Here is a 72,089-nt window from a genome sequence, read left to right on the forward strand (position 1 = left end):
TATTGGTATGCTTAAATGAGTAAGCATTGGGATGTGGGGACCAATGATTCGAGCCTCAATTGGGTTTGAGCCCCAACCATGGCGGACATGGGGGAAAGGTGGACACCTAGGTGGGATAGAGTCCCATACGGTGAAAGATACCCTAGGTGGGTTAGAGTCCCATACGGGTGACGGTTGCTTGAACTGAGGATTAAGCCTCATAGAGGACCCGATATCCACCGCGAAAGTCGAATCATACGAGCATGCATGAACTGGGCATGGCTTAGACGTAAGTCCGTTCAGGAATTGATGCGTCGTGAACCGAATAATGATCGGGGTTGAGTTATGAGAACTCAAATGCATGTTGCCATACAATTGCGAGATAGTTTCCCCATCGCTCAAGTCTTCGTTCCCTTGTTGACTTGAGTTGGATATGAGCTGAATATTGATTAGAAAACCCTATAGAGCCGAGTGGACCCATAGGATAGGAGAACTCACTGAGATTATTATCTCATTCCATTATTGTTGTTATTTTTTCAGGTAATCCTTGCAGGTTGAATATAAGAGAAGTTGTTTATGAATGTTTCAAGGGATGTTGTTTATCATGATTTTCCGCTGTGGAGTTGTGTGCAATGAAGATATTGCACATAGTTCTTTGATTTTTTATTGTTTAGGCACTATTGTGTAACATGTTCCATTGATTTTTTAGTTTGGACATGTATATATATTGATGCCATTAGGCACTTATGTTGGATCAGTACCAATTATTAACACTTGTATGATATTATTCTAGATATATATTATACAGGTTGTTACAGTTGGTATCAGAGCAGGTCGATTCTCGGCCTAGCCTTGAAACATCATAAGTAAATCTATTCCTGCCTCATATGTGTGTTTAGCCAACATGATTCTTAATATCATTGTATGTAGTATTGGGCCTGATCAACCTAATATTATGTGCATGGTAGGTAGGATCATGGTTGAGCGACCACGAGGGCTCTGAAGTGTGGGTTGAACTTGTGCTTTAAGGATAGGCTCAAGCCAAGAGTTAGAAAGTAAAGAGAACTAGATAGCCCAGTTGAAGTTTCAGAGGCGTTGTGATTTGGGTATTATGGAATTGAAGAGTAGTGTATCATTCAAGCGATTCTGCGGTGTTAACAGAGTTGAGAAGTTAAGGAATTCTATCAGATGAGTTTGTCAGAATTTTGAGGAATAAGTGAATTTGCTAGTGGAATAAGATATACCCACTGATGTGGAATAAGTAGTTTAAGTAATTTCGTATGGTGAAGGAGAAAGATGGTTATGTTGCGCATATCCCATAAGGTCTAGAAGTGAGGTAGTGTTTCAGTTTATAAGGCCACTAAAATATTTTGGAAGAACGAGATTACTTAATGGAATATATATTTGGGATGGTACCTTGCGAGTGGTTAAGGACTTGAGGGATAAGGATGTTCAGTTTTCTTGGGAGCCTAAGGTAGTGGTGAAGTCTAAGGAGAGACTCGAGGACATGGCTGCCTATTCCAAGTGAAACATGTATGGACCAAATGGAGGTTAGAAGATAAACCAAGTATATTCAGTCTTAGAAGGGAGATCGGATTTGGGATAACTCGTCAGCGGTTCAGTGTTAGCAAGAGAACATTATGGAATGTTAAGTTACCTAAGGATCAATTATAAGAGTTTGTGTGGAAAGAGAGAACGCACATTATATAGTAATGGAAGCTCTAGTGAGTTTTGGTTGTATGAGATCTGGTTGAGGAGAAGAGCAAATAAGTTGGATTTAAGGAATTCTAGTAGAATGGTTTTGTAATTGGAACTGAGAAAATTACCATAGGAAGACAAGTGAACACAGAATGTGGAAGCAGTGTAAATGTTACAATGCAACCGTTGTAATGGGGTACATTTTAGATAGAAGCACAATGGGACCAGTAAGATTCATTAAGACGAAGTTATGGGCTTGTAGTTGATGATTGTTCGCATCGAGGATTTCTAGAGTATGTAGTGGAGCGGAGGAAGTTAAACCTTGGTATTAAGAGAAGTATGTGATAACAACATTATGGTCACAAGTAAGTGTAATGGATTCCTTGTCTTGAGATGGATGTAAAGTAACATACATTTTGTTGAGTGGTGAGTCTTGTATTCTAAGAAGTTGAGTTGATGATAGACAAGCCAAGCTGGAGCATGTGGACTAAGTGTGGGAGGTGGAATATTTTATGTTGTAAGAGCTTATTGGGAGACAATGAGGGTTGTCCGTAGCAAGTCATCTAGACGAGTAACCCCAGTATGATGAAGGGTGTAGTAGGTATTGGTTTAGAAGAAAATTCCAGTCACAAGCGTGTGGCAATGATAAGATTCATCTTAAGTGCATTTTATTGAATTTCAAGAGTAATAGTGTCTTATTGGAAGTCTAGTTGTTATTTATCTTCTTGAGAAGTGTTTGTTTGGTTGGTCACGGAGTATAAACATTCACACCGTGTTGGAGCTAAGGGTGTCTTAAATGTCATAAGTGTACCGTTGTGGATGTACGGATTGAGGATGGAGTTACAAGTCACCACAAGTCAGATTGGTAGTTTTGAAATTGGGATTTCTGAAGGTGTAGTGTGTAGTTGGTCATCTGTAGAGATATCATAGAAGTCATATGTTTGGGGAACCAACCCAGTGAACCATATTCGGTGTGAGTAACTCTTGGGTGTATCACTATTACAGATAATGAGGACCCTAAGGAGTGAGGTTGGAAGAGACTTACTAAGTGGTGATCTGGAATGGATTAGTTCAGTGTATTGTATGCGTTAGTAAGGTGTAAATTGATTAGTCAGGATATGGCATTCAATAATTTCTTGGATTCATGGCTTCGGATGAGGACCCCCCAGGAGAGTAGTATTTTTGTGTACAATGATGCTCTAGACTATTGGAAGGATTTGTGAAGTTTTACTTCCAAGATGGAACGAGAATTAGATTCTTGAAGTTAAACATGTAACTCGGACTGTATATTAGTAAGAGCATGAGATAAGATTATGGAAGATGGGACAGGACGATTGAGATGAATGATTTTGGGATGCGAAGTGAAATGTTATCTCTAGATGTGTATGAAATATTGTGTGTGACTTTACGAGGTGTATGGACACTCATGATTACGCTCTAGATTGCTTAAGTTCCTTAGAAGTGGTGTCTCGTTGATGATTTAAAGTTCCTTGATGGTGTTATGTTGTTTTTGGTCGAGATCATATGTCGGTAGAAATCTTGAATGAATCAAAGCCCTACAAGAGGATTTGATATGGAATATAGTAGCCAGAACCGGATATTGTCAAACTAATTTGGTTTAGCTGCATTGAACACATGATGAATTTGGATGTTCTACGTTTTTATGGTTGTAGTAATGTAACTCCTGGATACCTATCTTCTGAAGAGCGTTGGACTTATTCTAAACTTTTGAGAGTCGTCAAGGAAGTTATTCTACTAATGGGAGTCGGTAAGGTTCTAGTACCATTTGGGATAGTAAGCACTCTGGAGGGTAAGTGTGTTTCCTTGTAGATTGTTAGCTAATAGTAGTGCCTAGGAATCCCAGGTGTTCCACTGTTGGAATCAGAGTAGCATAATCGAAGGTGATGGAAGAAAGAGCTCAATCAAGTCTATGGGGAACAGGGAGATAGTTACTCGTGAGAATGGTGGTAAGGATAAGAGTAAGACAATCTTGTGCTAATGGTGCTATCTCATTGGAGTAGTACGAGAGAAGTGGATCAGTAGGAGTAGAGACTTGCAACATACAGTATCAGATCAAGTGAAGTTTATGAGATTATCAATAAATGGATTACAAAGTTGTCGCATTTGTTGAAGGAATAATAAGAGAAGAGTAGTCAATATTGTGTGCGGTTAAGGAATCAATAAATTTTCTTATGAATAATTAATGAGTATTGATTAACCAAGTCAAGATAAGATGTCGTAATTATGTTTTGTGTAACTTAGTGCAAGGAAGGGAAGTTACGGTTTCCGGGAGGAAAGCGACCAACTGATGTTGAGCGGTATATCAGATAAATTAAGTGGGAGCAAGTCTAAATATTAATCTAATATCAGAATGAGATTGTGATGGAAATCAAGAAGTTTCAAGAGTTCATGAAGAAGGAAATTTGTCAGCAAGGACAAGTTAGAAGAATGAGTATGTTAGAGACTTGAAAACGAAGAGAAGTCAAGTGTTGGTCTAAGACGTTGATACAAGGTTTGTTTGTTTGTTGAGTAAAGGAAATTCGGGGGCGAATTTCAATTTAAGGGGGGGAGAATGTAATATCTCATATTCCCTTAAATGCTCAATTAGTTGTCAGTTAAGACCAATTGGGTTCCTATGTACTCTATCTATTATCATTTGTAACAATTGGAGCTCCTATGTGCTCTAAATGTTGTCAATTGGGACCAATAGAGTAACCAGTGAACTCTGAAGAGATTAATTATTAAGAAAGAGACAGACCAATATTAATAAGTACAAGAGATGACATTTTTGGTAACATTAATAATTGGTCAATTGGTACTGGAAGATGAAATATCAATTGAGATATTTTATGTTACTACCTAATATATATATATATATATATATATATATATATATATATATATATATATATATATATATATATATATATATATATATATATATATATATATATATATATATATATATATATATATATATATATATATATATATATATATATATATATATATATATACATATATTACATGTTATATATATTTGTGTGATGGTAAGAGAAAGAGAAAGGAAAAGATAAGAAGAAGTAGGTAGAAAGAGAGAGAGAGAGAGAGTTATCAGAAAGAAAGAAAAGAAGAAAGGGAAGAGTAGAGAAGAGGAAAAGAGAAGAAAGAAGAAGAGAGAAAGAAGGAAGAAAGGCTTTGAGGAAAAGAAGGAAAAGCTCATCATCACCATTTTCTACTCATCATCCTCACCAAACTTCATCATCTTCTTCTACTAGGTGAGTTCTAGTTAGAAACTCTAGGTTTCTAGAAGATTAGGGTTATAGAATCATAAAAAAACATGAACAATCCATGCTATGTGATGAATATTACTCTTGATGTTGTTGTTTTAGGAACATGTGCTTGATATGTTCTTTGTGATTATTATGATAATATGATTTGTTATGGTTATGTTATGATGTTGAAATCCTTCTGGTTATGAACTTAGGATTCTTGTTATACATGTGTATATGAGCATGTAGTGAGATGGATATGTTGGAAGAAGGAGTTTGGGTTTAATTGGAAATAGAATTACAGAGGAATTTGGTGTTCTGAGAAGTGGAAAAATGGAAATGTGAGTTAACCAATCGATTGACCTCTGTTATCAATCGATTTATAGCCTTTGGTTTAGCAGAAAAATGGAATTTTCATAGGACCAATCGATTGACACTGCATGTCAATCGATTGCACAAACTTGTTGTATATGAACAGTGGAAATTTTCAGTAGGATCAATCGATTGACACTCAGGATCAATCGATTGACACTCAGTAAACTTTGAAAAACAAAAATGTGAGAGGAACCAATCGATTGGGCTTCCCCAACCAATCGATTGACTCAAGTTAAAAACCTCAAAATTCATTTCTTAAGTGTTTCTAAATGCATTCTTCCATCCATTAATCAATTGTGATGCTATGTTTATGTTGAATACACGTTAATGGTGAAAAATACATGATGAATCTAGTGAGTTAACCTAGGATTGAAATTAGGTCATGAGTGAGGTTTATAATCTAGATAACGCGAGAATATAGTATTTATTCGTGCGACGCTTATGTGGAGGTCGTGGACGAATTGTTGCCATGATTGATAACGAGACGCATTGTATGGAACATGCCATGTTATTGTTGTGTATTATGGTGAATGAAGTCACCTATGATTTATGAATTTTGTTATGGTTCGTGGAACCGATGATTTGTGGAATCGATCATGTATTCAGAATGTGTGTTTTCTGTGGTGGTACACATCTCTATTGGTATGCTTAGATGAGTAAGCATTGGGATGTAGGACCAATGATTCGATCCTCAATTGGGTTTGAGTCCCAACCATGGCGGACATGGGGGAAAGGTGAGCACCTAGGTGGGTTAGAGTCCCATACGGTGAAAGATACCCTAGGTGGGTTAGAGTCCCATACGGGTGACGGTCGCTTGAATTGAGGATTAAGCCTCATAGAGGACCCGATATCCACTGGGAAAGTCGAATCATACGAGCATGCATGAACCGGGCATGCCTTAGACGTAAGTCCGTTAGGGAATTGATGCGTCGTGATTTGAATAATGATCGGGGTTGAGTTATGAGAACTCAGATGCATGTTGCCATACAATTGCGAGATAGTTTCCCCATCGCTCAAGTCTTCGTTCCCTTGTTGACTTGAGTTGGACATGAGCTGAATATTGATTAGAAAACCATATAGAGCCGAGTGGACCCATAGGATAAGAGAATTCACTGAGATTATTATCTCATCCCATTATTGTTGTTATTTTTTCAGGTAATCCTTGCAGGTTGAATCTAAGAGAAACTGTTTATGGATGTTTCAAGGGATGTTGTTTATCATGATTTTCCGCTGTGGAGTTGTGTGCAATGAAGATATTGCACATAGTTCTTAGATTTTTTATTGTTTAGGCACTATTGTATAACATGTTCCATTGATGTTTTTAGTTTGGACATGTATATATATTGTTGCCATTAGGCACTTATGTTGGATCAATACCAATTATTAACACTTGTATGATATTATTCTAGATATATATTATACGGGTTGTTACAATGAGAGTTAATTATATTAATAATATTAAAACATCTATACTTTCATTAATTTATACTTTTATTAAGTAAATACTACCCCTAATTAATAAAATTTTTTAAATAAGACATATTATCATGATTACTAACCATACTAACTTTCCTAAAATTAATAGTAATACCTTTTTTAGCAAGCTCCTACAAATTATGTTTTTTTTTTAATCTAAATAATACCCCTGAATAAAAATCAACTCCTTAGAGGGACTAAAAAATTAAAATGGTCTTCCTTTGACTTTTTAGGTCATTTGACCATGACTGGTATGCTCTGAATGTGTTAGTGTCAGCTGAAAATGAAAATAAAAAGGTGGACAAAATTTGGGGTACGACAGTTGCCCTTACTTAATCAGCTTCAAACTTAGAGGATGATGACGGTGAGCCTTTATCTTCTTATGGTGGGAGATGATTAAATATAGAGAGAGACCCTAATTTTGACCACGTAATCAATGGATTATAGGATTGCGCAAGGATTGAACAATCCTTGATGCTATATTGGCATCTAGACCAACCTTTCATTGAAGCCCAATAATACTCTGGAGATTAATTTCAGCCCATCCGGGTGAAATTTGCATATAATTCCTATGATCACCCGATCATATTACTAAAATTGGGTAGGAGTCTGATGATCCTCTGGTTGTTGTTTGATAAAACCTTGGTAGAACCCTTGATAAAACTCATAATAAAATCCTTGGCAAAACTCTTAATGAAACCCCTTATATAACTTTTGATGGAATCCGTGATGATAAATCCTTGATGAAACCCTTTTGACAAATCCCTGATGATACCCTTGGATTAATCCCTTTTGATCAGTTTCAACCTCTCCAAGTGATAGTTGCACACTATTCCTATGATCATCCGATCATGTTGCTGGAATCGGGTTAGACTTTAGTGATACCTTGATTACTCTGGATGAAACCCCTTTCGATAAAATTTTGGTAAACCCATTGATAAAAATCTGGTGGAACCCCTTGATGAAAGTCTGGTGAAACGCCTTTAATAATATTCTAATAGAACCCCTTGATAATAACCTTTATTGAACCTTCTTGGTGAAAACCTGGTGAACCCTTAGTGGAACCCTGTGGATAATGTTTTGATGAAAACCCTTTGATATAACCCCTTTGATGAAACTTCGGATGGAATCCTTAGATGAAACCCTTGATAAATCCTTTTTGATGAAATCCCTTGATGAAACCCCTTGATAGAACCCCTTGATATAATATTTTGATGAAACCCCTGATAAAAACTTTTGATAAAATCCCTTGATAAAACCCTTTTGATAAAATCCCTTGATAAAATTATGATGGAACCCTTTGATAAATCCATGATGAAACCCCTTAATAATAACACTTTGTTGAAACTTCTTGGTAAAACCCTGGTGAACCCTTGATGGATAATGCTCTGATGAAAATCCCTTGATTGAACCCCTTTGATAAAACTCCTTTGGTAAAATCCCTTGAAAAACCTAATATATGGAACGTGTCCCGTGTGTAGGATAGGTTAATAAGTTGGAGATGTGAGAGGTGAAAACCCGCTCAATAGTTGATAACGATCATTCAGGATGATCGACTACTGGATAGATTCCTTTGACGACTCACGATGAGTGAGTTTGCTGGGAAAGTCCTTTATTGAAAAGGCTTTGTGAACATGTTAGTTACTGGGAAAGAATGGTGTCACGTAAGATGACTATCTACTGGGGAATATGCTTCTAGGCAAGGTTCCCTAAGGAGCATGAGTGCTAGAGGAAAGTCCGAATAAATCCTTGCAAGGATATGGTGAAGGAATTGTATACCATTAGAGAATACCGGGGATAGTGTTGCTAAGTATTTTCTGCTTGGATAATGAGTTCCAAGGATACTTGCTAAGGAATTATCCTTAAGATCGACTCACTGGGGTGTACAAAGAGAAAAGAGTTGTGGAGAAGCTTGGACTGAGATCTATTATAGACTTAGCTAGGGATTGATCTAGACTCTCGTGATGAGTCCAGAATCTCAGCCTATGTTATGCATCTATGTATGCATGTCATGATATTTCATGTATGTCTGTTTAGAGTTTGGGTGACATAATACTCCATATTCAGGGATATGCTACGTATGATGTGATGCATGAATGTGATGTTTTGGATGATTCGTACATGAATGATATAATCATTTGGAGAATATGGCTTATTTTCTTTTAGTGAAGAGTTAAGTGGAACCTTAGGAAAGTGACTTTTGAAGGATGGGTTATGGAATTGTTAATAAGGATGGGTTGACTTGTAGGGTGCCAAGTACAGTTGGGCTTTTGTGAGGTGCCAAGTAAGATTGGGCTCTTGGGGTGAATGCCAAATGAGGTTGGCCTTTTGGGATGTAGGTGCCAAGTGAGGTTGGGCTTTTTGGATGTTGGTGCCAAGTGAGGTTGGCTTTTGTAGATGTTAGATTCATGTTATGAGAATGTGCTAGATGAATGAGATGATATGCATGGTTTGACACTAGAGCATAGCGGCATGATTAATGCATGATGATGATTTAAATGTTCAACAAGTTCCCATATGGTGGACAATGGAATGGTTAAGACTTAGAGAGGTTGCTTGTTTAACAAGACTGTTTGTCAAAAGGAAGTAGGGTATAATGTCAACATGACTTCCCGATACTTGTTTTGAACTTGATGATTGTTGATGTATGGCAGAGCTTGTCTATGCATCTTGAAAGTATTGAGAGGGATTACCCTTATAATATCCTATAGTTTCTCTAGCCTCTTAGGTCTTTAAAAAAAATCCTCACTATGAATTTGAAGCGGCTTAGACATACCATCTACTTGAGATGGTCTTGTGTAGTATTAGCCTCAGAGATATTTTTCCTTGACTAATCGACCATTGGAATGATTTGCCCTTGATAAACTATTCTTTTGAAGAAGTCTCTTTTGATCAAGCCTTGCGGCGGTTTGCCCCAGATTGATAGAGCCTTTGAGGGTATTTCCTGAAAAGGAACTTGGATCCCATCATGATGTAGTGTGACTTTGATATGGACTTCCCCAGTATATGAATCTTGAAAAGTATATCCCTAATTATTAGGGTCTGGAGGAGTGTCCTGAGAAGGAACTTGGATCCCACAATGTTGCGATATAACCTTTATATGAATTTCCCAATATTTGAATCTTTGAAAAGTATGCCCCGGATTAGGTGACTTTTTGGAGTGATTGGCCTCAGTATGCCCCTGAGTTGGTATGCCCCAGTATGAGAGTCTTGAAAGGTATGCCTCTGATCATGAGGGTCATGGATGATATTTGACATATGTGTGTCAAATATTGAAATGTTTCGCTTTTAATCAATAGGATCTTCAGATGATGTGCCCCTAGGATCATAAGGATCCCCCCCCTAATTGGAAGGATCCTTAGGTGACTTGCCCCTAGTTAGGAATGTCTCAAAGTGGTGTGCCTCTGATCAAACAATTGTTAATATTTCCTTGGTGCTAAGTATTGATTTGTGAGAAAACTGTTCTTTTTGAAAAGTAATTCTAATATCATGCTCATGCAAGTTTTTAAAATTGAAAATTGTTATGGAAAACGGATATGGTGTATACAGATGATATATGGTCATGAGGTTGGCACAAATGAATATGTGATAGAATAAGATGGTTAGTAACAAACATTCAGAGTCAATTTAACAACGATTTTTCTGAGTATGCTTTCATAGTGAACCTAGCTTCAATTAGGACTTTTAAATGTTATAACGTGACTTGGTTCACGGTTTATGAAACAAAAGATATAAGGCTCAAATTTTAATTTTATCCCACCATTTCTCCTTGATGATCTTCATTCCTAAATCCAATTAATTCAACACATGTATTTAATTTGCAAGAGAATTTTGATAGATAATTATGGAGGTAGATGTAATGACTCAAGTACTTATGAGATTCTTGAGGTGGTAGTCACCTACTTTCACTTACAAGCTTATTTCCGTTTTTTTTATTTTTTTTCTTCTTTTTAATCCCTATTTTTGCATAGACCAATTCTTTTGAATTTGTGGTCCATCGGAGTGCCCTAACTTTTGCCTAAGTCAACTCCTTTTTAGTTTTTGACTCAGCGGGCTCTTTTTGAAACATGATGCCTTAACTTTTTCCTAAGTCAAATTTTCAGGTTTTTTCTTTTTGACTTACCGAGCCTTTTTTTTAAAACAACTCTTGTGATTTTTGCTTTTAATTTCAAAAATTATGACTGCCATTTTAGCTATTGTGAGCTTTGTACTTTCTCAGCTTCCTCGATGTTAGATGATGTATGTGAGGAATAAGATATGCTTGAACCTATTATCCTTGTGATTAGATGGAATAATTCTCTTGAGATCATAATGCATCATTGACTTAATTGAAAAACTAACCCGCCCCTGGTTAATATTAAGGGTTTTTATGAACAGAAAAAGAAACACCAACTTCTGCCTTGAGGGGGTTGACTATGGATTATCTCCTTATTTCTCCAGTGTTTGGGAAGTGAAACAATGCCTTACATTGCCATCCAGGTCTTACTATTAAAAGCACTTTACTTTCCTCGTCTCACACTACTTCTTTTATTATCAAGTCATATTTCTCACACCGTATTACTTTACTTTTGTTAATCGCATGTTATTCTCGTTATTCTCGTTTTCAAAACCAATTTCTAAACCACTCTTTTCAATTCAATTACCTTTCCAAAATGTTTACTTCTATGTTTCTAATCTATATGTTTATATTTGTCATAAGTATGTCCAGCTAATTTATTGATGCTGGGATATGAGGACCGACATTTGGCGTTAATACAATTTTTCTGAACTCAATTTAATCGATCACTACGAAAGTAGAATCGTGAAAACATCGGGTAAGATCGAAAGTCGTTCGACAATAAAGAATAAAATTGGATTGTTTTTTATTAAAGAATACTGTGGAAGCACTTTGTTAATTAATTAGGAAAGTCTAATATTTCTAGAAAGAGGTTTTAAAACTATTTGCGGATGCGTTTATAGGTTTAGGATCCGGTTACCTAAGCGAAAGCATGGAACCCTTTAAAGTTAAACTTTCCAATCAAAATTACTTTTCAACTTAGTAAAGAGTCTGATTTCTTAAAATAGGATTTACTACTTTAACACAATAAGCGTGGGTTACATGTGATAGTGAACGGTATAAATTAGAGAGTCAAATTCGATTATGAATACGCGAAAATGATAGTTCCTGTTCAATTACATTCTTTTCAAAGTAGAAAATATTTCCCCGTACAACGATCCTATTTAGAAACAATCAAGAGTGTTGTTGTTTGATGAGAGCCACATCCCAGTGTTATTTGTCTGAATTTTTTAAAGTTATTTATTTCATCTCTCCTTTGATTAATTCATTCTCCTTAGATAAACATTGTAGCAACTAGAAATGATAGATTGATAGTTAGGTCTCTGTGGGATCAATATCTTTTAAAACTACACGATAGATTGTATACTTGCAGTTAGGTAATCCGATAGACTCATAATCTCCTGATCAAGACTATACATAAACCTTTACTCTAGTTGCTAGATTAGAGTCTATTTGGCTTTTAGTTTCATTTACAGACAATCATAACATCATCCTTTATCATATGGATGTTAAGAGTGCATTCTTAAATGGATACATTTCTAAAGAGGTATACGTGCACCAACCTCCTGGTTTTGAAAGTTCTCAAAATCTTGACTTTGTTTTTAAACTGAAAAAGTCGTTATATGGTCTGAAATAAGCTCCCAGAGCTTGGTACGATAGACTAAGTAACTTCCTTTTGGAAAATGATTTTACCAAAGGGAAAGTGGACGCAACTCTCTTTTGCAAAACCTTTAAGAATGATATTATGACATGCAAATTTATGTTGATGATATTATTTTTGGTTCTGCTAATGCTTCATTGTGCAAGGATTTTGCTAAGTCAATCAAGGAACAGTTTGAAATGAGTCTGATGGGAGAACTCAAGTTCTTTCTCGGAATCCAAATTGATCAACGTTCATAAGGAACATGCATTCATAATAGGAAACACACAAGGGAACTTCTGAAGAAGTTTAACTTGTAAGAATGCAAGTAAGAAAAAACTCCAATGCATCCTACATGCATTATTGCGAAAGAGTAGGTAAGCAATAAGGTGAATCAGATGTTATTAAGAGGTACGATAGGCTCTCTCTGATTGGAAAAATAGCAAGTGTAATATTTTGCCGATGTAGTAATAAGAGGGATGTTTCCCAAAGATCGATCTCGAGGATTGTGCAATAATATATGAGTAAACAGTCACTCAATTGAACATAAGTAATAGTTTGGGTTTTGTAAAATTCACTGTAAGGAAAAATAGAACAAATAAATATTTTCACAGATTAATATGATATGCCAAGGATGGTGTGTAAAAGTCTCCTGTAATGACCCTTGAGTGTATATCTCCTTAATAATGAGAATTGTTTCAATTACCGGATCTTAAGATTGTTTCCCCCTAAGACCTCGGAGGAAAACCTTTGGCATTCAATCTAACGTCTAAGTCCTTAGGTGATTATGATAGAACCAAGTCATTTTAATTTAACAAGAATAAACCGATAGCCATAGGGTATCCCTAGTCCTAGGTGATATCTACTATGGTTTCATTGTATAAAAACCTTAATAATTATAATCCTGCGAATCGTTAACCATACATCAATCTTCATTTTTCTGATAAAGAAAGCATTACGCAAATCACATAGTGAAATTGATAGCAAATAACATATATTAAGGAAAATCTAACACTAGAGTCATTACATGATCAATTAAGGGAAACCCCCTGGCATTGGGGGGTTTAGCCTATCATATTATTCAAATCAGATACAAGATAAAATTGAGACATTACAAAAAGTTCGGAATTCCGTTGATCTTCAATCGCGTCCGCTCTTGAAGGATCTCCGTTCTTCTTAGCTTTCCACTGCTTCAATCTTCTGGTCTCTAATTTTTTATCGTGTAAAAAGTCCCTCTCTCCATATTCAAATCTCTGTAAATAGTTCTAGATGACAATTTTTATCTAGCAAAAGTCCAAAATGCCCTCTGGGATAAGCCGTGCCAAAAACAAAACAAAACTGGAAAATCAGTTGTCTAAGCCAACATTGGCCGTGTCAGGCAACACGACAGACCGTGTTGGGCTTTTGGAGCAAAAGGCCTTGACACTCCCCTTCAGGGAGGCTGTCACGGGCCGTGTCAGCTAACATGGGCACCCGTGTCATCTCCCTATTTTCCTCTTCCAAGTGCCTTCTCCTGACACGGCCCTTGTTGGGCAACACGGGTGGCCATGTCAGGACTACTATACTGTCCAATTTTCTTCTTCTGACGGGCCCGGAACGTCCGATTTTCTTGTCTATCCCTCAGGTACACTTGCTTATACCTGAAACCAATAGAACTACCACAAAGGGACATAAAATGGAGTATGATGATGCATATAACATGTAATCAACAAATGGAAACAACAATACAAAACATCTAAATTACTAAACAAAACAATAAAATAAGTGGACTAATGTGTTACCGACTTCGTACAAAGGTACAAAATGAGTGTCAGAAAACAATTAGAATTGGAGACTGATCACAACCCCAAACTTATCTCATTGCTTGTCCTCAAGTGATGCTCGAGACATCAGAATGTTTACCCCCAAATTTTGCATCCATAATGGTACTGCGATCTTTCACGATCTCCTGTTTACTTTTAAATCATAAATTTACTCTTTCCCGATTTCCGACTTCAGCCACACTTTCACTTTGACACATCTTTTAGCCTGTAGCTTTTCACACTCTCACCAAATCTCTCGGGATCAAAGTGTTTACACTCAAGAAAAACAGAGCATGCAAAGTCAAATCTTAGGTTTGAAATACAGATACCTTCATAACAAGAAACACACAACACACATTATTTGAGGACTTTTTCGATTGTAGCGGGACTAAGGTGTAAGGTGGCGAGTTAAAGAAAAGGAATACTAAGGGTTTAAGCTCAGATTTTGTGTTGTTACCCTCGTGACTGTTGTTCAATCTAAAAATCGGGGGTATTTCTTTTGGACACCGTTCTTGTTGAGATTCATTGGCTCATATATTTTCTTTTATTGCTCTTTTGAGCATGCTTTTTTGTTGCCAACCTTAGTACTTCTAGATAAGTGCTTCATGATCTTTTTTTTTCTCTTTTTCTTTTCTTTGAATTTTCTCATCTTTTTGCACTTATCTACAATTCATCGATGTCCCCAACATTTTAATGAAACCCCAAACTTAGGCTTTTCCGCAGCTTCGGGGTAAACAACACTTATCTAAGCAAGGTGTGGTAGTGTATGGGCTTATGGTTATATACAATGGTTAAATAACAAACAAAAGGAAATATGGCTCAAATTTGGTGAAAGAAGGGTAATAATGGCGGGTTGGTTTGAAAGGCTCGGGGTTTAAATAAAAATAATGCCTCAGTTTGTACAGTGTGTTATGAAATTTCAGTATCTCTAATGCAAACCCAGAGAGACAGAGACATACCTGGACAACTCTCATGATGATAAGTGTTTGGCTTTTTGTAGTCCTAACCATGTTTTGTCTAGCTTGCAGGCTTCCAAGATATCTCTCAGTGTAATGTAGCTTTGTCTTCGCTTCGGTTACAGAGTATCCCTAAGAAGTCCAGTGGCAGAGAGTCGCATCAGATTGTTCGGGTCAATAGCATCAACTTTCGGGGGTTTCCAGAAGAGAAAGTAGAGGGGTGTGTCTTCCATCCAATCACTCAAAGCTTCATCATTCATCCGACACGAATGTCCTTTATCTGTAACACATAAAATACCACACAACTTAATTAAAAATTGAAAAATACCAAGAACAAAAACAACAAAAACAACAACTAATAACCCCCCCCCCCCCCTAAACACTTGAACTAAACATTGTCTGCAATGTTTAATCCAAGATAGAGAGGGACTCACACAGGTTCACTGTGGTGGCGAAAATTGCAACATCAGACGTTGCATCATCGCATGCATCTCTTCCATAAGAGTCCCTTGACGGGCTTGCTCTAGACCTTGGCGTGTTTGCTCCACTCGGAGGTAGCCAATTTCAGTTTGCATCCACGACCATTGGTCCGACTTCACATACGACGACCCGACACCTGGGTACGTGGAGTCCTCTAGTGAAGCAACAAATTGCTCCTGATCCTACATATTTTCATGTACTTCTTCCTCCAGTGGGTCACCTGCAGCAAATGTGTCAGCATTGTGCTCGTCCATATCATCTTGGACGGAACTCTCATATATCCAATTGGCCGTGTTGGAAATGCTAATTCGTACAGGGTCAGGAAGAGCCATAATAAACTGACCCGAACTCATTAATGCATAATAATCAGAAACTTGTGAAATCATACCTTGCTGGATCAATGCGTTCATGTCCAGTTTTTGCTTACCTGCCACCGGTGTCTCATTAAGTGCAGCAGGGTCATATCTGAAATGGTGGGCAATTTGAGTGATGATGCCCCCTTGGGCTGCTCTCCCCATGCGACCCAGATAATTTGCAGCAAATGCTGTAATGCTCACAGCTACCCAGTTTACCATGGTAAACAAAAAGAACAGTTCCCTCTAGGTGGCTACACCTGTGCTATCACCCCTGCCAAAAAGTGTGAAATCCAGCACCTTCTGGGCATACCTGAAATAGGGATTTTGAATGCCTGATGCCTTCGCCCCTTTAGCCACATAGTCAGATCGTCCTGTAATAGCCAACCAGAAAGTATTAACATCAAAACTATTTGGTATGGCTCCGGGCCATAAAGGGGTAGGTGAAGAATTTCCCCCAGCTGCTCCACTGTCAACTCGTGGTCGACATTGTATAACCCGAAAGACATTGTTCCTCTAAAGTACACAGTTGTACCCGTCCAATCTTTTTTCAGCTTGAACTCAATTGTGCTCAAGAATTCTAAAGTGATGAACTCATATGTTGGCGCTTCACAATGCACAAACTCAAGCATTCTAAGGACATGGAACATCATATCCAATTCTTCAGACAAACCTAATTGAAATAAAGTATTGGAGCAAAGGTACCTTGTCAGAGTGATTTTCCATTTGACGTGATATGCGTATCTCCGTTCATGCTCTGGGTTGTCAAAGATGATATCATGTGAATTCGGATGACGGATTGTCCGTTTCCATGGACGGGATGATTCTGCATCTGTTTTCTTCCCTTTGGAAATTCGTTTGGGCGGCATTTTTGATTCTTGGAACATAATTTATCATCCAAAAAAAAGTATGGAAAACGGAAAAAGATTATCGTAGCCTTGTAGAGGATGGCGAGTAGAGCATCTTTTATAAAGGGTGTCAGCAATTTGGACAGAGTAAGATGCTAAAGTTGGGAGGTTTAAGGTGGTGTGATTATGGAGGAAGGTTAAGAACAAATAAGGAAGGAGAGGGATGATGTGAAAATGAGAGAGAGTGAAAGAAAATCAGATTTTATTGGTAGATTAAGGGTAAAATGTGTTTAAGTGGTGGAAAATCCGGGTGGGGTCCACAAAAGCACAAAAAAATAAATTTTGAAAAATATGGCAGTTGGGCCTGACACGGGTGGCCGTGTCAGGCCATTGTAATTTTACGGCTCTTTCAGTAGAGCTGACACGAGCCGTGTCAACTGACACGGGCGGCCGTGTCAGCCTACTGTAAAAAAATTTGCTTTCCTTCGCTTGCCTGACTCGGGCCGTGTCAGGTGACACGGGCACCCGTGTCAGGGCCCTGTTTTTCAAAAAAAAAATTGATTTTTCCACTGTTTTTTGTTATTTCCCTGTTCTCTGGTATCCGACAATCTTTTATGGGTTTAACTCAACCCTTCTTTTCTACACTATGCGTTGTAATTGTGAACCTACGAAAAAAACCTGTAAACACACCAAACATGGAAATAGTTAGAATAAAATTGCGTGGGTTGCCTCCCACTAAGCACTGCGTTTAACATCACGTGGCTCGACGGTCGTCTCCCTCATCCTTGGAGACGGACATTATCGATCATACCACTTTCTTGTCCCTTGTAGTAGTGTTTCATCCTTTGTCCATTTACCTTAAAGGTATCCCCATTATTTGTATTTTTCAGTTCGATAGCTCCATGGGGAAACACATTGTGAAGCACGAACGAGCCCGACCACCTGGATTTCAAATTTCCTGGAAAAAGCTTTAATTTGGAGTTTAACAAGAGCACCAGCTATCCCTTGACAAACTTCTTTCTCTGCAGCTTTTGGTCGTGCCATTTATTTGTCTTTTCTTTGTATAGCTTGGCGTTTTCATATGCTTGATTCCAAAACTCCTCTAACTCGTGGAGCTGAAAAATTCGGGACTCACCTGTTTTAGCTAGATCATAATTCAAGAATTTGGATGCCCAAAATGCTTTGTGCTCCAACTCTAGTGGCAAGTGACAAGCTTTACCATGAACCAACTGATACAGAGACATACCTATGGGCATTTTGAAATTCGTTCTGTACGCCTATAGTGCATCTTCTAATTTTAATGCCCAATCTTTCCCAGATGCACAAACAATCTTTTCCAATATTTGTCTGATCTGCTTGTTGGACACTTCGACCTGGCCACTCGTTTGAGGGTGATACGGAGTGGCGATCTTATGTTTAACATTATAGTTCTTTAGCAGATTCTCCACCAGTTTGTTTAAAAAGTGAGTGCCTTCATCGCTAATAAGTGCTCTTGGCACCTCGAATCTCGAAAAGATATTGTTATTCAGAAATGTCACCACCACTTTAGCGTCATTGGTGGGCAATGCCACAACTTCCACCCACTTTGATACATAATCAACTGCTACCAAGATGTAATTTTTCCCACAGGATGGTGGAAATGGCCCCATGAATTCTATTCCCCAGACACCAAACAATTCAATCTACAACATAGCATTTTACGGCATTTGATTTCTCTTAGAAATATTCCTTGTTCTTTGACATCTGTCGCATTCTTTGATGATGTCCTGGGCATCTTTGAACAATGTGGGCCAATATAGACCCGATTGAAGAACTTTGGCCGTTGTTCGGTCACCACTGAAATGTCCTCGATAGTTCGAATCATGACAAGTTCTAAGTACATCCCTTTGCTCCTCCTCCGAGACACATCTTCTAACCACCCCATCCACTCCTCTTTTGTATAGGAATGGGTCATCCCACAAGTAAAATCGGCAATCATGAACAAACTTTTTCTTTTTGTTAGAATCAAAATCGTTGGGGATTACACCCCCACTAAATAATTTGTGTAGTCTACGAACCACGGGATACCGATAACAACGAGGATGTGTTCATCAACGAACTCATCCTTTATCGGTCTCTTTTCTTCTGTTTCTTCAATAGGTGACATGCGGGATAAATGATCTGCCGCTGTGTTTTCACGCCTTCTTTTGTCTCGGATCTCTACATCAAATTCTTGGAGGAGTAAGATCCACCTGAGAAGTCTCGGCTTAGAGTCTTGCTTAGCAAACAGATATTTCAAAGCGGCATAACCCGTATACACTACAACCTTTGATGCTTACAAATATTGCTTGAACTTGTCAAAAACATAAACCACGATCAACAACTCTTTTTCCTTGGTTGTGTAGTTCATCTGTGTCGGGTTCAACACATGACTAGCATAGTAAATGACATGTAATAACTTCTCTCTTCGTTGTCCTAAGACTTCCCCTACAGCAATATCTCTAGCATCACACATGATCTCAAATGGAAGAGACCAATCGGGGGCAATAACAATGGGTGATGAAATCAGTTTGATCTCCAATGTCTCAAAGGCCATGGTGCATTCTTTGTAGAACAGAAACGCCTTATCTTTAACCAATAGAGTGGTCAGAGGTTTAGCAATTTTTGAGAAATCTCTTATGAACCTACGGTAAAAACCTGCGTGTCCTAAGAAACTCCTGATACCCTTCTCATTAACCGGGGGTGGGAGTTTAGAGATCACTTCCACTTTTGCTTGGTCAACTTCAATTCCCTTGTAGGAAATTTTGTGACCCAACACTATCCCCTCACGCACCATGAAGTGACATTTCTCCCAGTTCAGAATTAAATTTGTTTTCTGGCACTTGTCTCAAACAAGAGAGATATTAGTTAAACAGATATCAAATGAGGATCCAAAGACCGATAAGTCATCCATGAAGACTTCCATATGCTTTTCGAGCATGTCAGTGAAAATGGAAGTCATGCATCATTGGAATGTGGCTGGAGCATTACACAACCCTAGTGGCATTCTTCGGTAAGCAAAAACACCATACGGGCATGTGAATGCTGTCTTTTCTTGGTCTTACGGCACTACAACAATCTGATTATACCCGAAGTATCCATCTAAAAAACAGTAGTAATCATGCCCGACTAACCTCTCTAACATCTGGTCAATAAGTGGCAAATGGAAATGCTCCTTCCTAGTTGTTGTGTTCAACCTTCTGTAGTCAATGCAAACGCGCCACCCGATTATTATCCGTGTGTCGTCACCTGATCCAGAACCTTTATAGTATGACTGGTACAAATATCATCCTTGTACCTCATGGTGTTTCGAACATCGATTTTCAATTCCTTATCATAAAACTTCAACGCCATTATTCTTTCTTCTATGTTTATCAAGCACCGTCCCGTTTCCAAAAAGGGTCTACCCAAAATGAGAGAGACCTCTTCATCTTCCGATATTTTAAGAATTACAAAATCCACCGGGAAAACAAACTTATCAATCTTTACCAGAACATCTTCAACAATGCCATACGATTTCTTGTCCGAATGATCGGCGAATTAGAGTGTCATCCTTGTATCTTGCACAACCCCTATACCAAGCTTCTTGTAAACGGATAACAGCATGAGGCTCACACTAGCTCCCAGATCAATAAGAGCTTTGTTGAACGACCTATCTCCAATAGTACATGGGATGGTCACAACTCCTCGATCTTTCTTCTTTATCGGAATCTTCATACCCTGCAAAATAACACTACAAGTTTCGGTTAGAACAATCGGGTTAGTGTCGGTGGTACGCCTCTTAGAAACGATATCCTTCATGAACTTGGCATAAGTAGGCATTTGTTCAAGTGCCTCCAACAAAGGAATGTTAATTTCCAGCTTCTTGAACAAACCTAAGAATTTTTCAAAGTTTTTCTCATGTTGTCCTTTTTTCTTGTTTCCAGTGGGGAAGGGAAGCTTAACAATCGGCTTGGGCTCAATAACTGTTTCTTTTACAACAACTTTTGGTTCTACCACTTCTTCCCTAACAACTTCATTTTCTTTGATCTCAAGGTCCACTTCGATCAATTGGTCTTCCTCTTCATCCACTTCCTCCACAACTTCATTAGATTTACCACTTCGTGTTGTCACCGCGCTCACATTATTATGCTCTCTAGGATTTGTCACGGTTGCGCTAGGTAGAGCACCTTGTGCTTGAGAACTCTAAGCTAGTCGCTGAGCGATTTGACCCATTTGGACTTCAAGATTCTTTATGGATGTTGTGGGGTTTTTCTGATTGTTCTTGGTTTCTTCTTGAAATTGAACATTATGAGCTGTCATTCTTTCAATAGAAATTTCCCAATCAACTTTCTTAGGGGTCTGTTGCTGCTCATGTTGTTGGTATTGAGTTTGGTACCGATCATGTTGAGGAGCGGTTCCTTTTTGGTCTTTCCATGAGAAGTTGGGATGATTCTTCCAACCCGAATTGTACGTGTTGGAATAAGGATTATTCTGCTTCAAAAATTTGATTTCCTCTACTTGTTGAGGAGTTGCAAAACAATAAACAGTTTGGTGCGGACCACTACAAATTTCACAACAGACAGTAGGAACCGGTTGGACATGCGCCACCTGTTGGGTACCTATATCCATCGCCTTCAGCTTCTTATCAACTTTGGCATCTATAGTATCTTCAATACAGATTTTATTGGTTTCCATTTTTAAATCTATAACCCCTTCTGGTTTGATCTGACACCTATCGTACAACTCCATGTGCTCATTAGCAGCAATAACTTCAATGATCTTCTTGATACCGGTGGCTGTTGAAAAATTTGTGGAACCACCGGCTACAGTATCAATCAGTTGTTTGGTCTTTATTTTAAGACCATTCACAAACATCTGCATTTGTTCAGTTTCATTCATATTATGAGTTAGGCAGGCTACCAGGACTCTCTTGAATCTCTTGTAGGCGTCTCCCAAAGTTGCCCCGTCCTTTTGCTTAAAATCCAGAATTTCATACCTCTTCCGCAAAAATACCGATGCTGGAAAATACTCATTCAGGAAGGCTTTTTTCCATTTCTTCCCTAGATGTGATGCTACCGGCAGGTAAAGAATAAAACCATTCTTCAGCTTCTTCCGCTAAGGTAAACGGGAACATTCTCAACTTCTTGGCTTCTTCAGTGTGACCATCAATTTTCAGAGTGTTGCTCATGGGCAAAAACCTCTACAAATGCTTGTTTGCATCTTCATTCACTTTTCCAGTTAAATTCTTCCTTTCAAACTGATTAATGGTACTCGGGTGCAACTGGAAATTAGCCACGTTCATTAGTTGGTTGACAATAGTTAATCTGTCGGTTTGTGCATTTGCACCTCCGTAGTCTCCCAACAGTCTTTCTGGTGGCGGTGGAACATCAACCATAGTTTCGATCTCTATATCAAAACCTGAATCTGAACTTGAATGGATAGAAAGTTGTTCTTCGTCTGATTCCAATCTGGCTAATCGAGCTTGTCAGAGTCTTGCCCACATGGTTCTCTTGATTTCTGCGTCAAAAGGAAAATCAACTGAGGCCTTACCTCGCATACAAATATCAGACATAGATCAATTGATATAATCGAAATAAAATACTCAAAATAACGGAAAATAAATTTTAGTTGCAGAGCAACAAAATTTCAATTGAGATAATTTTAAACTTATATTTGGCAATCACAGGCAACGACGCCAAAAACTTGATCGAAAAAATAGAAAGTGTACTATTTTGCCGATGTAGTAATAAGAGGGATGTTTCCCAAAGATCGATCTCGAGGATTGCGTAGCAATATATGAGTAAACAGTCACTCAATTGAACAAAAGTAATAGTTTGGGTTTTTTAAATTTCACTGTAAGGAAAAATAGAACAAATAAATATTTTCATAGTTTAATATGATATGCCAAGGATGGTGTGTAAAAATCTCCTGTAATGACACTTGAGTGTATATCTCCTTAATAATGAGAATTGTTTTAATTACCGGATCTTAAGATTGTTTCCCCCTAAGATCTCGGAGGGAAACCTTTGGTATTTAATCTAACCTCTAAGTCCTTAGGTGATTATGATGAAACCAAGTCATTTTAATTTAACAAGAATAAATCGGTAGCCATAGGGTATCCCTAGTCCTAGGTGATATCTACTATGGTTTCACTGTATAAAAGCCTTAACAATTGTAATCCTGCTAATCGTTAACCATACATCAATCTTAATTTTTCTGATAAAGAAAGCATTATGCAAATCACACAGTGAAATTGATAGCAAATAACATATATTAAGGAAAATCTAACACTAGAGTCATTACATGATCAATTCAGGGGCACCCCCTAGAATTTAGGGGTTTAGCCTATCATATTATTCAAATCAGATACAAGATAAAATTGAGACATTACAAAAAGTTTGGAATTTCGTTGATCTTCAATCGCGTCCTCTCTTGAAGGATCTCCGTTCTTCTTCACTTTCCACTGCTTCAATCTTCTGGTCTCTAATTTTTGATTGTGTAAAAAGTCCCTCTCTCCATATTCAAATCTTTGTAAATAGTTCCTGATGACAATTTTTATCTAGCAAAAGTCCAAAATGCCCTCTGGGATAAGCCGTGCCAAAAACAACACAAAACTGGAAAATCAAGTGTCCAAGCCAACACTGGCCGTGTCAGGCAACACGACAGGCCGTGTTGGGCTTCTGGAGCAAAAGGCCTTGACACGCCCCTTTAGGGAGGCTGACACGGGTCGTGTCAGCTGACACGGGCACCCGTGTCAGCTCCCTGTTTTCCTCTTCCAAGTGCCTTCTCCTAACACAGCCCGTGTTGGGCAACACGGGTGGCCATGTCAGGACTACTGTACTATCCAATTTTCTTCTTCCGACGGGCCCAAAACGTCCAATTTGTTTGTTTATTTCTCCAGTACACTTGCTTACACTTGAAACCAATAGAACTACCACAAAGGGACATAAAATGGTGTATAATGATGCATATAACATGTAATCAACAAATGGAAACAACAATGCAAAACATCTAAATTACTAAACAAAACAATAAAATAAGTGGACTAATGTGTTACTGACTTCGTACAAAGGTGCCGAATGAGTGCATAAAATAAGTAGAATTGGAGACTGATTAGTCTCATTTATCTAACCGCTTCTAGACCTGATATTTTATTCATTCTTATGTGTTCGCTTCCAATAAAATCCTAGGAATACTCACTTAATTGTTGTTAAGAGGATCTTTAGGTATCTGAAAGGTACTACTAACCTTGTTTTATTTTATATAAAATTAAGTGAATATAAATTAGTAGGCTATTATGATGCTGATTATGCTGGAGACAAAATAGAAAGGAAAAGTACTTTTGGAAGTTGTCAATTTCTGGGAGACAATTTGATCTCATGGTCCAGCAAGAAACAGTCAAAAATTCCGCTTTCAATAGTCGAAGCTGAGTATATCATAGCTTCTGGATCTAGCACTCATATTCTGGATGAAAAGTCAACTGGAAGATTATCAGATATTTGAGAGTAACATTCATATTCTCTATGATAATACGTCTACTATTTTTTGGACTAAGAATCCTATCTTGCATTCTAGGGCTAAACATATTGAAATTAAACATCATTTTTTACGTGTCTATGTTCAGAAGGGTATTTTTCACTTAAAATTTATTGATACAGACCATTAGTGGGTTGATATCTTTACAAAACCCCTTGCTGAAGATAGATTCATTTTCATTCTGAAAAACTTATTTATGGATTCATGTCCAGAATGAAAAGATGAATTTCAGAATGTTAAGTCTTCAGAACTCTAGATTACGTTCTAAGAATTTATTTGTTAACTCTGAGACATGAGCTTTCTGAAGTAAGAAAGTTTCATGAATCATAAAGGTTATGATCATAAGAAATCTTATCGATTTGCCTTCCTGATTCTGAATAGTTGTTACATTAAATGTTTGTCTTGTCGTTTGATATCATGCAATTCTTAGTGGTGACAATTGTCTCACTTTCTGAGTATGTGTGATAATAGCGTGATGCATTGGGTTTCGTATTTCTTGAAATTAGGTTAAAATCTCTTACGCTTTCCCCTATGTATGCATATTTTTAACTTGTCATCATTGTAATTTTTTTATATAAACCCACTCCCACTCACATTTTCATACTACACGCACTTTACTCCCACACTTTCATATTTCAAACCTTCAAACACCTTCTCTGAACCGTTCATCCTCATCTTCAACAATTCAACAATGAATTCTCCTAAAAAACAACAACACAATAACAATAAGTTCAACCCCAACCTTAACCCTCTCATTAGTCAGCTGCTGGGGTAAGAACACTCCTCCCTCCAGGGGAGAAACTGACAGTAGTAATAACCCACCTGACTACCCTATCTTCACAAAGATCGATCCTTCATATGTTTTGGCTTAGTACTTAGAAAGTTGTTGTGAGGATACTATTGATTCGTTGGTAGATCCCTTAAAAAAACCCTAAAATCTCCCTAATAACTACCTAGCTGTTTCGTCGCCTCCTCCTCAGCCACAAAACCCTAAAATTTCAAAAATGTTCAAGTTCTTTTTGTAACTTTTATTTTGAAGTACTTTTGTAACTTTTATTTTGAAGTACTTTTGTATCTTTTATTTTATTTAAGTACTTTTGTTTAAGTGTTTTGTCTTTATGTAATTTTTTTGTACTCATTTTCTGTCTTTTGGCACTACTTAATATAAACCATGTGTGTTTCTTTCCATCACTTTTATTCTATTTGTCTATGTCTTTTTGATTGATGATAGCGGGAAGAAATATAGTAAAAGGGGAGAATTATAGTTGATTTTAATATACCTATATTCATAAATCAATACCCAAACATTGTTTAATGTTTCTGCTAACAACTACTTTGAAGAATAGTTTGTTAAATGTTTTACATGGATAAGTTCAAACATCAGAAGCTTTTGAATTTTTTCAGATCAGGATATAGTTACCAGTTTTTGAAGAAATGGTATACTCTCTGAGTTTGAAAGCTTTAATGTTGTTTGAGAAGGATCTCAACCAAGAATCAGAACCAAGCATTGAGTCTTCAAGGAATTAAAAACCAGACTCTGAAGCTTCTTCAAAAGAATTTAATAAGGCTTCTGTAGTGAAGCTCGTCAGAACGTTGATGTCAACAACCAGTGCTATGGACAACATCAAGCAACTTCTAAAGACAAACCATATTCTGATGGAAGATCATTCTGGTATTTCAAAAAGGTTAATCAGGAAAGTGTTCTTTCATTTTAATATTATTTGTTTATGATTATACATCTCATGGGGAGCTTTGTGCTTCTGTATCCTTCTGTGATTACCCTGTACAAAACTGTTCATCAAAATACATGTGTTTGTCATCATCAAAAAAGGGGCTATTGTTAGAACAATATTTGATTATGCATCTATACCATGAGTTTTGATGATAACAATATTGTATTTGTTTAAGAACAATTTTGGTACCCTAATGGTTTGTTAATGTGTAGCTTTAACAACCAGTTCTGATTCTGAGTATATGATGTGCAACATCATTAATTTATGAACAATGTGTTCCAATTCCGCTTTTGCACCTATCATGAGAAGTTCTGAAAGATATTCAAGTTGCTGCTGCAATGATCTTTCTGTTTTTGCGTAGATTCACTCTTGAGAAGCTTCTGAGGAAACGTTATGTTGTTGCTGCAATGTTCTCTCAATTTGTGCTTCTGGATGTGACTCTGATCTTTAAGCTTCTGAAGAATGGAAAGCTTATGAAGTTTTATTACTTATTTGAAGATACTGAAGATCTCAAGCCAGATTGCACATTGTTTCTTCATTTCATGCTTCATCAACTTTCAGCAGAAGCCAGCGAACTTAAAAATCAAATCAAATGGATGCATGGTCAATTAGTAACTAGTATAAATCAAATATTCTTCCCACTATCTTATTTTATGGGCAAGGACAGTACTATACATCACACATTCACTAAATTTGTGTGCGAAGGACAATACACAATATCACTCCTTTCACCATCCAACAGTAAACAGCTGCTCTATTTGGTTTCCGCATTTTTCCATCCAACGATCTTCTCGTTATGCTATATAAGTGGGATTTGGAGACTTGAAGAAAAACAGGGTTGCTGAAGTGCTAAAAGTTTGACAAGTCCGTTTTCTTTGCGAAAAGCTATCATTTTTATATACAATTTTTCTTTAAGTATTTATTTATCATTTGTGTAAAATCTGCTTGTGTAGAAGCAACTTGTAACACACAAAATATTATTTAAACTGTTTGTTTGATTCCTTAAGGAGGCTAGGGTATAGTCGGATCCTTGAGAAGACAAAAAAATTGTTCTTATGAGTCCTTAAGGAGACTAGGGTATAATCGGATCCTTGAGAAGACAAAGAAGGTTATTCTTTGTGATTATCATAATCAGTTGATTATAGTGGATTAATTCCTTGTGTATAAGGGAAAATCACCTTGCCAGGTGGATTGGAGTAACTTTGAGTTTCAACGGAACTAGGATAAAAATACTTATGTTTTTTTTCTCTCTTTGTTATTAACATTTAAGTGATGTTCTTGAGTTGGTAAAAAGCTTTTGTTTTGTAAAACCCAATTCAAACCCCCATTTCTTGTGTTTTTCCCACCCTTAATTATGATATATTATTTAGATTTAGATTTCAAATTGTTAAACTCAATAATGTTTTAGCTTTGGACCAATATTCATCTAACACAAACTTATGTTTTTAATATATTACTTACAAGTTTTTATTTGTTTTTTGTTTTCCATGATTCCCAATGTAACTTCTTAGTAGTTCCATAAATTTCTAAGCCATTGTATTATCAACATGGCTTGTACATGGATGTTTTTATAAGTTACTAAACATTTATATTATAAAAGTTAAAATAATTTTTACTTATTTAAATATTTAATTTTCTGGAAGGACATGCTTTTGTGGCATACCTAATTTAAAGTGGAATCATATTTAAAACTTAAAGTTATTTGATTTATGTAACTAAAAAGAGTATTAGGTTGAATGTAGTGTAGGGACTATAAATAAATGTGATAAATTAGAATGATAAAATATAACTAAACTACTATGTGAAGAGTTAAAAGGATAACGAGTCATAAATAAAAAGACGAAATAAGTCAAATGATCTCACAACACAAACAAAAAAGTTGATATAATTTTATATTTATGTTATTTATGTATTCGTTTTACCGCTTACGATGCATGAGCTTTATATATTTTATTAAAAAACCACCTAAAATGGATCGAATGTGATAAAATCCTCTTGGTAGAGGGATTATGTCTTGCGATGATGTCCCCTAAATCAGTTTGACAACATGCATCTATCCATCAAAATATCATGAGTGATACTTGGACCATGTTAAAATTCCTTAGTAGAACAAATAAGTCTTATGATGCTCTTCCCTAAGTAGGATTTACAACAATCATCTATGTAACACCCCGATAATAATATGATAATTATTTAAATTAAGTTAATAATATATTTATTAATTTAATTAGATAATTGGATTATTATTATTATTATTTTTGGAATTATTGAATTATTATTATTATTGGAATAATAATTATTGGAAAATATATATATGTGGGAAATAAGAGAAAGAGTCTCATTTGGAAAAGAAAGTTTCCACGTGAAGCAGAGAAGCGATTGTGAAAGAGGAAAAGGGCAAAGAGGCAGAGCAAGAGGAAGAAGGTTGGAGAAGAGAAGAGCTTGGAGCTTGAGATTCGCCGGATTAACTCAGGTAAGGGGGGTTTATCGTCGTTTAATGGGTATTATGGGTTAGCATGTAATGGGTAGTGATAAACCGTGAATTGACCCTAATTGGGAATTGGAATGCTGAAAAATTGTGATGAATAAGTCGTGTTAAATCTGAAATTTAATCGGTAATTGGATGGGTAGTGTTTTCCCGATCGTATAGCTTTTTACGGAATTGGAATCGGAGGTCCGGAAGTCCTCCAACGGCGGAAAATGCGGAGAATTCTGCATTCTGCTTTGTGTTAGCGCAGGAACAGCTTTCTGTCTTGCGTTAACCGGTTAACCCAGGGTGTTAACCGGTTAACACTGTTATGTATTTTGAATAATTACTGTTTTGTCTGCGTTAACCGGTTAACCCAGAGCGTTAACCGGTTAACACTGTTGTGTTTGCTGAGATATTGTTGTTCTGTCTGCGTTAACCGGTTAACCCAGGGCGTTAACCGGTTAACACTGTTGCGTTTTGCCAGAAAGTGTGTTTGTGCTGCGTTAACCGGTTAACCCAGGGCGTTAACCGGTTAACACTGTTAAAAAGTGGAAAAATGGATATTTTAAATGTTATGTGTATATGTGATGGTTGGCCTATATCGGTGAGTGATATAGTAGGGATTATTCCCGCTGTTTTGAGCAGTATAGGTATTAGTAGAGTGTGCTAATACTGTGTTTAATAATTTGACATGATATGATGTATCGATACATGTGTTAATGATGTATGATGGTATGCATAATATTGTGAATGTATATGTTATGCATGTGTTGGTGAATGGACTGTTTTATGGCTTAGAGTGTGAGCATATGTCCATTGTGGATTTTGTTGTGATGTTGCATTGCTAGGTGATTAGCATGCATTATGTGGCCTTTATGGTGGTAGCTAATTCCCATGGTGAGGAATTAGTGATGTTAGTCATTTTGGACTGTTGTTGATGTTTGCATGCTAGGTGAATTAGCGTGCATAGCATGGCCCTTGGGGTGGTAGCTAATTCCCATGGTGAGGAATTAGTGATGTGAGTCACTAGGTCTCAAATGAGTGGGACTAGTGAGCTTGGTAGCCGTACCTGGATTGGTCGGTGAAGTTGAACTATATGTTCACGAATAGTCGGTACCGCATGCATGGAGTCTCATTGCATAATACGTGTATGGCGTATAATATGAATGGATGTATTCCAATATTATACGTGTGTTTGTGTTGATATTGAGTATGAGCATGAGTTGTGTTTGTATTGAGTATGATATTTGAGTTGATGTGCCGTTACTGAATGTGTGATACGATTAGGGTGATTAATGTGTTATTTACTTAACATTACATGAGATTTTATAATGCTTATTATATCGATTGAGGAACTCACCCTTACAACTATTTTTCAGGTAACGAGCAATGAGTTGAGTAGAAGCTAATGCTTGGAGTCTAGTGTAGTCTCCTTAGTGGGTCATGCTCTGATAGATGTAACATCGGGACGGGATGTTTTACCTTGTTGAATAATTTTACATGTAATGTGTTACATGTTTTGAATGATTGATTTGATTTCTATTCGCTGCGTATTGTGCAAATGCTTTATGTTTTGAATTAATAAAAGAGCATGACAGTTATTATGGTGAATGGTGTGAAGTGATTGTGTGACACCCTTAATTGCACCTTTACTCTGATATATATATTTGTTGTTTTAATTAAATATTTGGGGTATTTTAGAAGGGTGTTACATTAGTGGTATCAGAGCATAGTCGGTCGAGTCGAGTCGTAATTATTCTGTTTCCCCTGTACGGGATAGGTGTTGTGTAACCCTATCAGTACTTATTGTTTTAGCTTGTTGGGTTTTCAGAATAGAGATGGCTGGAAGAGGTAGAGACGATGCTGCGATTGCTGAGGCTCTGGGTATGCTAGCTGGAGTACTTGGAGGGAATCCGAATGTTGTGGGAATGGGAGCTGCTCGTCAACTGAGTGAGTTCCAGAAGAACAATCCTCCAATGTTCAAGGGAGCATACGATCCAGATGGTGCTCAGAAGTGGTTGAAGGAGATCGAGAGAATCTTCCGACTGACTGAGTGTGCCGATAACCAGAAGGTCAGGTTCGGTACGCATATGCTGTCAGAAGAAGCAGATGATTGGTGGGTTGCTACCCGCACAGAGTTGGAAGCTGCTGGGAATGCTGAGATCACTTGGGCTGTGTTCAGAGAGAGATTCCTGAGGAAGTATTTTCCAGAGGATGTTAGAGGAAAGAAAGAGATAGAGTTCTTGGAATTGAAACAGGGCAATCGGTCTGTTACTGAGTATGCCGCTAAGTTCACAGAGCTGTCGAAGTATTACACTCCCTATAATGAGGCTGCTGGAGAATTTTCGAAATGTGTGAAGTTTGAGAACGGGTTACGTCCCGAGATCAAGCAGGCTATTGGATATCAGCGGATCAGAGTGTTTTCTGACTTGGTTGACTGTTGCAGGATTTTTGAACAGGATTCCAAAGCCAGAGCAGAGAGCTATCAGCAGAGGGTTGATAGGAAAGGCAAGAATCAGAATGATCGTGGGAAACCGTATGCAGCTGGCAAAGGTTTCCAGAGACAGAGTGGGATGAAGAGGCCTAGTGGGGGAGACTCCAGTGCCCCTGCTAAGTGTTACAGATGTGGTCAGGCGGGACATCGTTTCCACGAGTGTACCAGTGTTGAGAAGAAGTGTTTCAAGTGTGGCAAAGGTGGTCATTTGGCTGCAGAGTGCCGGTTGAAGACTGTAACTTGTTTCAACTGTGGAGAGGTGTGTCATATCAGTCCACAGTGTCCTAAGCCAAAGAAGGAGAACCAGTCGGGAGGCAAGGTCTTTGCTTTATCGGGTTCTGAGACTTTTGCAGATGATCGTTTGATTCGAGGTACGTGTTATATTAATGGCTTTCCTCTTGTAGCTATTATTGACACCGGTGCTACTCATTCCTTTATATCTTTGGATTGTGCGGTGAAACTTAAGTTAGAGATATCTGAGATGCATGGTAGTATGGTGATTGATACTCCTGCGAAGGGTTCAGTGACTACTACTTCAGTTTGTTTAAATTGTCCTTTGAGTATTTTTGGTAGAGACTTTGGGATGGACCTCGTGTGTCTTCCATTAGTGCAGATTGATGTTATCTTGGGTATGAACTGGTTGGTGTTTAACCGAGTTTCTATCAATTGTTTTGATAAGACTGTTATATTTCCTGAGAATGAGGAAGGAAAGAGTTTGTTTCTATCAGCCAGGCAGGTGAATGAGGCAGTGGCAGATGGGGCAGAGTTGTTTATGATGTTAGCAACTTTGGAGGCTAAAGATAAACTGGTGATTTGCGATCTAGCTGTGGTGTGTGATTTTCCTGATGTGTTTCCAGAAGAAGTGAATGAATTGCCGCCAGAGCGTGAAGTTGAGTTCTCGATTGATTTGGTACCTGGTACTAGACCGATATCGATGGCTCCGTACCGTATGTCTGCTGTTGAGTTAACGGAATTGAAGAGTCAGTTGGAAGATCTGTTGGATAAGAAATTTATTCGCCCGAGTGTGTCACCGTGGGGTGCACCAGTGTTATTGGCTAAGAAGAAAGAAGGTACTATGAGGTTGTGTGTGGACTACAGGCAACTGAATAAAGTGACGATCAAGAATCGGTATCCTTTGCCGAGGATTGATGATTTGATGGATCAGTTGGTTGGTGCGAGTGTGTTCAGCAAGATAGATTTGAGATCGGGTTATCATCAGATACGTGTGAAAACTGAGGATATTCAGAAGACTGCTTTCAGAACAAGGTATGGACATTATGAGTATTCTGTAATGCCTTTTGGTGTGACTAATGCGCCTGGAGTATTTATGGAGTATATGAATAGGATTTTCCATCCGTACCTAGATCAGTTTGTTGTGGTGTTTATTGATGACATTTTGGTGTATTCAAAATCTGAAGAAGAGCATGCTGAGCATTTGAGAGTGGTTTTAGGAGTTCTGCGAGAAAAGAAGTTATTTGCTAAACTCTCTAAGTGTGAATTTTGGTTAGAAGAGGTTAGTTTTCTTGGTCATGTGATTTCAAGAGGTGGTGTTGCTGTTGATCCTTCTAAGATAGAAGCGGTATCTAAGTGGGAAGCTCCGAAGTCAGTTTCTGAGATAAGGAGTTTTCTTGGTTTGGCTGGTTATTATAGGAAGTTCATTGAGGGATTTTCTAAGTTGGCGTTACCATTGACGATGTTGACTAGAAAAGGGCAAGCGTTTGTTTGGGACTCAAAATGTGAAGAAGGTTTCCAAGAGTTAAAGAGAAGGTTAACTACTGCTCCTATTCTGATATTACCGAGTCCGTCGGAATCATTTGAGGTTTACTGTGATGCTTCATTGTTGGGTTTGGGTGGTGTGTTGATGCAGAATAAGCAGGTTATAGCTTATGCTTCGAGACAGCTGAGAGTTCATGAGAGGAACTATCCGACGCACGATTTAGAGTTGGCAGCTGTGGTTTTTGTTCTGAAGTTATGGAGGCATTACTTGTACGGGTCAAGATTTGAGGTTTTCAGTGACCATAAAAGTTTAAAGTATTTGTTTGATCAGAAAGAGCTGAATATGAGACAGAGGAGATGGTTAGAGTTTCTGAAGGATTATGACTTTGGTTTGAATTACCATCCGGGTAAAGCAAATGTAGTAGCTGATGCATTGAGTCGGAAATCATTGCATATGTCTATGTTAATGGTTAAGGAATTGGATTTAATTGAGCAGTTTAGAGACTTGAGTTTGGTGTGTGAGAGTACTCACAATAGTGTTAAATTGGGAATGTTGAAGTTAACGAGTAATATTTTGGATGAGATTAGAGAGGGTCAGAAATCCGATGTGCTTTTGGTTGATAAGTTGACTTTAGTGAATCAAGGTCAAGGTGGTGAATTCAGAGTTGATGAGAATGGTGTTTTGAAATTTGGTAATCGGGTGTGTATTCCGGATGTTACCGAACTTAAGAAGAGTATTCTGGAGGAAGGACATCGTAGTGGCCTGAGTATTCATCCTGGAGCTACGAAGATGTACCATGATTTGAAAAGGTTATTTTGGTGGCCGGGAATGAAAAGAGAAATTGCGAGTTTTGTTTATTCTTGTTTGACTTGTCAGAAGTCGAAGATTGAGCATCAGAAGCCGTCTGGGCTAATGCAACCGTTGGCAATTCCAGAATGGAAGTGGGATAGTATCAGTATGGATTTTGTTTCTGGTCTACCGAGGACAAGTAAGAATTTTGAAGCTATTTGGGTGATTGTGGATAGATTGACGAAGTCGGCTCATTTCATTCCGATCAGAATGGATTATCCGTTAGAGAGATTAGCCGAGTTATATATTGAGAAGATTGTAAGTTTGCATGGTATTCCGTCGAGTATTGTTTCGGACAGAGATCCTAGATTTACATCGAGATTCTGGGAAGGTTTGCAGAAGGCTTTGGGAACTAAGCTGAGATTGAGTTCTGCATATCATCCGCAGACTGATGGTCAGACTGAGAGGACGATTCAGTCACTAGAAGATCTTTTGAGAGCTTGTGTTTTGGAAAAGGGAGGTGCTTGGGATTGTTATTTGCCTTTGATTGAGTTTACCTACAACAATAGTTTTCATTCGAGCATTGGTATGGCACCGTTTGAAGCTTTGTATGGTAGGAGATGTCGGACACCTTTATGTTGGTATGAGTCCGGTGAGAGTGTTGTGGTTGGACCGGAGATTGTTCAACAAACTACGGAAAAGATTAGGATGATTCAGGAGAAGATGAGAATTGCTCAGAGTCGTCAGAAGAGTTATCACGACAAGAGGAGGAAGTCACTTGAGTTTCAAGAGGGAGATCATGTGTTTCTTCGTGTTACTCCGATAACTGGGGTTGGTCGAGCTTTGAAGTCGAAGAAGTTGACACCTCGATTTATTGGTCCTTATCAGATTTTGGAGAGGATAGGGGGAGTAGCCTATCGTATCGCTTTACCGCCGTCGCTTGCGAATTTGCATGAGGTTTTTCATGTGTCTCAGTTGAGGAGGTACATTCATGATCCGTCGCATGTAGTCCAAGTAGATGATGTACAGGTGAGAGATAACCTGACTGTTGAAACATCACCTATGAGGATCGAGGATCGAGAGTTGAAGCAGTTGCGGGGTAAAGAGATTGCCTTGGTGAAGGTAGCTTGGGGAGGACCAGCAGGTGGCAATGTGACTTGGGAACTGGAGAGTCAGATGAAGGAGTCTTATCCGGAGTTATTCGCTTGAGGTATGTTTTCGAGGACGAAAACTCTTTTAGTGGGGGAGAGTTGTAACACCCCGATAATAATATGATAATTATTTAAATTAAGTTAATAATATATTTATTAATTTAATTAGATAATTGGATTATTATTATTATTATTTTTGGAATTATTGAATTATTATTATTATTGGAATAATAATTATTGGAAAATATATATATGTGGGAAATAAGAGAAAGAGTCTCATTTGGAAAAGAAAGTTTTCACGTGAAGCAGAGAAGCGATTGTGAAAGAGGAAAAGGGCAAAGAGGCAGAGCAAGAGGAAGAAGGTTGGAGAAGAGAAGAGCTTGGAGCTTGAGATTCGCCGGATTAACTCAGGTAAGGGGGGTTTATTGTCGTTTAATGGGTATTATGGGTTAGCATGTAATGGGTAGTGATAAACCGTGAATTGACCCTAATTGGGAATTGGAATGCTGAAAAATTGTGATGAATAAGTCGTGTTAAATCTGAAATTTAATCGGTAATTGGATGGGTAGTGTTTTCCCGATCGTATAGCTTTTTACGGAATTGGAATCGGAGGTCCGGAAGTCCTCCAACGGCGGAAAATACGGAGAATTCTGCATTCTGCTTTGTGTTAGCGCAGGAACAGCTTTCTGTCTTGCGTTAACCGGTTAACCCAGGGTGTTAACCGGTTAACACTGTTATGTATTTTGAATAATTACTGTTTTGTCTGCGTTAACCGGTTAACCCAGGGCGTTAACCGGTTAACACTGTTGTGTTTGCTGAGATATTGTTGTTCTGTCTGCGTTAACCGGTTAACCCAGGGCGTTAACCGGTTAACACTGTTGCGTTTTGCCAGAAAGTGTGTTTGTGCTGCGTTAACCGGTTAACCCAGGGCGTTAACCGGTTAACACTGTTAAAAAGTGGAAAAATGGATATTTTAAATGTTATGTGTATATGTGATGGTTGGCCTATATCGGTGAGTGATATAGTAGGGATTATTCCCGCTGTTTTGAGCAGTATAGGTATTAGTAGAGTGTGCTAATACTGTGTTTAATAATTTGACATGATATGATGTATCGATACATGTGTTAATGATGTATGATGGTATGCATAATATTGTGAATGTATATGTTATGCATGTGTTGGTGAATGGACTGTTTTATGGCTTAGAGTGTGAGCATATGTCCATTGTGGATTTTGTTGTGATGTTGCATTGCTAGGTGATTAGCATGCATTATGTGGCCTTTATGGTGGTAGCTAATTCCCATGGTGAGGAATTAGTGATGTTAGTCATTTTGGACTGTTGTTGATGTTTGCATGCTAGGTGAATTAGCGTGCATAGCATGGCCCTTGGGGTGGTAGCTAATTCCCATGGTGAGGAATTAGTGATGTGAGTCACTAGGTCTCAAATGAGTGGGACTAGTGAGCTTGGTAGCCGTACCTGGATTGGTCGGTGAAGTTGAACTATATGTTCACGAATAGTCGGTACCGCATGCATGGAGTCTCATTGCATAATATGTGTATGGCGTATAATATGAATGGATGTATTCCAATACTATACGTGTGTTTGTGTTGATATTGAGTATGAGCATGAGTTATGTTTGTATTGAGTATGATATTTGAGTTGATGTGCCGTTACTGAATGTGTGATACGATTAGGGTGATTAATGTGTTATTTACTTAACATTACATGAGATTTTATAATGCTTATTATATCGATTGAGGAACTCACCCTTACAACTATTTTTCAGGTAACGAGTAATGAGTTGAGTAGAAGCTAATGCTTGGAGTCTAGTGTAGTCTCCTTAGTGGGTCATGCTCTGATAGATGTAACATCGGGACGGGATGTTTTACCTTGTTGAATAATTTTACATGTAATGTGTTACATGTTTTGAATGATTGATTTGATTTCTATTCGCTGCGTATTGTGCAAATGCTTTATGTTTTGAATTAATAAAAGAGCATGACAGTTATTATGGTGAATGGTGTGAAGTGATTGTGTGACACCCTTAATTGCACCTTTACTCTGATATATATATTTGTTGTTTTAATTAAATATTTGGGGTATTTTAGAAGGGTGTTACAATCTACGCGCATATTTATCATTAAAAGAAGTAGGACCATGTTAAGATCCTCCTAGTAAAAGGACTAAGTATTGTAAACTACAATATGTGATATCATAGAGATCCTACAATATAAATTGTTTTTTACAACAACAATAAATCTTTTAGAGATCACACTGGTACATTCTCTTTGAAAAAAATATCAACTAGTAAAGAGAATTCTTCTCAAAAGAAATTATAAACCTCATTGTGTTGGCTTCAACACAATAAACACATCTATTTCTTTGTCAATCGGGCATGAACACACCAATTAGAAGTACACAACTCATACATATCTCATGACCTCAAACAAAACTAGCTTTAGGGATTTGGACAGACATGGGGGTTAAGGATATGATCATGATCTCAAACAAAACTAGCCTAGATTTCAAATATGGACCCTGCAACTCGTTACACGAGTCAAATACGCCATTTAGACTGGGATAACTATTTTTAAAGCATATCACCCTTAAGAACCTCATGCTTAGGGGATGTGGATATGAATGAAGAGAAAATAATCCCGGGTCACTCATGGACTAGGTTAAATAAAAATCTATATCGATCAATCTACCATTATCTCAAGATGTATTATTTAGAAGTATAAAATATGAACAAGTTCAACTTATAAATCGACACACTATGAACAACTATTGTAAATACCTTTTAATCTAAATCTTAATTTCACTAAACCTTCAACATGTCTACCGTTGAATGATGTCTCTCTATTTTGAACAAGAACAATAAGTTATATATGCCACATATTATAATAGATCTCTGAAAGTAAAATCATATTTTCAAGTACGGGTCGAGTATGAAACCATCATAATATAATTTTTTTACTATATAATAACCATTGCAAAATATAATTTAAAATATATAATAATAAAATATTTTTGTTGATATAACTAAAATATATAATTGAATGGTATAAGTTATCAATGACAGGTCTATAATTTTTTAATAATGGGGAAGTAAAATAGTTTCTAATATGAACATTTATAAAGAATTAATAAGCATATAATAAATAGTAAGGTATTTAATTTTTAATATAAGACACAATTTGATTCACTTTGCATGTTTAATGTTAAGAGATTGATAAAAAAATTATCAAAAAAAATAATTACTTTAAATTTCAATATATCTTTTTTTTATTTATATAATAAAATATTTTTAATAAAAATAATAATTTGATATAAGGAGACAATTATTTTTTTTTTGTGTGAAAGTAAAATCAAAATTATAAGTCATTTAAAGAGTTAGTTTCTATGTGGAGGATTAGATTCGATATTGTCATATACATATAAAATAGATTATGTTAGCAAACTTTTTTTTGTCAATATAAAATATATGATATAATTAGATCTTATCGTGTTTATATACCGTTCATTTATCTTATATATGTATTTATCTTATCCTAAACCATCAACTAACCCTGAATAATTTGTAATCAATATTTTGGAATTACATCTCTTTTACTATAGATAAATTATTATAATAGCAAATTTAAATATGCAAATTTAGATATATGCGACAAGCATAATTTTGTTATTCCGTAGTTTTATGTACACTTTGGTTCAAGATTTTTTTGTGTCATTCATTATTTCGATTACTTAAATTAAAAATTAATAATTGTATTTGGATAAACGAAGTTAAATATTTGAAGACTTTTAGAACATATAGGTTGTATTTGACGAGTTCTTACTCACTCCTTGGGTGTCTTTTTTCTTGTGACCAACACATATAACATACTTTTTATGAAGAGAAATCTAATTTAGAATATTGATTAGATAGTTCAACACTATTTTTGGGGAACAACTAAACTACATTTTCCTATATAATTCATTTTCTCAATTATAATATTTCAATAAGAAGACGGGAGAATCATACATGTTCAAAATGGGTTTGTTATCTTGTTATAGCATTCTCTTAATGAGTATGATTATGTTGCACTCATGTTTTGCCATAGAGGTTACTTATGATTCAAAAGCTCTAATTATCAATGGAGAAAGACGTCTTATTTTTTCAGGTGCAATCCATTATCCAAGAAGCACTATGGAGATGTGGCCTGACCTTATTCAAAAGGCCAAAGATGGTGGCCTTGATGCCATTGAAACTTATATATTTTGTGATCGTCACGAACCTGTTCAACATGAATATAATTTTTCAGGAAATTTGGATTTTGTCAACTTTTTCAAGCTTATACAAGAAGCTGGACTATATGCCATTATGAGGATTGGTCCTTATGCATGTGCGGAATGGAACTACAGAGGATTCCCATTGTGGCTTCACAATATTCCTGGGATCGAGCTAAGAATAAATAATCAGATTTACAAAAAAGAAATGCAGATTTTTACCACAAAGACCGTGAATGTGGCAAAAGAAGCAAATTTGTTTGCATCACAAGGAGGTCCCATTGTTCTAGCTCAAATTAAGAAGGAATATGGAGATATCATGTGGAATTACAAAGATGTCGGGAAGGAATACGTTAAATGGTGTGCTTGTCGTATATCATTGAAAAAATGTGGATATGACCTATGCGAAACGCGATCGCACGCTCGCAATGATGGATTGAACAGAGTCGCCACCGGACTTTATTTATTCCTAAAAAGGAAAGGGGAAATGTCGATAAAACCCAAGAAAAATAACGACAATGATTATGGTCGTCGCAACCAAATCAGGGTTCGGGAGTCGATTACGCAAGGGGAAGGTATTAGCACCCCTCACGTCCGTTGTACTCAACGGGAACCATTAGGTTAGTTGTGTGCGTTAATGTTAGTTTGAAATGTTAGGCTTTAAGTTATTAAGTGGGAAAGAAAGAAAGGATGAAAGGAGAATATTTTTTGGAATTCTAACGAAGGACTAAACCTAAGTTTTTTATTACTGGGCCTGACAAGATTTACAAATCCTGCTCCTACGTATCTCAACAGAGAAATCAAGGCTTACGTAGGTCTGGGTAGAAAAATGTTTGTCTGTTGGTCGATTTTAGCGAAAGCTACTTTATGTCAAATCGACGAAAACATTGTCGGACTACCCAAAACAGGTGGAAAAACATTGCCTTGCATTATTTTGAAACAAAGTACCTTTCGTTTGAGAAAAGGTTTGAAGGGTCAATCGCACGACAGCGAGAAAAGAAATTGATTTGTTTGATGTGTTTTGAGTAATGACGATAACTTGGATGGGCGAGATATCCATATCGAATCCTAGTCTCAGGAGTGCGTGGTATCCACCACGTTCCATTTCCATCTTATTTGCAAAAAATGTTTAATAAGCATTAAGTGTTTTTGAGGTTTGATTGAGAAAGGGTTTGAAGAAACCGCATTGACAATTTTAAATGATGGCGAGAGTTAAGATAGGCGAGGCATCCTCCTCGAATCTTAATCTCAGGAGTGCATGGTATCCACCACGTTCCATTTCCATCTTTATTGGAAGGTGTTTAGATAGGAATTAAGTATTTTGAGTTTTGATTATGAAAAATGGCTTGACACTAGATCAAGCATTTGATGAGCGATTGAGAAAGATTTGAATGAGTGTTTGAGAGAAAACAAAATGGATAAATTTGGATGATGGCGAGAACTAGGATGAGCGATACATCCGTCTCGAATCCTAGTCTCAGGAGTGCGCGGTATACACCACGTTCCATTTTCATCTTTATTGAAAAGGTCTTGAATATGAATTAATATTTTTTTGAGTTTTTATTATGAAAGTGGCTTGACATTGGATCAAGCATTTGATGAAGGTTTGAAAGAAATGGAATAGAATGGGAAAAAGAAATGGATTGATTTGTTTATTGAGAAAATACTCGACGTTGGATCGAGTCTTATTTTTGATCTTTTGGAAACGGTTGATTTTATTCTTGTGTTAGTAGCTAACTAAACAGTTAAGCAATAAAGAAATAAAACAGTAAAACTATTACACATCGTGGGAGTGGGGTACATTTTGTCAAATGGGGATTCAAAATACTGGAATAATTAAATCGGGCCCAAACAACAAATAATGCAATGTATGAGTGTAAGTGCGAGAGAACGGTCTCATTGTAAGAAGGCCCTAGAGTAAGCCACGTGAAGAAAATAAATAACACAACAAGTTATACTTACAAAACACTCAAAAATTAAGTTGAAAGAAATAACATCGGGACGTGCACGGATAAAAATCGGGATGCGAGGATGCGAATCAAAGTCGCATAACGCAATGACGTGCAAGACAAATGGAAATTGAAAAGAAAATAAGAAATCTAGATAATGTGCTCAAAGCCGGTTTGCGCATGTTGACAATAATTGAAATGTCATATACGATTAATCAAAACGCTGCGAAATACTATCAATGTATCGATAAAAATAATCATAGATAACAACATGGAAATTGTTGAATCTATAAATTAAAATCGATATTTAACAATTAAAATAAATAAAAGGGGTAATAAACATTAGGAATAATGAGGGGATTAAAAATAAATGTAAAATAGAAATTAAAAATGATGTAAAATCAAATATGGCGCCCACAAGTATCGAACCCAAGACCAAGGGTTTGCCAAAACATTCCTTTACCAAGTCCACTAGACAAGCATCCTTGTCATATGATCTCAAGCACTAATACATAAGATAAAAATAACGGACCAAGCCTTTTAAATAAAACAAAGTTGAAAAACAGTAGCAGAACTCAAACAAGTTCATCTTAACGCACAGAAATCCTGTTTCTTTCCATTTTGAACATGATATTATCACAAACAAACGGGCGTCGGTATTACTAAATGAAATCAAATCGGAACAACAACCATGGTTCCCTCAGAAGGATGCAAAGCAGAATCGAAGCATAGAAATAAAGCTTGGAAAGGAAGCTAACCGGTTGCGGCGAGCTCGACCGACGAATGTAGGTAAACGCTTCTCGTTCACTGTCAAGAAAGATTTAAAGGAACTTCGGTGGAATTTCAATTAGGAGCGCCGCTTCAGAGAACAGGATAAGGCTTTTCTTTCTCTTCTTTATGGTTTCCTCTGTTGTTGGGATTTTTGTCGTTTCGCTGTCGAAGGAGTTCCTTAGGGACTTGCTGTTTGAACAGTAACCTCCCTTTTTATATATGACCTCTCTGTTGTGTTTCCTGTTGTGTAGTGGAGAGGTTTTTTTGTACAGAGGATGTCTGGATGTTTTGTCTTTACTCAAGCTAGTGGTCCCTCCCTCAATTCTATTCATCTCCAAGAAAATTTTACTGTCAGTAAGAAGCTTATTTACTATAGTGCAATTTTGCTTTATGAAATTATATTAACTCGTGTATTGTGCTGCAGATTTGGGATGAAACACTTTTGCAGGGCAAGGTCTTGTGGAGGGTGGTGAGTGTGGAGCTCTTCGCAACATTCTCAGAGATCCTCCAGTGGAAAGCCACTATGATCAATCAAATCAAACAGCGCCGAGTAACGTTTCAACGAATTGCAGACTCTTGAATAATAGTAATTGTAGGATTGATGTTGCGAATGAGACCCAAAAAGTCTCTCAATGCTCCTCCACTGCCGTCATGGAGGGTCTTGTGGAGCTGCAAAACACAGTTCACAACCACAGTTTCATGTTTCTAAAACTCAACATCTCTTTGTACAATTCTTCTGCTAAGATGTTCTTCCTCTGAATCGATGTCACCCATCTAGGCCATGATTTGCAACTTCCAACAAAAGCTTGATCGCATCTCGACTCTAAGCATTCACTCACGTAGTCGAATAAAACCTTCCTGTCAAGCTTAGAGTACTCTTCTCCGCAGTATGTTGTTTTTGAATTGGTTAACTCATTCTCAGGCCAAGCTTCAGATGCAATCACATCATTGTTGATTTGTGCTTCGTGCATTATAGTCCCACTGTTGGGTTGAGTGTCAGAGAAAACCACCTCATTGTTCAGTTGTTTCTGTCCTTCATAATCTTCCCATGTTTTCATATCTGGTACACAATGCCCCTGATAGAAAATGAAGATTGCAGCATTATGCAGTTCACGTTTCTGGTTAATAATGAGAATTAGAAGACGACAATGGTTGTTCCGAGCCAACTCTGTGGTTCTCATCCTACGTCGGCCACTGATTGACCATTTGGAGTCTGTAACTTAAATCGCTCTGCTTTGTATGCAGATAACATATTTTCTTCGTCGGGTAGGTGATGGCAAACTGTCAGGAGTGAGCTAAGAGAATTCATCTTCATGTAAGGACAAGATGCACAACCACCGTGAATGGAACAACCCTCCCCGCTAGTTACTCCTGGTACAACAAGAGGTATGATATCACTGACTTCAACTGAATTTAGACTAGAAGTTGTTTTCGAGATTGAGTCTGATGAAACTGAAAACACAATTTCAACAGTAACTTTTGCTCCATGAGAAGAGGATTTTGCAGGCTCTAACAGACTACGAACTGCTGCCACAATTGCAGTCACCATCCCAGATTCTGTTCCTAAAACAAATTGAAGATGGTCATCAATATTTCTATCCAAAGATTCTTGAACCTTGTCTTTTATGAAATCCAATATATTCTGGGTGGACCCTACTACTCCCATTCCTCTTCTTTTTGCTTCCATTGCTAATGAAAACATCTCTTTAGGTACCTCAAGATGGACAGTAAGGAATGCATCACAATACATTTCTTTTATCATATCCACAACTTCATGGCCAAATAGATGATGAACAATGCATGATCCATCCTGATAAAAGTAAAGTCGTGGTAGTAAGGATTTAATAGAGTCTACATTGTGCTCAGGATGTATCGCAGCAATCTCTTCATCGGTCATTACTGTCATTTGTTGGAACAATTCTACAATATTTGCACCCATGTAAGAATCAGGCCCATAATATATGCTCAAATCTGGCACTTGGGCAAATGCCTGTAGAATAGTCTGGATAATGTTTGATGAGGTACAGGTTATTGTTGGCACAAGCTCATGAGCATATGCCTTTGTCTCTAACTTAGTGTTAATGTACATGACATGCAAAGAAGTAGACCTAGAAGTTGGCTCAAGATACTCCATATAAGTAGAGGTAGCTGCAGCATCAGCCAGTGAACAACCAATACGCTCATTTGACATTCTATAAACATCGACCTCATTGAAACCGACTTGATCAAGGATGGCGCGCACATTTTTCGAAATAAAGTCCACACCTAGCACTGTTATGGATTTGCATCCAGCTTTTGCCATATTTAGCTCCAGCAGTCTTTTTAAGCTCGAATTAACAATATTTCTTCGATCAATATCAGAAAGTTCAGAAGCAGAGAAATTGTTCACAAGATTTGGTTTCTCATTTTGAGTTTCGCCGCACAAATCAAACGATGGTACTGAGAAAACACCAAGAGATGGCTCTTCAATATGTTTGAATTGATCATTCCAATCTTGTTCCACAACATCAGTTTCCACGTCATCATCAAGTGGAAAATAAAAAACAACAACATCACTAAGAATCTCCTCCGACACACCGTTAAAATTGTTGTCGAAAAACCAACAGTTCTTCATATTAACATTATCCGGAACTGAACTGGAAGTTTAAACGGCAGTGGCGGTTTGGTGCGGTATACGGTTACCGACGGTAGCATGGCTGAAGCACTTTGGCATTCATGGACTTATGTTAGAACTCACTTCGAGTCTTCTTCCTCCCCTAATAGGTGCATCTACAGTCCTTGACTGCATAAGGGCTGTCAAATGATCAATCTCAGACCTGGTGAAAGTCTTCTGCTTTAACAGTTTCTCAAGTTCAATTAATCCACCTTGATCTGAGTCAAAACAATTAATCTGAACATTACTTTCACCAACTTCTCCTTGCTGATTTCCAGGAGATTCATTAGCAATCTGTCTAGCTTCTTCTTGAAGACTGTCCTGCCAGTAACTTCAGTAATATGTCCACTCCTCCAGGTTGAATTGTTGAGTTCCAGAATCCCTCAGCAATGCTGGAGAGATTTTTCAATGTTCCTGTCAATAAACTTTCAACTACATTTTCCGTTTTTAAGCCAATTCGCAACTGCTCCCAAAGCACGGCTACTATTCTTTCAGTTGAAAATATTTTGGAACCAACATAACCTTTTTCACCACCTTGAGAGACAACTTATATAGTCTTTGCAGCGACAATTCCCGTTTTTCCTTCCATAAGCCATCACAATAATTACAAGCTCATCACCTTTGTTTCTGTTTGAAGTTATTACAACCAGATTCTCCTTTATGATCTTGCTCTCCTGTACCATGAGCATGGCATCCATCAAGTATACTAGACTTATCACTTTGTTTCTGTAACTGGCCAAAGAGGGTAGTAACATCCGGAATTTTGGAAGCACCAAGAGTCATACAGAGCTCACTTGTTCTAGGTACTACAACTGGAACAGTAGACAAACTACATGGCATCCCTCTGTCTGAGTTTTTCTTCTACAGAAACCCAAGCATCATTGTCGGATGATTTATTCAAGTCCTTTTCTTTTTCTAAAGCAACTATCTTAGAATTATCAAAATGATTTACATCAACAAAGCTATGACTAATGTCAGCTGTGTCACTTCCAGAGGAACTTCCAACTTCTTTTCTGATAGAATTGCGTGCAGGGGTGGGTATGCTAGAGATTCCATATTGAACAGAAGGAGTAGTTCCAACTCGGCCAATTGACATCTGAGGCAAAGCCGGAAGTGTTCCAAACGGATTTGTAATGGGTGCTGCTTGTGCAACCACATAATTCTGGGGAGCAGCCTGAAGTCCAAAATTATTCCGACCAAACATGCCTGGAGTCCCACCGAAGCTACTTGCACCAGCAGGTTGCGTCTGGCCAAAGTTACTAAAGGAAAAGGCACCACTTGACTGAGCAGGTTGTGCAGATTGGAATGGTGTTGACATTGACGGCGCTGTTTGACCAAAACCGGTCATAGCATTGGACGTGAGTGGTGCGCTGTTGACGTTGAAGAACCAAAAGCCGATGAACTGAAAGCAGGAGCTGAAGTTCCAAATCCAGAAGAAAATGTTGAAGTCTTTGGTGCAAATGGGTTAGAATTAGGTGTTGTGCTAGAGAAAGGATTGGCTGATGATTGACCAAATACAGGTGATGGAAAAAATGCATTTGTTTGTGTCGTAGATGAATTAAATCCCGCCATACCAGTTGGCTGTGGTGCAGAGGCAAGTGGTCCTCCTTTATCTCCCAATTGATAGTCCTCCCATCTTAGCTCCTTTACAACCAGTTCACATTCCTTCCTGATTTTGGAGATGGGTTGGATTTTGTCCAAATGCTAATTTTTGTAAATTATGTATGTTTTTTTTTGGATAATCTTATGATTTGCAATGATTGAAAATTGGTGTTTCTTGTAGCAAGACAAAGATCTCTCTTTGCATCTTAGAAACTTCAAGTATTCATGTGATGAGATGCTTTTTGATTATAAGTTATTCATATGCCATGTACATGGATGCTTATGATTGAATGAATGAACGAAGGAATCAAACTATGAATGAGTATGTGGAAATTCTTGAATATGAATGGATTTTTTTTTCAATGTGAATGAAGAAAATATGAATGTAAATTTGGAATGTGAAAAATGTAAAAAATATGAAATAGTAAACATGAACATGAATGAATGATATGAAGGTGAATGAAGAAAGAATGCAAACGAGTGATTGATGGGGAAAAATTTTCAGGGCCAAAATCGGGGTATGACAGTTGCCCCTATGTAAACATCCTCCACCAGAGGAAAATGAAACAACACTTTTTCATCGGATCGTAGTGGGGGATGGTTAAATACCATGGAGTCCCAGATTTTGAACCTGAAAAATGAAAATGTTATGATATGATATGCATGGATGCGGGATTCTTTATTTTTTTGAATTTATCTGTTTGGGACACGGTGAATCCTTAATAGGAGATGCTACTAGACAGACCAATCTGTGGGGAATATTGATGGTCCACAGGGAGACAGACAAATGGTAAAAACTAACACGCTGGGGGAAAACAATCATGTTGGAGAAACAGACAAACACTAGAGAGTACTCAAAGTGAAACTCGATGAACGACACTTAGAATACAAGAGATTTCGGCAGTAAGTTCACACATGACTTACTAAACCCGAAAAATTTCTACAACAGGTTCATACATGACCTGATAACGCTCAAACAATCATAGAGAAAGATTCTTTAAAACAGGTTCATACATGACCTGGTAATACTGGAATGAAAGCTCAACAGCAGGTTCATACTTGACCTGACAAAGCTGGGGAATATCAAGAAGTTCTGACAGCAGGTTCAGACATGACCTAACAAACTCAGAAAAGTTCAAAAAGAGTATATCAACAGGTTCATACATGACCTGATGACAAACTTGAACATTTTGAGAAAACATTGGAACAAAAGGTTCAGCAACAGGTTCATACATGACCTGATAATACTGGAATAAAGGCTCAATAGCAACGGGTTCATACATGACCTAACAATGCTGGGGAATACCAAGAAGTTCTGACAGTAGGTTCAGACATGACCTAACAAACTCAGAAAAATTCAAAAAGAGTATATCAACAGGTTCATACATGACCTGATGACAAACTTGAACATTTTGAGAAAATTTCCACAACAAGTTCATACATGACTTGACAACATTGGAACAAAAGGTTCAGCAACAGGTTCATACATGACCTGATAATACTGGAATAAAGGCTCAACAGCAACGGGTTCATACATGACCTAACAATGCTGGGGAATACCAAGAAGTTCTGACAGTAGGTTCAGACATGACCTAACAAACTCAGAAAAATTCAAAAAGAGTATATCAACAGGTTCATACATGACCTGATGACAAACTTGAAGATTTTGAGAAAAATTCCACAACAAGTTCATACATGACTTGACAACATTGGAACAAAAGGTTCAACAACAGGTTCATACATGACCTGATAATACTGGAATAAAGGCTCAACAGCAACGGGTTCATACATGACCTAACAATGCTGGAACATTCAAAGAAATTTCAACAACAGGTTCATACATGACCTGACAACACTAGACTATTCAAAGAATTTCAATTAACAGGTTCATACATGACCTGACATTACTTGGGAAAAATCAAAGGGAGTTTTATCAATAGGTTCATACATGACCTGCGAATATTGGAAAACATACAAGGCAAGTTTCATCAATAGGTTCATACATGACCTAACACTTTAGAATACATCTGATAGTTCTGGAGATTTCTCACAAGAAATTCATCCAATCACAGATTTGGAGATTCCTAAGAGGGAATTTACGCAAAACAAAGATAAACGGAAATCTTCTTATAAGTAGACCATCCACGCAAAAGGCTACAATGATTCTTTACAGAGAAAATACAACAAAACCTCCAAGCTTCTGGGAATTCCTCAAGACGGTGAGTCATACATGACTTTCACGGAACCATCAGGAAAGACAAGGTATTCAAAATCTCTGTATGTGCCAACAACAATTGGAATTTGACCGTAAGCAATGGATTACAACCAGCTTTTAACGGAGTTTGCCAACAACAATTGGACTTTGACTGTAAGAAATGGATTACAACCAGCTTTTAACAAACAGGTGCCAACAACAGTTGGACTTGACTGTAAGCAATGGATTACAACCAGCTTTTAACAAACAGGTGCCAACAACAGTTGGACTTGAAAATGACTGCGAAAACCGGATGATGGTTTAAGGGCACCAAAGATAAACTGGAATTAGAGGTTAAAGAATATAGGATCAACAACAAGGCCTGGGTCAATGCAAAATGAACACGAAGTACATTTCGGCTATGCATGATTTGAATTCTTTTATGCATGATATATGAATGATCATGATTATGAGAATGCTGACACTTGAGTGGACTGGGAGTTGTAGAGGCTTTTTATGGATATCATGATTCCTTAACACCGAGAACTCAACCAAATATTTTGTGATAGATGTTGTCAAAGGAGAATTCTATCAAGTTTGATAGCCACAACTTAGCCAATGGGATTCTTTTGGAGGATTAATGAATCATGCTAGCATAACTTTCGGGCACTCGTCTCAAAATCAATAGTTGTTGACGTATGGTAGAATTTATTTGAGTAATTTGAAAATATGAAGGGGGTCTTCCCCTCTGTGACTCGTCTTGCCCTAGTCTGTTGGGTCCTTGAAAATGTTCACCTTGAAAGTGAGTTTGAAACAGCTCAACATGAGATGATCTCGAGATGGCTTGCCCCAACGTTTGCATACCGCAGTGACCTGACCCTAATTTACCAAAACCTGGAATGGTATACTTCTGATTGACTGTCTTTGGATAGTTGGACTCAATGAGCTTCTGAGGTGGCTTGCCCCGGTCTAAGTCTTGAAGCAAATCACTTTTTGCTAAGTGAACCTTAGGGTGATTGGATCGGATTGAATGATACTCAAAGTGATTTTCCCATGACTGGACTTCTTCCACCTTATAAAATTCCTCAATTATATATTGTTGGAATTTCCTTAATGCTAAGTGTTGACTCGCAAATAAGATTGTGCATTCAAAAATGGTAATTTTAATATAGTGCTTATGCAAAAATTTGAAATCAGAGTTTATTGATATGAACGGGTGAAATACAGTGAACGAGTCATTGATAAGAACACAATGATGATCAAGTCATTCACAACATACAAGTCTGTGCCATCAAATGGTTAACAAAAATCATTTGGAGTCAGGTTAACACAACCTTGTTGTAGTATGCTTTCAGGATAAACTCTGCCTCAATTAGGTCTTTTAAGGATTGTAACGTGGTCTGGTTCACGGTTTTTTGAAACAAAAGGATATAAGGCTCAAAATTTATTTTTACCCACCCCTTCTTTTTGATGATCTCCAGTTCCTATGTTCAGTTAATTCAATACACGCATTCGACTTCGAAGGTGCGAAAGTGAAAATGAGGGTTCAAGGTGAGATTTTCTTGAAATGGAAGTCACCTTATTTTGTTTTTGTTGAGGATTTAATGACCTCTTTTGATTGATTTTCTTTATCCCTAATTTTTCCTGGATCGCTTCTTTGAAGCTTTTGGTCCATCGGGATGCCCTGACTTTTGCCTAAGTCATTTTGTGGTGTTTGACTTAGCGGACTTTTTTATGTTTTTTTTACGTGTTGACTGCCAGGTTATTGGTGGATGAGGATCAACCAACACTAATTTTAGATTTTCTCAACTTCTTCGACACCTCAACATATGCGCGAAGGATAACATGTGGTTGAACCTAATTGGAAGGTGTACATATGGACGAATTTTTTGAAAGATCGAATGCACGGTCAAACTATCTGAACACAACTACCCTGCCCCAGGTTAAGATTAAGGGTTTTAGATCCGAAATAAACACCAACTTCTAGGCTCAAAGTGGTTTTCTAGGGATTAACTCCTTATCACTTCAGTGTTTAGGGATTTGAAACAATGCCTTACATCATCGACAAGGTTTTACTCAAAAGCATACCACAACAATTTCAGGTGTTTCGTTTTCATCATCCTCCTTCCAATCTTTGTTAACACAACGGTTTGATAAATAAAAGTGAATGGTGAGGAGTATTTTTGTTTTTAACATGAATGAAAAACGAGTGAATACGAAAGGATCAATTCAAAAGATGCATAAACATTTCATTAATCTTACCAATTCAAAGAAAACAACAATGCTTAAAAGCAATTAACAATCAACATGCGAAGAAACTACAAAAGAAATGCTGCTCTATTTATGGCATTTATGATTATTATACTGTGATTGTATATATTTGCATATATGTTTACATGCATCATATTATCATTGTGTTGGGTTTTGTATAGGTTGGTTCCTTTGATTTAGGGTGGGTGTTCTGAGTGGGGCTAAAACCCAGGCCCGAGTATACACCTAGGATTAGCGTGGTCTCATGTTGCCTCTCATGTTAGGTCAACATGTTTTTGGCGACGTGACATACCACAAGCCGGACGAGGTTTTTTTGAGAGAGCTTTCCACTGTGGAGTATTCCACTTTGGTTGGGTTATCTCTTCTGAGCTGTTGACTTCGGTGACCGATCTTTCCCGGATCTTTGGTTTAGACGATCTTCTGAGAGCTGCAACGGCACACCCGAAAGGGCAAACCCGTAGAGTATCTTGTCCGATTGTCGAGACCATTATCCGCCTTAGGATGACCTTATAGAATTCACCTGTGAGGGGAGGGTTTGATTCTTACAAATGCATGTTCCAATGGTGACTTTCTGATGGTGACTAATGGATGGTGACTATGGGTCACAAATATTTATTTCTGAGACGCCGGAGCTCTGTCCGTGGTATTTATCAGTGGGGATCCGTTTATTTCAAGATTCCCTGGGTTGGTACAGATGATTTTATGGTTATCAGATCAGTGGCTTTCCAGTGATGATGGTGATATATCCTCAGGTTCCGTTTATTTCGGAACTCCCGAGTTGGATTTGTGGTTACATATTCCCTCAAATGGTTGTGATTAGTTCAGAGACTGTGATCCAGTGTAGTTGATGTTCAGATGACTTGGAGGATGGCACTATGCATTGCATTCATACATCAGCATCATTCCCATTTTGCATTTATCTGCATCTAACTCATGTTTATCCATATGCAGGGGACATTCTTGATTGAGATCCTGGTTGAGAGACATCCCTGTTCCAGACATGAGGACCGACTTGAAAGATGATGTTGTCTACAGTTTCTTTAATCCAGAGATTGATGTGCTGAGAGATATGATAGCATTGATTACACCTGACCATGTAGGGATGTTTCGTGAGACTTATGGTGGTATTCTGAAGGTGGTTTTCAGGCTCACAAATACAGATAGGAGTGCCATCCATACTCTTCTCCAGTTTTACGACCCGGGTTTGAGATGCTTTGTTTTCCCGGATTACTTGTTGGGACCTTTGATGGAAGACTATGCCAGTATCCTGGGTATTCAGATCAGAAACCAGATTCCATTCTATGTCACTAAGGAAGAACCTGATGTTGGTGAGATCTCTCGTGCTCTTTATTTGAGCCCTGAAGTGACTAAGGGAGGTTTGAAGGAGAAGGGAAAGTTGCCCGGTTTTCATCTGAGTTTCTTGGAGGTTAAAGCCAAGGAGTATGCTGTTTTGGGTGATTGGAGGGCCGTTTGTGCTTTGATTGTTGTGAGCGTATATGGAATCATCATGTTCCCTAATCAGAAGAACTTTGTGGACATTAATGCCATCCGGGTGTTTATGCAGAGGAATCCCATTCCTACCCTGGTTGGGGATGTTTATTACTCGGTCCATAATCGGAACGAGAAGCGGCGTGGAGGATTGATCAGATGTTATGCTCAGCTGTTGTACAAATGGTTCATGGGGTATTTGCCTTCCAAAGGTGCTTTTGTCTTTCTTGATCCTACTGTCAAGTGGGCAACCAGGTTGATCGGTTTGAGAGCCAAGGACATAGCTTGGACTCACAATGGTGTGGCTGGACGAGATTTCATTTACAGTTGTGGGAGTCTTCCCAATGTGCCTCTTATAGGAGTTCAAGGTTGCATTAATTACAACCCGGTGCTTCTTAGGAGACAAATGGGATTTGCTATGGAGGGTCCTCCCCTCGGGCGCGAGATTCAGGAGTCTTTCTACTTCCCGATTGAGGGTAATCAGCCATTGTTGAGGCAAGTGTCTGATGAATGGCGCGACATTCAAAGGAAAGGCAAGGTTCCTTTTGGTAGGGTCAATAGCAGGTCTTTTCATTTGTTTGATGAATGGCTCAGAAAGAGGATTGAGCTCACTCTTCTACCATTTCCTGGGGGTGATCCTTGGTATCCATTGATTGAGGGGCCATGTTCTTCTGTCAGCATGGAAGAATTTCCTGAGATGAAGAAGGCTAGAGATCAACTGCAAGCAGAGAAGACTGAGCTGGAGAGGAGTGTTGCTCGAATTCAAATGGCTAATCAGGAAATCAAAGGGAAAATAGAAGACCAGGATAAGAGACATGCTCTTGACGTGAAGCGCTTTGAGATAGATACCGCTTATTACCGCAAGATCAGTCAAGCTTTGGAGTCATCTACGAAGGAGCACGACATTACTAAGGAGAAGTTGGCTAGAGCTTTGAAGGTCATTGAGGATGAGAAGAGGAGACAAATCCTTGTGAAGACTCAGAGAGAAGCCAGAGTCAAAGTCCTTACCGCTGAGTGGGAAGCAAAGCTGAAGATTAAGGAAGAAGAGAACGCGAGGATTATGGCCGAGAGAGATCATTATTTTGCTGAGAGGGACCATTATTTCCGTCAGATGAAGATTCACCAGAAGGAGATTGGAAGATTGCAGCAGGAGAATACTGAGCTCAGGTTCGCCGTGAAGTTTACCAAGATGGTTGATGATGCAGAGCCCTCTGTGGGACCTTCTTCGGTTTAGACTTTTGTCGCGGTTATTATCATGTGTTGGATTATTGTCAGGCCTGTTGACGGAATTCACTTGCTTGTATTTCCTTTCTATTTCTGGAGAATTATAATTTGATTTGTATCAGACTTGATGTATGACTCTTGCACGTGTAGTGCACTTTTGATATACAGTGGTTATTACCATTCGGTGATTGATCTTCAAGCTTTATTTGCTTTTCTGTGCACACTCACATAACACACACATGGTTGGGTGATATCTTTGCTAAATCATAATTCTCTGCTCTGTATGGCAAAACCAGAGGATTGATGTCAGAATGTGGCTGTCAAATTATTACCCGTCTCGATGAACCCAGGATAGAAAGACAGAGCGTTCCTCATATGGATAGACATTGCATTCATGCATGAATCATAATAACTTATCTTCTATCTTGCAGGTGTCGGTTTCTAACGTGCTTGATTGTTTCAGGAATCATTGCTCGCGCACATAGAATCATTCCTTTACACGTAGCACGTCCGCACCGATACCCTACCAGGCGCAACAAATCCAAACTGATGGATACGTCAAACGCAGATATTCTCGAGCTGAAAGAGAAGATGGAAGAGTTGATCAATGTTATGCAAGGGTTCGCCTTGGGGCAGAAAGCATTGGTTGAGAAAGTGGAGAAGCTTGAGCGGGCTTCTGCTGCTAACAGTGGTAATAATCTAGAGGGTGTCTCCAATAACGATCTTGGTGGTTCTAGGGATGGTGGAGATCCTAGAAAGAAGGCAACTACTGCTGGCGTAGTTATCAACAATAATGGTGGTGGGTTTGGTGTTGCTGCAGGCGGTGGATTAGGTCCGGTGGGAAATAATCTGAAGGATAGTCAGTTTCCTCCTTTCTTTGGGGTTGAGGAGGATAGAGAGGAAGATCAGTTCTCCGTGCTGAATGAACAATTTGGTCAATACGGCGTTCAACCACCGAACAAATAAATTCAGGTGCTAGCCGAGAAGATCAGGGCTTTGGAAAGTTATGCTACTCCTGGGGTTGTCAACATGTCGAACATGGGGCTAGTTGAGGGGATTGTGATCCCACAGAAGTTTAAAGCGCATGTGTTTGATAAATACAATGGGAGTTCTTGCCCGGAAACTCATCTCCAGGCCTTTGTCCGAAAGATATCTGCCTATACGATGGACCAGAAGCTCTGGATGTACTTCTTCCAGGACAGTTTGTCTGGTGGGTCTCTGGAGTGGTACACTAAGTTGAGATCATCGGATATCAAGAGCTGGCAGGATCTTGGAGATGCCTTCTTTAAACAGTACCAGTTTAATGCTGATATGGCTCCTAGTCGTACCCAATTGCAGGGTATGTCTCAGAAGCCAAATGAAGGGTTTAAAGAATACGCACAGAGGTGGAGGGAGTTGGCTGCCAGAGTTCAACCTCCGTTGGTAGATCGGGAGATGTCTGATTTGTTCATGGGTACCCTTCAGGGGACCTTTGCTGAAAGAATGGTGGGATGCCCGATTACTAACTTTGCATATATAGTAGTGGCAGGGGAGAGAATAGAGAGCTGGCTGAAGCTGGGGAAGATACAGGGTAGCGCTTCATCGTCTGGATCGAAGAAGCCCTTCGATAATGGCCAACGTAAGAAAGAGGGTGACACAAGTGCGGTGTATGCCCAGAGGGGACAAGGTAGGGATCGTTACTACCAGCACACTACTGCGGTAAAAATTCCTGCTGATAATCAACAACAGCAACAACAACAACCGCAACAGCAAGGACAGCCTTTTCAGTAGAGACCACAGTGGGCCGGGTATTAGTGAGAGGACGAATGACTGATCGTTAGTTTGATAGGCCGCCTGTGACATATTCTTTCCTGCTGAAGAAATTGAAAGATTTGGGGTTGGTCTAGTTGAGAACATTGGCTCCGTTGAGACCTGATCAGAGGCCTGGTAAGTATGATGAGAATGCTAAATGTGAGTTCCATTCTGGTGCTCCCGGGCACAATGTTGAGAATTGTAAGGCATTTAAACATGTTGTTCAGGACCTGGTAGACTCCAAAGCCATCAATTTTGCACCATCTCCGAATGTTAACGCTAATCCCATGCCGGCGCATGGTCAGATGGGGGTGAATGCAATTTCTGAGGATAGGAGGACAATTGGGCTGATGAGTGTGGACCAGTTGAAGACTCCATTGGTTGAGGTCAAGAGACAACTGTTGAAGAATGAGGTCTTTCCGGGTTGTGATGATTGTTGTGCTGCATGCACCGTGGCTCCTAATGGGTGTGTTTTATTGAAGGAGGTTGTCCAGAGGATGATGGACGAGGGAAGCCTCAGATTTGAGAAAGCTGGTTTGGAGAAGGAGGATATCTCCACCATAACCATATACTTTGATCCGATCAATTTGTCAGCACCGGTAGATGCAACTCCAGTTACCATCACGGTACTTGGGCCTATTCCTTATGAAAGCGATGATGCTGTGCCGTGGGATTATGGTGGAAAGGTATATTGTAATAGAGAGAAGTAGGAAGATCAGGCTGCAGGTGAAACCACCGTTTCAAAGGTGGATAATGTCGGACCCAGTGGTTTCACTCGCAGTGGAAGGTTGTTTGCACCGGACATGTTGAGGAGTGGGGAGGGAGAAAAAGAAAAGAAAGATAAGGCTGAGGCTTTAGCCAGGGCAAGAGGGAAGCAGGTGGTAAGCGAGGGTACTCCTATAGTGACACCGGCGCCTGTGGGGTCGGAGAAAGAACTTGATGATGAAGCTGAGGAATTTCTGAGGATCATCAAGAAGTCAGAGTATAAGCTTGTTGACCATTTGCAACAAACGCCTTCTAAGATCTCAATCCTGTCATTGTTGTTAAGCTTCGAAGGGCATAGGGAGGCTTTGTTGAAAATACTGAAGAGAGCCTATGTCCCGCAAGAGATCACGATCAATCAATTGGAGACAGTGGTGTCAAACGTCAATGACAGCCACAGGTTGGGTTTCACTGATCTTGATTTGACTGTGGACGGGCGTAATCATAACAAGGCATTACACATTTCCATGGAGTGTAAAGGAGTAGTGCTCTCGCACGTGTTGGTGGATACCGGCTCCTCGCTCAATGTGTTGCCTAAGAAGGCCCTGGCAAAGTTGGATTATGAAGGAGTGGTGTTGAGGCCCACTGATCCGATGGTGAGAGCATTTGATGGCTCAAAAAGGGCTGTGTTTGGGGAAGTGGAGCTCCCTGTGAAGATCGGGCCCGAGGTGTTTAAGTCTGTATTCTATGTCATGGATATTCAGCCGGCATATGTAACACCCCGATAAAATAAGCTAATTATTTAAATTGAGTTAATAATATATTTATTAATTTAATTAAATAATTGGAATTATTATTATTATTGAAATAATAATTATTGGAATATTATTGGATTATTATTATTATTATTATTATTATTGGAATAAAAGTTGGAATTTAGAAAAGGTCCCATTTGGTAAAAAGGGTTATTTTCACGTGAAAAGGAAAAAGAGACAGAACGTGGAAAAATAGCAAGAGAACAAGGGTTGAAGGAAGGAAAAGCTTGAAGCCAGAGATTGCCGGATTAACTCAGGTAAGGGGGGTTTATCATCGTTTAATGGGTATTATGGGATAATATGTCATGGGTAGTGATACACCATTGAATTACCTCTGATTGGAATAATTATGCTGAAAATTGTGAACTGTTGAGATGAACGAATCTGGATTGAAATTGAAGGGAATTCGTAGGAATTAGATGCGATAGTGTTAGGGTTTGTGAGATTGAATAAGATATGATTCGTGTTAGATGATATGAACGATTATTGAGTAAAATTGGACTGTGGAAGGTTGAATTGGATAGGTTTCGTAGCAGAGAAAGCCATTGCAGATCTGGAAATTCTGGTTTCTGGTCATACGCGTATGGCACTAGGCAATACGCGTATGAGGTGGCCTGGTACGCGTATGGCACTAGGCAGTACGCGTATGGATGAGGAAGATGATGTTTTGAACGTGTTTTGGTCTCTGTTGGTACGCGTATGGGGATGTGGTACGCGTAGTATACGCGTATGGGATGGTGTTACGCGTATGGGTTTTGGTCAGGAGATGGGCCATACGCGTATGGGACTAGGCAATACGCGTATGGGCAGATTTGTGATTTTTCTGTGCTGTTGTTGTGCAGTTTTTGGTGGTTTCAGTTGAGTGATGTATTGTAGCTGATGTATGATGTATTAGGGATTATTTCCCGTTGTTTTGAGCAGTGTAGGTATTAGTAGAGTGTGCTAATACTGTGATTATTAATTGGCATGACATGATATGATTTTGTGATAATATGCTAATGATGTATGATTGTATGCATAATGCTATGAGTGTATATGTTATGTATGCAATTGTGAATGGATTGTTTATGGCTTAGAGTGTGAGCATATGTCCATTGTGAGTTGTTGTTGATGATTTTGCATAGCTAGGTGAATTCGCATGCATATTGTGGCCTTCATGGTGGTAGCTAATTCCCATGGTGAGGAATTAGTGAGTTAGTCATTATGGACTGTTGTTGATGTTTGCATGCTAGGTGAATTAGCGTGCATAGCATAGCCCTTGGGGTGGTAGCTAATTCCCATGGTGAGGAATTAGTGAGTGAGTCACTAGGTCTCAAATGAGTGGGACTAGTGGGCTTGGTAGCCGTACCTGGATTTGGTCGGTGAGGTTGAACTATATGTTCACAAATAGTCGGTACCGCATGCATGGAGTCTCATTGCATAATGTATGTATTGTGTATAATATGAATGGATGTGTTCCAATATTATACGTGTGTTTTGATGTTTATGTTGAGTATGATTTTGAGTATGAGATGATGTTGCCGTTACCAAATGTGTGATATGATTAGGGTGATTAATGTGTTATTTACTTAGCATTACATGATATTTTATAATGCTTATTATATCGATTGAGGAACTCACCCTTACAACTATTTTTCAGGTAACGAGCAATGAGTTGAGTAGAAGCTAATGCTTGGAGTCTAGTGTAGTCTCCTTAGTGGGTCATGCTCTGATAGATGTAACATCGGGAGGGAACATTTTAATTGTGTTGTTGATGATTGTTGAACCAGTTTACATGTAGTATGTTGCATGTTTTGAATGATCGAATTGATCTTTATCCGCTGCGTAATGTGCAATGTTTGATATTTTGTTTTAAATAAAAGAGCATGACAGTTATTACGGTGAATGGTGTGAAGTGGTCGTGTGACACCCTTAAATTGCATATTTACTCTGATTTGTGTTTGATGTAATTTAATTAAATAATTGGGGTATTTTAGAAGGGTGTTACAGCATACAGTTGCTTGTTGGGTCGCCCATGGATACACGCTGCTGGGGCAGTGACTTCGACTTTGCACCAGAAATTGAAGTATATCTAGGACGGGCAGGTCGTCACCGTTTGTGGGGAAGAGGACATCTTCGTCAGCCAGTTGCCATCGTTCAAGTACGTGGAAATGGACGGTGAAATATTTGAAACGCCGAGTCAAGCATTCGAAACCGTCAAGGTGGAGAATGCCATTTTTGCTAAAGAAGAGAAGACGCCGTCCATTTCTTCTTACAAGCAGGCCGCCAAGGTGGTGAAGAGCGGAGAAGCCCCAGGTTGGGGAAGGATGATTGACATCGCCGCCAAAGAAGACAGGTTTGGGGTTGGTTATCAGCCGGGCCGAGGCTCGTCTGGGCAGAGCAGAGGACGTCGTCAGCCATTCACGTTCACCAGTGCTAGAATGCTGGGTCCAGATCGCATCTGTGCGGTGGGTGAAGAGATCGACAGTGACTACGAGCTCAACTCGTGGATAAAACCGTGCGTACCAAGGATGGAGATCCAGAACTGGAAGGCCGAAAAGATCATCACTGTCACTCTACGTGAAGAGTAATATTTCTGTTTTTCAATTCTGTCTGCATGAAAGCCATACGTTTTGCCCGAAACGTAATGGTTCATTGTAAGGGCCACCTCATGTTTCATTTTGCAATATTGCATCATAAATAAAAGGATGTTTTTCACAATTAAAAGTGGTGTTCCCTGTTTTTCATTTATTTTTGCAGTTTAAAAAACAAAAATAAAAATGGCAATGTTTGTTTTCATTTTCCTTTTTTTCGTTTGCTTCGCTCCGGTTCTAAAGCAATGCATGAATCAACATTCATGCAGATGCGATCATTCTCCGGATCTCATTGATAACAATCCTGTTACACCCTCATATGACTTCGACAATCCGATCTATCATGCCGAAGAAGAAGGCGAAGAAGATTGTGAACTGCCGGAAGAATTAGCCAGGTTGTTGAAACAAGAGGAGAAGGTGATTCAACCGCACGAGGAGCAAGTTGAGATTGTGAATTTGGGTACCGAGGAGGTCAGAAAGGAAGTGAAAGTTGGGGCAGCTTTGGAGGCAAATGTCAAGAGCAGAATGGTAGCCTTGTTGAAAGAGTATGTTGATATCTTCGCCTGGTCATATCAAGATATGCCAGGGTTGGATACCGATATTGTTGTACACAGGTTGCCATTGAGAGCAGATTGTCCTCCAGTGAAGCAGAAGTTGCGCAGAACTCGACCTGAGATGGCCATGAAAATTAAAGAGGAGGTACAGAAGCAGTTGGATGTTAGTTTCCTCGCTGTCACTAATTATCCGCCTTGGGTCGCGAACATTGTGCCAGTGCCGAAGGAAGATGGAAAGGTGAGGATGTGTGTGGACTACCGGGATCTGAATAGAGCTAGCCCGAAGGATGATTTCCCATTACCTCACATCGATGTGTTGGTAGACAAACAACTCACTTCTCGGTGTTTTCCTTCATGGATGGCTTTTCTGGCTATAATCAGATTAAAATGTCGCCAGATGATATGGAGAAAACAACGTTCATCACACCATGGGGCACTTTTTGCTATAAGGTGATGCCATTCAGTCTCAAGAACGCCGGTGCCACGTATCAGAGGGCTATGGTGACTTTGTTTCATGATATGATTCATCATGAAATTGAATGCTATGTTGATGACATGATAGCAAAGTCCCAAACAGAAGAGGGGCATCTGGTGGATCTGGCCAAGTTGTTTGACCGGCTGAGACAATTCAGACTGAGGTTGAATCCGAATAAGTGCACTTTCAGAGTGCGGTCCGGTAAGTTGCTGGGGTTTATTGTGAGTGAAAGAGGAATCGAGGTTGATCATGCTAAAGTAAAAGCAATACAAGAAATGCCTGAACCGAGAACAGAAAAGGAGGTTCGTGGTTTCTTAGGTAGATTGAACTACATTTCACGATTCATATCTCATCTAACAGCCACGTGTGAGCCCATATTCAAGTTGTTGAGAAAAGATCAAACGGTCAGGTGGAATAATGATTGCCAAGCGGCATTTGAAAAAATAAAAGAAGATTTGCAAGAGCCTCCGATTCTGATGCCTCCTGTGGAGGGACGACCGTTAATTATGTACTTGACGGTCCTCGAGGGGTCTATGGGGTGTGTACTAGGGCAGCATGACGAGTCTGGTCGAAAAGAGCATGCCATCTACTACCTTAGTAAAAAGTTTACCGACTGTGAAACAAGATACTCACTGCTCGAGAAAACTTGTTGTGCTTTGGCCTGGCCTGCTCGCCGACTGAGACAGTATATGCTGGTTCATACCACTTTGTTGATTTCCAAGATGGATCCGATCAAGTATATTTTTGAGAAGCCAGCATTGACCGGACGGGTTGCGAGATGGCAGATAATTTTAACTGAATACGATATTCAGTATACTTCTCAGAAGGCAATCAAGGGGAGTGTATTGTCTGATTACCTCGCCCAGCAACCCATTGAGGATTATCAACCGATGAAGTTTGAATTCCCTGATGAGGACATCATGTTTCTCAAATTGAAAGATTGTGAGGAACCAATCCCGGAGGAGGGGCCTGACCCTGAATCCGAATGGATTCTGATGTTTGATGTGGCCGTTAACGTGAATGGTAGTGGAGTTGGTGCGGTTTTGGTTACGCCAAAAGGATCCCACATTCCTTTTGCTGCCCGGCTAACGTTTGAATGCACCAACAATGTGGCTGAATACGAAGCTTGTATCTTGGGGATCGAAGAGGCGATTGATTTGCGGATCAAGAACCTTGTTATCTATGGAGATTCAACTTTGGTTTTGAACCAGGTTAACGGGAAATGGTATACGCATCAATCTCATTTAATTCCATACCGGGACTATACGAGGAGATTGTTGACGTTCTTCACCAAGTGAAATTGCACCATGTGCCGAGAGAAGAGAATCCTCTGGCGGATGCTTTGGCTACTTTGGCCGCCTTGATTAAGGTGCAGTGGTGGAATCAGTTTCCCAGTGTTGAGGTGGGACGTCTGGATAGACCGGCTTATGTGTTTGCTATTGAAACAGCGCCTGATGATGGAAAGCCGTGGTATTTTGATATCAAGCGCTATCTGGAAACCCAGGAGTATCCTGAGGGAGCGTCCAAGAAAGACCGGAAGACTCTGAGGAGGTTGGCCATGGTGTTCTATCTGAACAAAGATGGGGTTTTGTACAAGAGAAATTTCGATTGGGTGTTGCTCAGATGCGTCGATGACAGAGAAGCAAGCCAATTGATGAAAGAGGTGCACGAGGGGTCGTTTGGTACCCATGCCAGTGGGAATGCGATGGTGAAAAAGTTGCTAAGAGTCGGATATTATTGGATGACAATGGAGGCCCAATGTTTCAACTTCGTGCGGAAATGTCATAAATGTCAGATTTATGCTGACAAGGTGCATGTGCCTCCAAACCCGTTGAGTTTGATGTCATCCCCGTGGCCGTTTGCTATGTGGGGCATTTATGTGATTGGGAAGATTGAGCCTACGGCTTCGAATGGGCACCGATTCCTATTGGTGGCTATTGATTACTTCACCAAGTGGGTGGAAGCAACCTCTTATGCAAACATGACGAAGCAGGTCGTTGCCAAATTCCTGAAAAGAGACATCATTTGCAGATATGGGGTTCCCGAAAGGATCATTACTGATAATGGTTCTAATCTCAATAATAAGATGATGGCAGAGTTGTGTCGGGAGTTCAAGATTGAGCATCACAATTCTTCTCCTTATCGTCCGAAGATGAATGGGGCGGTCGAGGCGGCTAATAAGAATATTAAGAAGATTGTGCAGAAGATGGTCGTGACCTATAAGGATTGGCACGAGATGTTGCCGTTTGCATTGCATGGGTATCGAACTTCGGTGCGTACGTCTACTGGGGCAATGCCTTTCTCGCTTGTGTATGGGATGGAAGTCGTGCTACCGGTTTAGGTTCAGATTCCTTCATTGAGAGTCCTGATGGACGTGAAATTGGAAGAGGCTAAACGGGTAAGGACTCGATACGAAGAGTTAAGCCTGATTGAGGAAAAGAGGCTGGCAGCCATTTGTCATGGGCAATTGTACCAGCAGCGAATGAAGCGTGCTTTTGACCGAAAGGTACGACCTCGTGTGTATCACGTGGGAGATATGGTGTTGAAAAGGATCCTTCCTCCTCAGAACGATCGTCGGGGCAAGTGGACACCCAATTATGAGGGTCCATTCGTGGTCAAGAAGGTTTTCTCTGGCGGAGCCTTATTGTTGACGACCATGGATGGCGAGGATTTTCCATCCCCGGTGAATGCGGACGCAGTTAAAAAATACTTCGTATAAGAGACCCGCAGGACGAAAAGAATAAAATAGTCCAGGCAAAAATGGGCATCCCGGCGAACCAAAAAAAATGAAAGGATCGGGCAAAAATTAGGAATAAAAAAAGGAAAAAACTGTACACCTGGCAAGTCGAAAACCCCACAAGGGCGGCTTGGGCAAAAAAGGGTATCCCGGTGGACTGAAAACCCGAAAGGACGGTCCAGGCAAAAGAGGGATTGAAACGAACAACTGTGTCAGGCATGATCGTTTGTGTTTTGGTTAAGACACATGGATAATCCCTGGCAGAGATCAGTCAGAAGCGTCTTGTTCAGAAGGCAGAAAGTGCGGAGAGTCTTGAGGACATATGGGGTGTAACCGAATTGGAACTCGATGAGATCACGGGTTCACATTGCCATTAGGATAGATTTTCCTTTTGTGCGCAATTACCTCTTTTCAGGGATTGCTTCATGTGTATTGCTCAGTTTATGAGCCACCTTTTTCAATCAATAAAATGCATATTCAGTCAAATAATTTTGTTTTTGTTTTCATAACCGCTTTGATTGCAAAAACATCCGTTTATTTTGATAAAGAATCTCTGCATTTTGAGACATACAAGTCCCTTCCAACGCATGTTTATAAGATTGAAAACCTGAAATCTTATTCGGAAGGTTGAGTGACCTAGGTGTTGAAATTTTGGCACGCATGGGGCACGTTTTATCTAACGATCTCTTTTGCAGGTGCTGTTAGATATTTTCACTCACTTGCAGGTTGTGATGTGAAGCTTTTGACAAAAGATCCCCGTGGAGTCCAGTCAGGGACGAGGAATTGGAGAATGGTGAAAAGACGGCGAAAGACACGCGACGATCCTGGAGGGTTAATCAAGAAGACTCTTCAAAGTCTAAAAGGTGGAAAGTTGATACTCTGGTTAGAGGATGAACGCCAGTTTGACGAGTCGACAGGTGTTCCTTGTCAAAAATTCTGTACCTCCCCAGCGGATTCTAGTTCCGTATTTTCCCTAGCAGGGTAGGGATTGTTATCTCCCCAGCAGGTTCGAGATCGATGTTTCCTCAGCAGCCAGGTCTGAAGGTTGTTGTTTCTCCTAGCATGGTGGAGCTTGTTAGTTCCCCAGCAAGTCTGAGGACTGTTGTTTCCTCAGCGGAGGTGTGCGTTGGTGGTTGTTTCCCCAGCGAAGTCCCCAAGCGGATCGGGTTCGGTGGAGGTCATCCCTGGTGAGGGTTGTCCTTTCCCCAATAGCAGTGTTATTCCCCAAGCAGGGTGGAGATTGGAGTGGTATCGAGTTCCTCAGCAGAGTGCCTCGAGCTCCCCAGTAGAGTCCCTTGAGGGGGATATTTGTTTATGCATTCATCATTTAGAGAAGCATAGCATATTGCATAGTTAATTGCGTAGCATTTCCATGGTTATGGAGCATTACGCTAAAAAAAAATCATCATGCATCAGTATTGCAAGCATAAGCTAGACTCAAGCCGTGGTTACCGTTTGAGGATTGGTTTCGCCGGATGGTGAAGATGTTACTCAAGCCGTGGTTACTGTTTGAGAATTGGTTTCGCTGGATGGTGAAGATGTTACTCAAGCTGTGGTCACCGTTTGAGAATGGGATTCGCCGGATGGCGAAGATGTTACTCTGAGGAGTTTAGCATCGTGACGTTGGAGCAACAGTGTTCCCCAGTAGTGCAATATTGGAGGAAGGTTCCGTCGTGCGAGATCGAAGTTAGAAGATGTTACTCTGAGGAGTTTAGCATCGTGTTGTTAAATCAACAATGATTCCGCAGTAGTGCGATATTGGAGGAAGGTTCCGTCGTGCGAGATGGAAGTTAGAAGATGTTACTCTGAGGAGTTTAGCATCATGTTGTTAAATCAACAATGATTCCCCAGTAGTGCGATATTGGAGGAAGGTTCTGTCGTGCGAGATGGAAGTTAGAAGATGTTACTCTGAGGAGTTCGGCATCATGATGTTGGAGCAACAATGTTCCCCAGTAGTGCGATATTGGAGGAAAATTTTTCCGTCGGACGGAGATGGAAAAGATCAGAGAACGTCACGCGATCAGCGCGAAAATCGAGATCCAAATGGAGAAAGGGAAGTGCGGGGCATTTTCTGGAGAACGAGGTCTAATTGGAGTTGAAGATTGTATCCGGGATGAGGTCCTCAGGATTGTCTTCTGATCATGTGTCACCTTAGACTTTGGCGAGGCCAGGAGAAGTCGTTACGGGTGTCTTCCGAGGAAGAAGCGCACATGTTACCTTCCTTTTGTGAAGGTGTACCCTCTGATATGTCGCCATCAGAGTGGTGTTTGGTGTTATTTCCGGCGTTGCCAGCGAAATTATCACAAGAGACTGGAGAGCGGGGTTCAAATGGAGAAAGGAAGACACGGGGTGTTTTCTGGAGAGCGGGGTTCAAATGGAGAAAGGCAGACACGGGGTGTTTTCTTGAGAACGGGGTTCACAACGACGATCGTGAGTTATCGTCAGGCGACTGGGGTTCAAATGGAGAACGGGGTTCATTGTTTGGCAGTAGGGGTAACGTGAAGCTGTCGGGGTTTAAATGCGGTGATCAGCGATTATCCGCGCAAAGTCAAATCGAAAAGTTTTGGGGTTCAAGAAAAAACAAAAAAAATAATCGAGAAGTTTCGGGGTTCAAGAAAAGAAAAGAAAATTAGAAAATTTTGGGGTTCAAGAAAAGCAAAGAAAAATATAATAATCCTCAGCGGAGCGCAAATTGTTCGTCTGTTCTTGGTATTCAACCACTCTTCACTCTGATCATCTGAAAGTTGAGGCTGTTCGTATCGACAAGTTCACAGTGGATTGAATAGGGGTAGCTGTAACACCTCAAAATTTGCCCTCCTCTTCTTGGGGCTAGTTTAGCATATTGCATTCCATATATTAGGGCATTAGGCATTTGCATATTGCATATCATGTGAAAATAAATAAGTCATTCTCCAAAGTCTTTTTCAGAAGATAAGAGGCTCCATGGTTCAAGACTAAGGGTCTTGATGAATGCCTGATCAACCATCTGAGGGTTTGCACTTCAACTAGGGTTTCCTGATCCTTCAAAGGTCTTGAGTATTATCTTGTTTGCAAGGATATGTCACTATCATCATGGTTATGTCATCCTCAAGGGCTTCATGGTTCATGCTCAGGTTCCTTTGGATTAGGGTTTTTGACCTCTGGTCAACCCTAATCAATTGCATTCTTTCAACCAGGTTTTTTCAAGGAGAAGAGATATTCTATTGAGATGGAGATCATATGGTCATTATATTGAGCTTATTTAAGCTAGGGTTTCATTTCTGAGCCATTTCCTCAAGTGGTAGAGGTTCAAGTTCATCAGTGCATATCCAGGTCAACTGAGGCCCATACAAGTCAACTGTGCAAGAGCTGAGGGCTCTGAGGTGGGGAGATGAGTTGAGACACCTCATTCATGTTCAAAAGAAGTTCATTTGTCATTACAAACATATATCTTGAAGATTTTGAAGTCAGATCAGAAGTTTCCAAAAATGGAAAGTGACCTGTAATTGAAAGTTTCCAAAAATGGCAAGTTTTTGGTTCACATTCAACTTGACTTTCCAACATCAAAGAAGCTTCAAATGAATTTTTGGTGAACATGAAAGTTGAAGATCTTTCTCTCCTCTTTTCAAAAAGTCCTATTTCATGAATTTATGATGAATGGTTGAGGAGTTATGCTCAAATGATCATAAAGTGTACATGGAGGTTCAACATGCCATAACTTTTGATCCAAAACTCCAATTTAAGCCACTCTTTTTGTAAAATGCTTCTCATGACCTATATTTTCCAAATCAAGCATTTCATTGCATGAAATTAACTCATATGATCATTTGTTCATGCATGAATATTTTGGAGGGAAAATGGAGAATTCAAATTCTATTGATCATACATGAAAAATACCACTTCCATTGTGTTTATTAGATGATTTTAAGTGGATTTGGATGCTAGCATGTTACTGTTCACGTGTAAAATTCTCCATGCACCACACATTTGCTAATTTGGTCATGCACCCCATATTTCACTAATTTTTCATTAACCAAAGCCTAATTATCATTTCAGGATGATTAGCACATGGTATATAAGCCTAATTGTAACAGAATTTGCCATAATCACACATTCTAGATCTAGAAATTTCACTTCCCTCCAAATTTTCTCTCAATTGAAATTTGAAAATTCTTCACATAACACCTCAATATTATTTCATATTCTGGTTTATCTTGTGTGATTGATGAAGAATCAAGGCTCAGATTGAAGAAATTGATCAAGATTCGTGCACCTTCAACACATGAACATGAACATGGAAGTTTGAATTTCAGCTAGATCCAGATCAATTCAAGTGTCAATTCATATCCAAAGCTTCATAACAAGAGTGGAGAAGGAGATCTGGAGCTGGAGAAGGCTTAACCACAAGGATTTGGTCACTGCAAGTTCAGGTTGGTGGAAATTCGAATCTCACATTTCTCCAATTCATTGCCATGAATAGGTAGAACTTTCAATGCTGATGATCCTGATGCTTTTAGATTTTGATTTGGATGAAAATTGAGTGAGATATAGTGATTTAAAGTTTGATGCATGAAACTTCTCGCCTTCGATTCGTGAAATATATGTTGATTTAGGATTAGATAACATGATATTCTTGATCTACTCGTTGAGATCTTTCCAACCATATATAACTCGTCCATTTCTGGAAAAGAAATTGTGTCTTCTCCGCCTGGCTGGCCGGAGAAGACGGTGGAAAACACCGCCAGCCACCGCCTGGTTCTGCTAGGGTTTTCGTTCCTTGCTGGCGTCCACACGTGCGTGCCTTGTGGCGTTTTGATTGGCTACGCTTGTTTGACCACGCCTATGTGGTATTTGACCATACTGAGTGTGCGCCACTTCATTTAATGAAGTGTTACGTTTTGAGCGCACCTTTTACCACCTGAACCTGTGCTCGATCCTTGGCCAAGGCATTTGTGTTTTTATTTTTTGAGCGCTTCCTTGAACCTCCTTCTCCTGTGTTCAATCCTTGGCTGCAGCATATTTCCAATTTCATTCAAAACTTTATCTCCCTCCAAATTGCCATGTGTTTTTCATATTATTTCAATATTTTCATTCAACTTTAGAAAATCATAAAAAATAGGAAATTAATTCAAATTGCTCCCAAATTTTTTTTCACTTAATTATATTGATGTCTTTTATTTTTAGATGTCATTTGTGTGAATTGGATGGTTCTGGATTTTTAATTGAGATTGTATGTTTGAACATGTATGCAAAATTGACATGCTTCATTCAATTGATTGTGAAATCCTCATTGATTGTCTAAATGCCTTGAAATTTAACATGTTTGATCCTAACATGTTGCCTGATTTTTGAGAATTGGTTTGGCATTTTTACCATTTGTTATCACTATTTTGGATACATGAATGTATGGTGTGACAATGTATGTCACACATTTTGATGTTGCTCTTGTTCATTTTCATATACATGTCAATTGAGCTTTTCTGATGCTAATTTTTTGCATGATGCTTGTGTTTAACATGTTGATATCACACAAATATTTTCATGATCATTGGATTCATTTCTGTTTTAATATGGATTTTCTATGTTTGATATCCAATTGTGTGCATTGTGATTGCCTTTGCCTTATCTTGTTCATTAGATGGCTTTGCTTAGTGATTTAGACTTGGTCCTTTCTAGGACATGTTCTTATGTGATTAAATGTGCTTCATGTGGAATATCAACTTCTGTTTTGACTTTTTGCTTTGCCTTTGACCCTAGTCTTTGCACTAGTGGTTTGTACTCACCTTTTGAGCTTTGTATTTCAGGTTCAAGCAATTAGCTCTAGTGGTTGATGTGAACTCATTACTTGAGATACAAGTTTGCTTTGTCCACTAACCTTTGTTGTGTTCTAGGTCCCTTGGTGATGAACTCATTTGAGTTGTTTACACATAGGACTTGTATTGTGTACATATGGGAATGTCTTACTGTTGTTGACTGTTTGGTTTTCTGAACATGATATTGACTTGTTTGACTTTTGTACAGGTACATTAGTCGCTCTAGCTCGCTTTTGCTTTGCTTTGGAGTGTGGTTAGTACACCACTGAGGTAGTTTAGCCTTCTAACTCCATGTAGTCTGGAAGCCCTGTCGTTTTTGTTTGGCAGGCATTTGGTTGAAGTCCTCCTTAAGAGGCAATGACTGTGTTTGTTTATGTTTGTGCTGAAGACCTCCTTGTCGAGGCATGTTACTTAAGTCCTCCTAAGTGAAGAGGCAATTGACAGATAGAAGGGACTAGTAGTCAGTCCCCTGTTAATCGTTGAGTTGTAACACCCTTCTGAATATCCTCGGTTTTCACACGTATCTGATGATATCCCGATCTCAAATCTATTTTGCTGAACACACTCGCACCAACCAACTGATCCATCAAATCATCAATCCTCGGCAAAGGATACCGATTCTTGATCGTCACTTTATTCAGTTGCCTGTAGTCCACACACAACCTCATAGTACCTTCTTTCTTCTTAACCAATAACACTGGTGCACCCCACGGTGACACACTCAGACGAATAAATTTCTTATCCAACAGATCTTCCAACTGACTCTTCAATTCAGTTAACTCAACAGCAGACATACGGTACGGAGCCATCGACATCGGCCTAGTACCAGGTACCAAATCATTTGAGAACTCAACTTCGCGCTCTGGCGGTAATTCATTCACTTCTTCAGGAAACACATCAAGAAAATCACACACCACGGCTAGATTGCAAATCACCAGTTTATCTTTAGCCTCCAAAGTCGCTAACAGCATAAACAACTCTGCCCCATCTGTTACTGCCTCATTCACCTGCCTTGCTGATAGAAACAAACTCTTTCCTTCCTCAATCTCAGGAAAGATCACAGTCTTATCAAAACAGTTGATATAAACTCGGTTAAACACCAACCAGTTCATACCTAGGATAACATCAATCTGCACTAGTGGAAGACACACTAGGTCCATCCCAAAGTCTCTACCAAAAATACTCAAAGGACAATTTAAACAAACTGAAGTAGTAGTCACTGAACCCTTCGCAGGAGTATCAATCACCATACTTCCATGCATCTCAGATATCTCTAACTTAAGTTTCACAGCACAATCCAAAGATATAAAGGAATGAGTCGCACCTGTGTCAATAATAGCTACAAGAGGAAAGCCATTAATATAACACGTACCTCGGATCAAACGGTCATCTGCAGAAGTCTCAGAACCCGATAAAGCAAAGACCTTGCCTCCCGACTGGTTCTCTTTCTTCGGCTTAGGACACTGTGGACTGATATGACCCACTTCTCCACAGTTGAAACAAGTCATAGTCTTCAACCGACACTCTGCAGCCAAGTGACCACCTTTTCCACACTTGAAACACTTCTTCTCATTACTGGTACACTCATGGATACGATGTCCAGCCTGACCACATCTGTAACACTTAGCAGGGGCACTGGAGTCTCCCCCACTAGGCCTCCTCATCCCACTCTGCCTCTGGAAACCTTTGCCAACTGCATACGGTTTCCCACGATCATTCTGATTCTTGCCTTTCCTATCAACCCTTTGCTGATAGCTCTCTGCTCTAGCCTTGGTATCCTGTTCAAAAATCCTGCAACAGTCCACCAAATCAGAAAACACTCTAATCCGCTGATACCCAATAGCCTGCTTAATCTCGGGACGTAACCCGTTCTCAAACTTCACACACTTTGAAAATTCCCCAGTAGCCTCGTTATAGGGAGTGTAATACTTCGACAGCTCTGTGAATTTAGCAGCATACTCAGTAACAGACCGGTTACCCTGCTTCAATTCTAAGAACTCTATCTCTTTCTTTCCTCTGACATCCTCTGGAAAGTACTTCCTCAGGAATCTCTCTCTGAACACCGCCAAAGTGATCTCAACATTCCCAGCAGCTTCCAACTCAGTGCGGGTAGCAACCCACCAATCATCTGCTTCCTCTGACAGCATATGCGTACCGAACCTGACCTTCTGGTTATCGGCACACTCCGTCACTCGGAAGATCCTCTCGATCTCCTTCAACCACTTCTGAGCACCGTCTGGATCGTATGCTCCCTTGAACATTGGAGGATTGTTCTTCTGGAACTCACTCAGTTGACGAGCAGCTCCCATTCCCACAACATTCGGATTTCCTCCAAGTACTCCAGCTAGCATACCCAGAGCCTCAGCAATCGCACCATCGTCTCTACCTCTTCCAGCCATCTCTATTTTGAAAGCCCAACAAGCTAAACAATAAGTACTGATAGGGTTACACAACACCTATCCCGTACAGGGATACAGAATAATTACGACTCGACTCGACCGACTATGCTCTGATACCACTAATGTAACACCCTTCTAAAATACCCCAAATATTTAATTAAAACAACAAATATATACATCAGAGTAAAGGTGCAATTAAGGGTGTCACACAATCACTTCACACCATTCACCATAATAACTGTCATGCTCTTTTATTAATTCAAAACATAAAGCATTTGCACAATACGCAGCGGATAGAAATCAAATCAATCATGCAAAACATGTAACACATTACATGTAAAATTATTCAACAAGGTAAAACATCCCGTCCCGATGTTACATCTATCAGAGCATGACCCACTAAGGAGACTACACTAGACTCCAAGCACTAGCTTCTACTCAATCACTGCTCGTTACCTGAAAAATAGTTGTAAGGGTGAGTTCCTCAATCGATATAATAAGCATTATAAAATATCATGTAATGCTAAGTAAATAACACATTAATCACCCCAATCATATCACACATTCAGTAACGGCACATCAACTCAAACATCATACTCAATACCAACACAAACACACGTATAATATTGGAATACATCCATTCATATTATACGCCATACATACATTATGCAATGAGACTCCATGCATGCGGTACCGACTATTCGTGAACATATAGTTCAACCTCACCGATCAAATCCAGATACGGCTACCAAGCTCACTAGTCCCACTCATTTGAGACCTAGTGACTCACTCACTAATTCCTCACCATGGGAATTAGCTACCACTCCAAGGGCTATGATATGCACGCTAATCACCTAGCATGCAAACATCAACAACAATTTACAATACTCACTCACTAATTCCTCACCATGGGAATTAGCTACCACCATAAAGGCCATAATGTGCACGCTAAATCACCTAGCATACAACATCAACAACAATCCACAATGGACATATACTCATAC

The 72,089-nt window shown here is 39.1% G+C and overlaps 2 protein-coding genes and 1 pseudogene across 2 annotated transcripts; all 3 read right to left on the reverse strand.

Annotated features, from left to right (window-relative positions):
- Positions 1 to 16,333: 16,333 nt before the first annotated feature.
- Positions 16,334 to 18,584, reverse strand: LOC127081515 (uncharacterized). The gene is made up of 4 exons (XM_051021767.1): positions 18,264 to 18,584; positions 18,071 to 18,164; positions 17,747 to 17,893; positions 16,334 to 16,461 (listed from the first exon to the last, which is right to left on the reverse strand). Exons 1-4 carry the CDS (start codon positions 18,582 to 18,584, stop codon positions 16,334 to 16,336), a joined length of 690 nt encoding a protein of 229 aa, XP_050877724.1.
- A 24,366-nt stretch (positions 18,585 to 42,950) lies between these two features.
- LOC127081516 (quinolinate synthase, chloroplastic-like) lies at positions 42,951 to 45,251 on the reverse strand (annotated as a pseudogene).
- Positions 45,252 to 45,297: 46 nt separating this feature from the next.
- LOC127081517 (nuclear pore complex protein NUP98A) lies at positions 45,298 to 45,816 on the reverse strand. The gene has a single exon (XM_051021768.1). The coding sequence runs from the start codon at positions 45,814 to 45,816 to the stop codon at positions 45,298 to 45,300; it is 519 nt and encodes a 172-aa protein (XP_050877725.1).
- Positions 45,817 to 72,089: the final 26,273 nt, after the last annotated feature.

This window comes from Lathyrus oleraceus, chromosome 5, assembly GCF_024323335.1.
Source record: "Lathyrus oleraceus cultivar Zhongwan6 chromosome 5, CAAS_Psat_ZW6_1.0, whole genome shotgun sequence".
Taxonomy (NCBI): Eukaryota; Viridiplantae; Streptophyta; class Magnoliopsida; order Fabales; family Fabaceae; genus Lathyrus; species Lathyrus oleraceus.

Coding starts and splice junctions, on each gene's coding strand:
- LOC127081517 (XM_051021768.1), bottom strand. CDS start 45,816: ATGACCGGTTTTGGTCAAACAGCGCCGTCAATGTCAACACCATTCCAA.
- LOC127081515 (XM_051021767.1), bottom strand. CDS start 18,584: ATGGGGCCATTTCCACCATCCTGTGGGAAAAATTACATCTTGGTAGCA. Junction 17,894..18,070: donor TTATGATCTAGCTAAAACAG/GTGAGTCCCGAA, acceptor AGCTTTTTCCAG/GAAATTTGAAATCCAGGTGG. Junction 16,462..17,746: donor CTACAAGGGACAAGAAAGTG/GTATGATCGATA, acceptor TGGCTATTACAG/GACGATCTGACTATGTGGCT.